Source organism: Onychostruthus taczanowskii, unplaced genomic scaffold (assembly GCF_017590055.1).
Source record: "Onychostruthus taczanowskii isolate IOZ18803 unplaced genomic scaffold, ASM1759005v1 scaffold84, whole genome shotgun sequence".
NCBI classification, from domain to species: domain Eukaryota; kingdom Metazoa; phylum Chordata; class Aves; order Passeriformes; family Passeridae; genus Onychostruthus; species Onychostruthus taczanowskii.
The window spans coordinates 20500-81988 of NW_024506332.1; the positions used below are offsets into that span (position 1 = coordinate 20500).

Here is a 61489-nt window from a genome sequence, read left to right on the forward strand (position 1 = left end):
ATGGAGCCATGTATTTATGAGGATTTTGCAGTGGTAATTGCATGGACTGCTCCTCTGGGACTTTGGAGGAGTCTGCCAAAATATCATTATTGTTAATTAATCAGGTCTATTCTGAGCCAACTGCTGCTCCTACTGAAATCAATTGCATACATTTCAATAAACCCAGGTTCATTAGAATCTGGCCTCTTTTTTTTCCTGCTAAATTCTGTATTTCTTTTGTTTCCTTAAGCAAGGTTGCTTTTCCAGCAATTCTGAAGAATCCTGATTTATTTTAGCAAATTTCATGAGATTCCCTCAGTCTGAGGCTCAGCCCAGTAAGAACCAGGCTTATGTGCCACATTCAAAGGGGTTTCCACAATGCACCAGACACAAAAGGGTTTTGTTCACTCATTTTGAACTTGAGACATGCAGACCTTTAAGAGCAGGATATGTCACACACTTAGGCCCTCAGTAAAAGAATCAATAATAAAGAAAAAAGAATCCTTTCCAGTTTGCATAGATTTGGAGTAAATACTCATGTTTGGCTCCTTGGAGGTCTCTGAGCTGTGAGTGACTTGTTTGGTGAAATGCTCTCAGTGTTTTATTTAATGCATCTCAGTGTTTTATTTACGACGTGTGAATTCTACACTGTGCCCCATCTTCAGGTACTCAGAGCCTTTGCAGCCTCCAAACTCTGCCAGCATTTCCTCACACCTACTAGAACAGTACAAACAGAAAGAGATATATATAAGAAAATTGTGGATTTATTTATCCTAACCCCCAGTTTAGGATACAGTTTTTAAGAGGATCCTAGAAAATGTGTTTTCTGGCATGAAGTGGCATATGGGCAGGCCATGAACAAGCTTGTCAGCAATGGAAAGAGATGGGGAGACTGACTTGGTGATCAGAATCCAGTTTTATTGTGGGATACAAGTGCTTATATACTATTTTAGGGAGACTAGTAATGTGTACTACAATGATTAGGTTAATATCACATACACAAACTTATGCATATAACAACATCTCTTGCTTGCAGAGTTTAATAGGATTTTCTTTTTCCGGTAAACCTGTCTGATCAAATCTTCTTGCTATCTAGATCTAATTTTCAAAGTTCTGTTTGCTTTTGCCAAGGCATTTTGTCCATCAAATCTCTTACGCTAATAAGGTCCAAAGCACTCTCTGTCTCGTGCACCCCAACACAAGCTCTCACAGCTCTTGATGGAAAATCAGGGTGTTTTCTTTCAAGACTCTGAACCCTCTATGGTCAAAGCAGGAGATTTGAGGACTAAAAGATACCAATAAATGCAAAAGATGTTGATACAAAAGGTTACTTCATGATGGAACAAATGCGCTGTGGTTTAGGGAACTGACACTGATTTATTCTTTCTCTCATTTAATTGACATGTGTATAAGTACCCTAATTGCCCTTGGAGGCAGAGGAGAGATTTCTCACTGTCAGGGCTGAACAAATTGGCTCAATCATTGTCACTGTAATTGCTCTGTTAATATAAAGATGTGAATATTTTCTACTAATGCTAAGTCAACTTAGGACCAGGAGCAGGTTACGCTCTAGTGATTCTGTTACCCTCTAGTGACTGAAATCTTTGAGATGCTGTAGAATGTCTTTATTGTAGAAATAAAACCTTGTTCTTCATATTAAGAGGTCCAACATGAAATCCCTGCTACAAAAAATCTGCTGCATAGAGACAAGAACATTTGTACACCCATTCAAGGAGTACCAGAACTCTTCCATCATAAGTAAATAAATTGGTGGTCAGGTCCCCTGTATTCACAATTGCTGGATTATGCCCTTTTCTGACCCAGAGATGGGGCAACTGAGAGACATTTTAAAAACTTTTATTCTATTTTCAGCCTCATGTGAAGAGTGATACAATATAGATGTTGTAATTCACACCATCACAATCAGAAACCAAATATTTCCTAATTACAGTACATTATAAGCATTTCTTGGCCTATCAGCTTTTGCTGCACTATGCTGTAAATGCTTTAAAGCCAATCATCTAAAACTACCCATCGTGGGTCCTACTACAATGTATCTTTCATAGTTCTATTTCTCTAAAGTATCTACTCTTATTTGCAAGGCCATCTTTTGAAACTTGTTTCTAGTTCCATTTCTCTCTCAATACTGTCTGTCCATTCCATGGCATTTCTAAGTCAGCATTTGTTATCTGAAAGTTTGCAGATGCAGACTATATGAGCCTTCCATCAGGCTTTGAGAATTCTCTACAAATCCATTCCCCCCATTTGTCCCTCTCTCTTGAACAGAAAAAATTTCTTTGATGGTCTTGTTCATCGTTTGTCATGCACAGTGAAGTACACAAGGTACTATCACTAACATTGTCACTGTAACAATCAATGCATATAAACCTATTTTGTAAAGCTCCTTTAGTCAAGGTAAAAAACTCTATTGTTCAAACAAATTGTCTAACCATGATCTATCATCTGTTTTAATTTGATTTGTTAAATCTCTCTGGTTTTGAACTTGTTTGTGGACGGACTCTGAATGGTTAGAGAAATTCTTATCTCAAAGTTTGCACACAGAAGCAAACTATGTGAGCCTTCTGTCAAGCTTTGAGAATTCTCTACAAATCCAGTTCCCACATGAATTTCCAAAGGGATTCAAAAGTCTTATTGCTCAAATTACCTGGAAATGAACAGGGAAATCTATCACAGGGGAAAAAAATATGCCTAGTGAGATGGACATCTGTTATGAATGGATGTGGGGTTTAGATAAGTGTCACCGGGTCCTCTCAGTGACCGTCTGGTCACTGCCCAACCAGCCCGACACGGTTGACTGCGGGGGACACTCCCCTGTGCCCGGGGTACAGGAGAGCGGCTGGGGCTGCCAACCCTAAACCAGAGAAGCTGGCTGGCACTGCTGGAGGAAGAAAGGGTTGACTCTCGGCAGGGGTAAAACCAAGGTTTATTTCGGGGCTCAGAGGAGCTCCATACATCACGGGAACCTGATGCAGAGAGCACAGACTGAGCCCCTGCACCAGGTTAAAAGGGGGGTGGAAACAAGGGAAAGATACATGGAACAACCAATGGGGGAAACGGGGGGTGTGCAAAGCGGGAAGATGGACATGAAGGACCACAATTAGAAAGTACTTTAAGGGAGGGCCCTGACCTCTGCCCAATCACTTGACACCTCTGAGGGAAGATTCTGGAAAGAGGGGAAGGGAGGTCGAGTGATTGACAGGGGTCCAGGGAGGAGACTGGGGAATGACTTCTGCAGAAATAGGGAGGATTTACATGGGGTAGGAGGGAAGTAACTTGAGCAAACCGTTTTTGGGAGAGAAGCAGGGGTACATAGGTGAAACCACTACAAACTGAGAACAAAGACAATAAAACACAATGCAACAGATAAGCCCTGCCTTTTGCCCAGGCCTCTGGAACAGGCAATAGCTTTATTGAGGCGGTCAGCCTGCCAAAACCCACTCTCATTCACAAGTTCTTTAATAATGCCTGATTTGGTCTATTATAGACTAAATTATTTATTTAATAGACAGAAAATTAACAGACATAATACTTACAACAAACTAATACTACACAGGAAAAAAACCAAAAAGAGAAACTACTAGTAAGTGTATATAGTGTGAGGTTAAAGTACCTATTAATGTTACAGCTAACGAAGAAATAATTTAACTTAGGATTCAGTGTATCTTCCCATCCAGTTGGTGGGGCACACATTGAGATCCTTTCCCTCAATCCCCACAGAAGTAACCATGGAATCTGGTTCCAGACTCCAGGGAGAGGTCTCTCATACTTTCGGGGTGTGTGTGTGTAGAAGGCTTCTCCTTCTGTCATAACTCGTGTGTCTTTCATAGTTTGTAAAACAGTGTCTCTTAGTCAAGAAAATTTCCTTTATCTCTTCCCACATCTGCTCTCCAGACTAAGATCTTGATTCTCAGCTGAGGCCTGAGCTCTTTTGGCACCAGAGGTGAGCCCTTGCTGGACCTCTTAGCCCCAGTTATCTCTTTATGCATCTGTGGGGGGAGGGGGGGTAGACATCCTGCCACAGCATGTTGGTTTAACTTGTTCTTGCTGTGTTTCTGACAAAACAGATAAATCCTTCCACCTTCATGTTCTTCCTTTGTCCAGCTGCACAATGTGGAATAGGCTCTTGGAGTACTGGGTGAGCTGCTTGTGGGTCCATGCAGCTCCCTCAGCTCTTCTCAAATGATTCATTATGGGCTTGGATTTTTAGCAATTGCACCTACTTTGAATTTCTGTGTTCAGAGCCCATCCTTGAATAAGTCATCCCTGGCCACTTGCTGTTCACAACCTATTAACTGAACTATTTATTACTATTTCTTCCTTTTAAGATTTACTGTTCCTATCCCATATTTCAGCTCTGAGATCTGCCTGGGTTGTTCCTGCTGCCTGGGTGACCCATGTCCTCAAGGATACCAACACCATGTAGAAATACATTCTGTACTTAACATTCTCTTTTATTCCTCTTTGCTGTCTTCCTTGGCAAAACGCTTTTCCGGAAAGATATTTGGAAAGCAAACCAAAGCTGCTTCCAGTGCCATCCAACACACTGGCATTTTGCTCTGCCAGTTGTTCCTAATGGGTTAATATTAATGGATTCATTTTCTTCAGCATTCATGGGGCACACCTACAAACCTTTTACAAGCAGCACACAGCAAGCTGACACAGTTTGAGACAAAAGTGGTGGGAACACACAGGAAAAATCAGGGGGAAAAATCATTAAAATCACTAAAACTAATCAGGTAAATAGAGCAGAGGATATATTTGGAACCTGGGGATGAAAAAATAGAAGAGTTATTGGAACGGTTTTGTCAGGAAAATCCACAAACCCCAGAGTTTTATGTCCAAAAAAGGAGACAGAGAAGTCTTTCAACTTCATTCAAATAAAGGGAGAGAGTCCACTGGGGCACATGCCCACAGGGTTTTCTCTCTTGGGGTTTTGGGGGGCACAGCCTCCCTTTTCTCCTAAACTCCTGACTGCACGTTGCCCTCTTCCTTTCCCCACTGGGAGAGGTACTGGGAAGGCAGAGCCTTCCTGAACCACCTACCTCATATCCCCTCTTGAACCTACTGTTTTACCTCAAAGCTGAGGCTTGTGCAGACCCTTGACTGTTTCAGGAGCCGAGCTGTCTGGGCTCTGCAATGAACCTGTTGCCCAAAGTCAGTAGAACCATTAAGACGCATTTCAAAGACATTAACACCCATACCTTCACCCATCAAATTATTTTTAAAGACATTAGCACACATCTTTCCTCTCAGTTCCACACCTTGATACAGGAATTTGGCACCTTTGATGCGAAGGTGCTCTTCCAAATCCCTGCTCTGTATCTTTAAAAGGGTTCAGCTCTTTGTTGTCACTGAAGTGTCTAAACATAAACCAGACTTTAGGTACCTGGTTGTTCCCCCTGTTCTGTTTTTGCTCCTGCTTGGGATCGACATCCTGCTTCCACCTAATATTTCCTGCCTGTCATCCCTTCCCCTTGGAGAGAAAATGCTTTTCCCACAGTAGGATAACTCCAGATTTGGTGCATCCACCATAAAATCAGGGAATGGTTTGGGTTGGAGGGAACTTTAGGCCCATCCAGTTCCATCTCCTGAGCAGGGTCAGGTCACCTTCCTCTATACCAGAGTGCTCCGAGCCCTGTCCAACCTGGCCTTGGACACTTCCAGGGATCCAGGGACAGCCACAGGAACTCTGAGAATTCCATCCCAGTCCATCACCACCCTCACAGGGAGGAATTCCTTCCCAATATCCCCTCTAATCCTGCCCTCTGGCAGTGAAAAATCATTTCCCCTTGCCCCATCATCCCTCCACACCCTTGTCCAAACTATACCATGAAGCAGATATGAATATTTCAGCCAGAGCTGTTCCCAAAATCACATTTAAATCACGGCCACGCAATCAGATGGATCAACACAACTGAAAGATGTCATGGAAATGGCAACAATTGTGAAATCAAGAACAGGATGCCTTGGTAATGGTTTATATCCCATATCCATTTTTTTTTTTTTTTTTGAGTCTGGAATGGTCACTGTCTCCCCTGGCTCCAGGAGGAGCCTGATGGGTGAGGGGCAGCCCAGGACCCTGTGAGGGTTGGAGGCCAGGGGCTGCTGCTTCCTTCCCATGGTGATTGAGTCAAGAGCCATGTGGCATGGGAGTCTGACAGAAATACTGTTGTCCTGTGAATTTTGCCTTTCTTTTCTTTTACCAGCACTGTAACTGGGGCTTGCCAGTTTGCTTCCGTGCTGCTCTGCTGCTCGGGAGCCAAGGGCCGGAGCGCTCCCCTCTGCACAGCGGCCTGCCATGGGAACAGCCATTGCCGGTGGGCTGTCCAAAGGAGCCATCCCCCGCCCAGCCCCACCATTCTCTGCCGCTGCTTCAGAGCTTTTTGCTACACTTTCATTACACACCATGGGTCTACCCCAGTCCCAGCGGCTCCTGGCACCTGGCACAGCTCTGGGGTCCTTGCTACACTTAGTTTGCTGTCGTGGGTGTGCCTGCCTCTGCTGTTCCAGCCTCTGACATTCCTGCTACAGCCCATGTCACCATGCAGAGGAGTACAGGGACCAGCTGCCCGGGTGGGTTTGTAAAGCAAACCCCTTCTCCATCTGCCCCGCGCTCTCGCCCGCCATTACCCACGTGCAGAGACGCTGCCGAGCTCGTGCCACAGCGCCCCCTGCAGTCGCGGGGGAATCATGGCAGCCGCCCTACTCGGCCGGGAGCCACCAGCGCCCCTGGCGGCTGTGCCCGGAACTGCACGGCAGCGCGGCCGGGAGAGGCTGGCGCGGGGCGCGTGCTCCGCTCGGTGCCAGTGCCGTGGGTGTTGGGGTTTTGCCTTGCTATACATATATGTATTAGTATAGAACTCTTATTCCTTTTCCCATGTCTTTGCCTGAGAGCCACTTAATTTCAGAGTTATAATAATTTGGAGGGAAGGGGGGGTCACATTTTCCATTCCAGGGGAGGTTCCCCCCTTCCTTGGCAGACGCCTGTCTTTTAAACAAAGACACAGGGCAATCTGAAAATATATTTGCCACAGAAGGAAAAGAAACGTGCATCGAGGGCACTCCCGCCTGAGAGGTGCCTTACACTCATCACATGGAGATCTTTGGAAATAAATGTCCCTTTATATTTACAAAGCATTTCTCATCCACAGAACAGAAAGTGCAAGGAAATACTATTAAATTTTATATTGCAATGCCAAGGCATTCTGAGATTATAGCAAATAAAATTCACATTTCAATAATTTATTGGAGAAGGTTATTCTTGAGAACTTTACTGTCAGGCAGTCAGGACGGCTGATAATTTATCTGTGTTTCCCTTGATGCCAGAACAGCCATGGGAATGGGGATGTCACATGTGCTTTTCCTCTCATTTTATGGTAAATAATGGAGCTCACATTGCAAGCACTTGGATCTGCCTGAGCCATGTCAGGTTCCAGAAAACAGACAAGGAAAGTCTGACTAGAAAAAAGCCAAAGCTCTGCTCTGTCAGAACAAGGAGCATGAAATTGTTAAAAAAAAAAAAAAAAAACACCAAAAAAAACCCTACCGATCACAGAAATAGAAATGGTGAAGTTTGCCCATGGTCTCTTGGCTCCAGTGAGTGTCCCAGGATGCCAAAGACTTGTCATCAGAGCCACCAATGGAACGTGGGAAGAGCACGCTGCTCTCCTGCTCCTGCTGCTGCCCAGGCTCCCACTGTTTGTGTCACTAACTCCTCCTGGGAATTTCTATGGATCAGAAATGCCTTCGTGCTGCTGACATGGGTTCAGGGAAGTAAAATAAAATACCTGCTGGTGACATAAAGAGTAGATTTTTCTCTCCATGAGAAATTACATGCCAGCATGTTCTCTTTAAATCACAGCTGAACATAATTAAATACTTCAAAATGCGATGAGTAAATCTTTTTGGCTCTCTGTCACTCATGGAATCACAGAACCCAGTGCCTGAAACTGCTGGAACAGCTGCTAGAGAGTTTATTTTCCTTGTTCCCTTCATGCTTTGCTTTTTGTGAGAATGTTTTCACAAACCCTGGCTGAAGTGGACTTTGAAACTGAAGTTTATTTTTTCAATTTCATCACTGATGCCTTGATTTAGTTCTTATTCTACAACAGCATCATTATCCCTACTCCACTGCAGTCTATGAATTTCCATCAGTGCAGCAGAACTGCAAGCAGGGCTGGGTTTGAAGGATCTCATGGAGCACTTACTGAAGTCAAAGGGAAAAGATCTCAACTTGGGCTTGTTTCGGGTCAGACTGCAAAAAACCGAATTAGGCCTCCCTAGAAGGGGTTGGAGGCCAGAGGAGGAACATGCTGCACTCTAAGAACAAAATGGGAAACTGGATCAGAATGGGTGAGTGACCTTTGTTTGGTGGAGTAGGGAGACAAAAGAATTATCTCATTTTTCTCCCTGTTTGAATATACTCAATCTCTCCCTGCAGCTCTTCCACATTTTCTATACACTGGCAGCATTAAAGAATCATAAAGTGCATTTATATTTACTTAAACCTCTTCCCACTAAAAAGACATCAGTGTGTTGTAAATACCTGCCAAAGAGCTCTTTCCTTGCTCTCTCAAGTGAAGTCCAGGCCATCCTTTCATCTCTCCCAATCCCCACAGCACAGCATTGATCCACTGCATTCACAGCGCCTCTGCTCAGGCACTTCAGGGAAACACAGTGAGGTGGACTTTGAGAGCATTTCACCACCCAGATACATCAATGGGTTGGTTGTGTGCTGTGGTGGAGATTTTGAAATGGGAGACACAAAAATAGCTCCTGTAATTGTCTTTTGTGATGCCTTGAAGTTACTTTGCCATAAGCACATCCCTCCTCAAACACTATTGGAAAGGATTACTGCCTGCTCTCCCTCCCCATCTCAAAAGTTTGTTGGTTTTGGGTTTTTTTTGGCCAGGATTTTCTTCCATTTTTTTTTCTCTTTGCAACTTGAAGGATTCCTCCACAATGTCCAATTTAAGTCTGCAGATAAATAATTCCATTTTCTACTTCAGTCTTCCTCCAATTAAGCCATGACTCTTAAACCATGTCAGAAATTTTTTAGCCTCATATCAAAGTGCAGAGGTAAAAGTGGGACAACAAACTAGTTTTGAATCCTTTAATGGATTTTTTCATATTCATCTTGTCAACAATTTGTTCTAAGGAAAAAGGAAAATCTCCCTGCCAATTTTCTGTATGAGGCACTGGATTTTCCGCACATTGCAGTTCCCAAAGATCCACAAGTGTAAACTGTAAATTAATTGGTTCTGTTACTGTTCTCAAAATGGGCTTCCTCCATCTCTCTGGAATAGGACAAGCTCTAGGGTGCTTCAGAGAAGATAATTAAAGCATCTTCATATGTTTACATTTAGACTTGCCAAATAATTTGTAGAAAGGGAGAAACATTGCACCATCCCTGGGAGCGATGGAAAAGTTAAATTGCATACCCTTGAGGAGCTGTACAGAGATACAGATGGAAGTGACTTAGTTAAATCAATGTTTTGTCTCACTTTTACAAATATTATGAACAAAATGTAGAAAAAAGAGGGTGCAGCTCCTCCTATTGCAAAGCATCCAGAGATGTGGGTGAGATTAATACAAAATAATTATAAAAATACAACAATAAAATAAAAATATAACAATAAAATAAAAATAGTGGGAATCTGCATTAATATCTGGCTTCTCCTTCAGGTTTCAGTTTTGCCAGAACAAGGAGCTCTTATCACATATTGCTAAAATATCTAATGCAGAGGCAGTCCATCTCAAATAATTGTAAATTCTGAATTTCTGACTCCCTGCAGAGTCACTCTGGGCTTTACCTCTGCAGGATGCTCGAGCCAGGGTGAACCCTGCTTATTTCAGAACTTTGTGCTTGTGGGACCCCTGTGAAAACCACAGAATGAAATGGTTGAATGAAATGTGTGGAATGAAACGTGGAATGAAAAACCACACAGAATGAAGTGCTGAGCCTTGGAAGAGGCTTTGAATATTTGTCAACAAAAGGCAGCTTATCCAGATGTAAAGAGAACAGCACACACTGCAATCAGTGACAGCCAGCCTGGGTACAATGTGTCCCATCTGTGTCCCACTCTACTGACTGCAGATGTCCTTTCCCTCTGAAAAAAACCCTTTTGTTGGTGCAGGGCTCTGTGGGTGACATTGTTTGTTCTGTAGCAGCTCAGAGGGCATGAATCATTTGGTCTCTGCTGGTTTATCAGGCACCAGCCCTTGCAGGTCCAGCCCAGGCAGCTGTTCCCAGTGCGGTGGGGGCTGATCAGCACCCAGGGACACAGGAGAGGTGTGGCCATTCAGTGCTTGGAAGCTTCTGCTGGTCCCACAGGAGCTCTGGGGAAAGCCCTTCCTATAAATAATGGACAAGCATTGCTCATCTCATTATTGTCAGCAGTGAAAGGAATCAATGCCTCCAGCTGGGCTCTGGCATCTTGTCATATCACCAGGAGAGTTCCCAGAGGATCCTGAGGAACAGCGTGCTGTGGAAATTAGAATGTGGCACTGGGGATGAAATTTACTTTCCTTCCTGCTTTACTGCGGAAGGGTTGAGGCTGTACCTAGGTTTCTCCATCTTCAGGAAAGAACCTGTTCCACAGCTCAACCATCAAGGGGGAACTACTGGCACAGGCTGTGGCTGCCCTGGATCCCTGGAAGTGTCCAAGGCCAGGTTGGATGGGGCTTGGAGCAACCTGGGACAGTGGAAGGTGCCCCTGCCCATGGCAGAGGGTGGCACTGGGTGGGCTTTAAGATCCCTTCACACCCCAACCGTTCTGGGATTCCCTGATTTCTTTTATTAAATGCTGATAATGCCTTCTGATTCTGGCAATTTCACAAACATCTGGCATTTTGCAATGTTTCCCAGTCTATAACAAGTCAATGGTGGATGGATTACCGATGGGTTATGAGGTTGTAAGAGGATTTAATTGCAGGATCAAGTCATCCATATTTCTGAATAAGATTAAAATGTCATGTTTAGATCAACCTTTTCCAACAATGGAAATAAAAGAGTTACTTTAATTGACATTATGCATTAATGGGTTTGCCTATGGCTTGCCATTAAGTGAATTATCACTAGAAGAAGATGGTGTTTTACAATTGAAAATAACCACTAAAACAGAATTGGTTATAGTTGCCTCACTGATATGCTTTAACCTCAAAGGACAAGTCTCCACACACATGTGCCAAGGGGAGACAATTATTCAACTGCCATCATCCGGACTAAGAATTAACCAAAAGTTCATCTGTGTGCAAGCAGCAATTAAATAGAAGAGAATAGAATTGAAGGACTTTTTTGAAAGGTCAGTTCCTTGTCTGAAGACTTATTTTATCTGAGGTGGACACTACCAGTGTGACATCATTACCCAGGCTTTGTCCTCTGCCATGGTCCTGTGACCAACCTAAGAAATGTGATCTGGAGCAGAGGGTTGCAGTACAAACCACCAGTGGTCCCTTCCAACCTCATCCATTCAGGATGGATGGGAAACATGGAAGTACCTGCCAGTTGTGTCTTCAGCTGGAATGTGGCTGCAGGAATTGCATCCTCTGCTGCCTCAATATTGAGGTCTGAAAGGCATAGAAAAACCCCACTGGTTCTTTCCTGCAGCACCTCTGGTTTTCCTTCTAAGGAGTCACAATCCAATTCAATGTCTGTTGTTAACAAGTTCTAAACTCTTTTATCTGATGCTTTAGGCAAGACCATGATACCTAAGTAGTTCACTGAAAGAAAATGAGGCCAACAAACATCCTGAAGAAGCTGCAAAGCAGTTCCACAGAGTTAGCAAAACAAAGCCAGACGCAGTTTTCTTTTCCAATCATCCTGATGCTACTGGAAGCTCTTTGCTGGCACAGTAAACAGGGATAGTGGGTTTTTTCTGCCCCAGATAATGGGTACAAATTCAAAAAATCATTTCACGCTGGATGAACAGCCAGCTTGTTTGTGGCAGGCCTATCATCAAGACATTGTAAACAAGGAGCTGAAATGGGGAGAGGAACCAATGACAGTCTGGGCAGCTTCTGCTCCTGCGGTTGTTGCTGCTTCCACATCCTCTGCAGGAATTTGGGAGCCCCCTAGCAGGTTACTGTTGCAGGGGCCAATAAATATTTACCTCAATAAATGGCAGATTGAATGCTCTGTGTTTCAGGTTGAATTCTGACAGGTTTAACCTTTCAGGGATGTAGTTCTGCCAGCAGAACTCTCCATCCATCTGTCTTGAAAACCCACTGAGAGTAATTTTGCTAGGAGTGGGATTCAAAAATACCCTGCCCCTAGGCACAGTCATTCTGCAGACATAATTCTAATTTAAGCTCACCTTACAGTGGAATTAAATAGGAAATTCTGGCTCGTGCATGCCTTGACCTCTTCTTTTACAACAAGGTTTTATCCACAGATATGGGAATTAGGCACTCAAATCCTGCTTAGCAAGAAACTCTGAGTCAGCCGTTGGCTTCTTATTGCTGCCCAGGGGGACATATAAATCAGCATTAAATCTCATGGGTTTGAAACCACTGGTCTTAGCAATGCTGCTCTTCCTCTTTCATTTTCTCTGAATGACTGTGGCTGCAACTCTGCATCATTAACTTAAAATTGGGTGTTGTTTTGGAGAAACACACATTCAAACCCACTGTGGCATTAGTGGATTGTCCTCCAAAGAGTTCCTTGCTGAAACAAATTAAAGAACACCATAAGAAAGGGTTAAACCAGCCACTGATAGACTTTATCAGGGCCAGAATGGATCACTTGCAGTAGATACAATGTTTTCCTGGTTATAACACAAAAAAACCCATTGTCATTTAAATATCAGCTCTGATCATCACTGCTGCCTCCCTGCTAAATAAAGTGCTGCCTTCTGCCTTTTTGTTGAATCCTGAAAGAGATTTTTTTTTTCTTTCTACAGAAAGATACTTGAGCAGTGCTTCCCTCCTCTGCAGCTGACTCATCTGCAGTGAGATTTGTCTGGAATACCAGCTCTCTACCCATGTGGTGGGGAGTTTTCTGCTAAAAACAAGGAGAAAACTGACACTTTTCAAACACTCCCAGTATTTTGAGGCAGAGAGAGAATTCCAATTACCACAAGAACACAGCAAAAAATCTGCAGCCTCTTAACAAACTCAGTAAGATTTATAGGTGCTACTCAGAATGCTTAAATTAAATAGAATTTTTTTAACCCTGAGATTTTCTTTTAACTGACTGTACAATATGTAAAATGGGCCAGGAGTATCTAAGAGTGTGTCTGGCATTTAATACACAATTTTCCACTGCTTTCATAAGATTACTCTTCCTTATTTAATTTCCTTTTTTGACATTATGGGGGTTTGGTATTCATGATGATGATAAAATATCTAACCCAAGGCACTGCCAAGGGAAATTTTAATCAAAGGCCTTTCACATCTGAAAGGCTGACTTGGTTAAGTGATCAAGATCTACTGATGGAAAGAGTCTGGAAGAAACACAGTTCTCTTTGCTTACAGAAAGGAAGATGCTCTTAGAAATTATTAGAAACTTTGGTCCATTTTTAAAGGGATCCCACCATAAATAGGTTGGTTGAAATCATCACACAGTCATTTTAAAAGCTGAGTTGTACTATTCATTAAAACCTGAATACAAACAGTTTGTAGATATCTGACAGTCTGGGAAAGAAAAATCTACAGCAAATGTAATCTGTGCACAACAGAACTTGTTCTGTCTCAGAACTGCCTTTTTTACTTCACTACACATTGGGCTGAAAGTATCAGTGGAAATCTACCAGGTACATGGGGTAGGAGGGTGAGAAGCACTAATTAATGTAATTGTTTGATAGCATAACAGTTAGGATGTAAAGTTTTGCCCCAGCAGCAAAAAAAAAAAAGCAGGGGATCTGGGATCAGATACCATCAAGACGGGACAGGAAGGGATGGGCTGTAGAGGATCTTAGTGCAGGTTGATTTAGAAGGAACATCCCTTCAGTCCTGACAAAAGGGATTTTTTACACCTTAATTACATGGGAGCAGGTTCCTGATCCTGCCCCTCTCAAGGTTGTCCATTCCAGAAATCCTGTTACTAAGCAAAATACGAAATGGCTGGGTTTAGTTTTCAATTGTCAGTTCAAGTCTTTTTCGAATCAGGGTGTGGTGGGTCAATCGATACATTTCAGAGCCTGTCAGAAATCAGTTACATAGAACTTTAATGGGTGGTGTTGCTCTCTCTTGTGCTCCTCCAAGCCCAGTCTATTTTTGGGTGGATCAAGGAAGTTCCCAGAGCAGGATTCCTATGAGTTTCAAGAACGTTTTCTCCTTCACCTGATTTCTGGTGTCACATGCACATTTGCGTACATTACACACACAATTAAACACTTTCACAGAATTTACAGAATTCACAGAATTACTGGGTTGGAGGAGACCTCAAAGATCATCAAGTCCAACCCATGCCCTTTCTCCCTTTTTCCAAGTATTTTTATAATTTCTTCCTAAAAATAGATAATTCTTTCCCATCCTCCTCTTAAAAATACTGTCAATTCATGTTAACACAGCGTGGTTTAATCTTTTTCAGTCTTTGTCCATGTCACTGACTGTTACTGTCCATGTAATTTCCCTCAGCTGGAGCTCAAGAAGGTTTTCCTTTCCCTGGGAAAAACTATGTGAAAAGGTTTTGTTGCAGTAAAAATTCCCCTGGACTGGGGTCTACAACAAAAAGCACATCACCATTCACAGAAATACAATTCCCTGGCTGGATAAATTTGCTGCAGGCAAAAAGCTTTCACAGCTCCCTTTCTCTTTACAGCAGCCATGGATTTGAACAAGAGAAATAAGCAGTGTTGCTGTAGAAATTAATAGTTATTTTCTGCAGATTGCTCCTTTCTTTGCAATGGAGCCTGATCCTCTCCCCCAGGATTTTCAAGTCTGTCTGGATTTCCAGATTTTCTCCCAAAACAAGGCTCTGCTCCTTGCCATGGTGCAGCCTGGAGGGTCTGGCTGAGGCAGAGCTGGGCAACAGTCACTGGTACTTGTGGAAGACTGAGATTTGCTGCTGCATGGCAACAAGCTTTGCCTTTGAAGATTAGTCAGAAAATGTGAATTCATCTGGGGTTAAACCACAGGCTTTTCAAAATTCCTCAAGTTGCCAACTCACCAGTCCGTGCTGCCCCTGAGCCCTGTTATCCCTTCCTACTGTTTCACTTTAATAAAAACTAAGCCACTCTGTGCTCCATCCAAGGGAAGAGTCCTTGGAGTGAGAGAAAATCAGGTCAGGGATGGATCTCTCTGTTAACTTTGGAACCCGATTTATTCCCTCAGTTCTGAAGATCCATAACTGTCCATCCCCTCTCCCTTGGCCAATCAGCAGGACCTACTTTGACTCCTGTGAGCCAGGTCTGAGCAGGTAGAAGTTATCCTGGTTTCATGAGATCTTACTGCTTTATTTAAGGGGTTCCTGGCCAAATCCAGATCAGGCAAGAGGTCTTGACAAACATCTTCATCATGTGCTGTCCTGACCTTGATGTTTGGAGTCCTGGACATCTTCCCAGTCTGATGAGTTGGTGTGAGGAAATATCTATGAATGCAAAACAAAAAATGGGGATAATCATGAAAGTCTGCCTCCCTGGTAAGCCAGGTTGATCCATCTTCACTGCTAACCAATTCCCCACCACGCCAGCACCCTGAGAGCATCTTCAACTAGCAATAAATCCATGAAAATGTAGAATGTGTACATTACTTTTCTCTCCTATGTGCCTCGTGGATATCATTTTACCTGTTTCCTGCAGCAAAACCTGCATTACAAAATCAGAGCAATTCAAGGTAAATGAATGGATCCAGTCCCTGCTTGACTGCAGAGAGGGAAAAATTTTGCTTGGACTGTTTTCCACCCACAGAGGTATTTACTGTAATATCCAAATGCTGCTTCCAGAACTCCTGCAGATGAAATGCAATCTTCTGGAGCACCAGGAAAGGAGACAACTTTACTGAGAAGGAGATTTGTTGTCAGATGTGCTACCTTGGTGTGCAGGCTGCATTCTCAGGATGTTGGGAATATTCCTAGCTGGGAATAAAGAGTAATGTCTTATTTCAGATGGGAGTCATTGAACTCTTGCCTCTTGCAATGCTTTATAAACATCAGCAAAATCAAGGTTAAGCCAAAGGGAATAATGCTGCAAGCAGAGCTGGGAGATGTTCTCCATCTGAGGTTTTCATGAACAAAACAACAGCTGTCCTGTTTTTGATGGCGCACTCATGAGGATTATTCTGTGGACAAAAAAAAAAACCTGATTTTCTTGTGCTGCTGCTGCTTTCCGTGGGCTTTGGATGGTTTGCAGGCAGTGGGGAACACCTGAGGAATCAGAGCTTCGTTGTTTCCCACAGCCGGGTACTGCAGTCACATGAGCACAAGGGAATTCAGGGATCACCAGGACTTCTAATGAATTCGTTGAAGACAGGCTTCTCATTTGCACCAATTAATAAAGTTATTCTGAAACCTGGAAGAGATTGCACCGATATTCCACTCCCCCTCACACACCCTCCTTTAACATATTAGAAGGGCTTTTATTATTTCTCATTCTGTGCTTTTTTCTTTTCCTAATGGAGTTACAGTGAAATTTATGCTGACCACAATTTGAGCAGCTGGTTTTAAAGACTTGGAATGGACCTAAATGCAAGTTTTATTTTTATTTCAGCTGTGTTAACTTCTCTGCAGCCCAAGCAGTTTGAAATAACCTTGTTCTTCTCCACTTTGAAACTTCTCCACATTGATTTTGCTGGCATTATTGTTTTAATATGTCCAACCTGGCAATTTCCCTAGAAAACCTCCTTTCCAACACAAATGTTTGGATCCACTCTGCTGTCTGTGCTTTGACTTCTCAGCTCAGTGTAGCAGGAACTTCCAGACTTGTCTACCCTTAAGAGATCAATCCTACAGAAAATAGTGAGTGCCAGGAAACCTTTTTTCAGCATGGAAATAGGAATCCACTGTTTGCTCAATGAGAGACAGCAGAAAAGCTTGGGAACCAGTTGAACACTGACCTAAAGTTAAGGCTGTGCTGTTGGTTGAAACCATTCATTTAGTTTACAGAGGCCAAAAAAGAGATGCCCCAGCAGAAATGCTTTGGTGGTTTGCCTTGTATAGAAGTGAAAGGAGGATGTTTTCCAGCATGGCTGGCTTTATTGCTGGCACTGAAATGGAGGAGCTGGCAGGGAAAAAAAAAAAAAAAAGAAGCAACTGAAATCAGGTCCATCTGCTTAGAATTAGTCCTGAGTTCATGCAGTGCACTGTGTGGCAGTGATGCTCCAAAGGGGAATGGAAGTAGGGAGTGAATTACAGCTCTCAGAATATTTTCAGCTCAATGGAATATGGAGAGTGAATTCCTATGCAGTGATGTGCTTGTTTGAACAGTTTTTGTCAAGCAGAAGCTTTTGTCCAGAGCATTTTGGACCTGGAGTTAAGGCAAGGCCCAGCCTGCATGGGAATATTGGTGCAATCCCAAAGTCGTAGGATTGATGTGTTTCTCTTTTGGAGAGAGCTTTTCCTTCTGCTCTTATGTGGGGTGAAGATGAAATCTGGGAGTTCAGTGGTTGTAACAAAGGGGATTTACCCTTCCTCAGCAGGAAAGGGCTCTTGGAAAGGGCTGCCCAGGGAGGTAGCTTCCCTTCTATGAGTGATTGCACTGCACTTGTGGAAACAGGGGTTTCTCTGGCACTGACTCACTGAGGTGTAAACTCACTCCAGAGAGCTTTCCTAGCTGAATTTCCCTGGATGGAACACAAGGATGCTGCCCATCTTTCCAGTTCAATGACTGATTCCCTTCTTAAGGCCTTCCTGCTTCTCTTCCTTGTCTCTGAAGTGTCTTACAGTACCCTTCATGCAGGCTTGGAATTGCAAAAAAAAATTTGTATTTGCTGCCTGGTGTTCCTTTTTATTGATTTTTTCAAAAAGGTTTTCCTCCAGACCATGCATCACTGCAGACACCCAGTTTCTCAGAGGATTGTTGCACTTCTGGCCAGGTTTGATGACTTGGGACTTTTCTGTCCTGGCATGCTCAGTGGGAAGGAAAAATGCACTGAACAACAATTGATTTCTGATTCCTCCATCACCAAAATGTTTAAAACTCACTTCACTGAGACAGTCTCCCTCGTCATACTGAACAAAAGGAGAAAAATACAGTCATGCAGCTCTTTTTATTTGAAATCAGATTATTTAACATGAGTTTTTATGTTTCCCAGAGCAATACTACTTGGTCAGTGCTCACACTGGGAAATCAGCATTGCCTTTTTTATTATCCTGTGTATCGGTTTTGTAAGGAAGTTCAGATGCAGAAAAGCACATGGAAAGATATCACAGGTTCTTTTATCTGATTAAATGAACGAATGAACAGGCTTATCAATTAATTAGTTAATTAATGAATGCATCCATTTGTTTATTTAACTGCTTCTATTTTCTCCCCTGTATGTCTTTGCTAAAATCAGTCAGTGTTTGAGCCCCAGATTTTGGAGATAAGGTTTAGAAAATATGTGTCCCTAGATATTGGGAACTCTACAGTAGAAGTGGTGGTGGTAGTAGTAGTAGTAGTAGTAGTAGTAGTAATTCTAAGCAAACCATGCTCAAATATGTCCCTCTGGCAAGATGGACATTTTTCATCTCCTCAGCCTCATCAACCAGCAGTCAAATAAGCAGCAAAAGGAGCAACGCTCTCTAGACAGGCTCAGAAAATCCACACAGAAACTTTGTAAACTCAAACCTCTGCTGGATCACTGTCCTTGGCAAGGGGTTTTTTGCTTATGAGACAAGAACTTAAATAAACCAGCACTTAGTCCTTTCCTCCAGGTACTTAGTACTGTGCCTAGAACCAGGCATTAAAAATAAGAGATGTGACCACTTCCTTCCCTTCCTTGTGTTGCACTGACTTTAGGACAAGATTTATTTTCAAAACCCAGCACTTGAGATGGGTTTCTCTCAAGCTGAGTCACAGGAATTCTGTGTATTGTTTGTCTGAATAATTTTTGGAGAGAAAATCTTTGGTTTGGGTCTATTCTTTGGTATATTAAGACCAAAACACTGACTCCAGCCAGACTGGGAGCACTGGTGGGGACAGTTTCAAGGTACAGAACAGCTTGAGAAATCTGTATTTCCACATGTGTGGGTTTTGAAACTGCAGGGAAGGAGGATTTTCTGGCACAAGGATATGATTAGGACTCATCTGCCTTTTAAGTGGTCCTCTCTAGTGACAAACACAAACCAGGGAAAAGGCTCCAACCCAACTTTGACTTTGACAAAGACTCTTGATATTTTAGTCATCTTTCCAAGAGTGACCAAGAGCACCTAACTCAAAGGCCAGTCCTGTGTGAACATCAACAACCACGTGTCAGCTTACAAAGGACCACGGAACATTTCTACAAATCACTTTGCCACATGCCCAAAACAGTTCCTCACTGTGCTCAGAGACCACTTTATTAAAAAACAACAAACGAAAAAAAACCAAAGCAAAACAAAACAAAAAACCCCACAAAAACAAAAAACAAAACCCCACACATATAAGGGTTGTGAAAAGTACCATAGGCCATGGGGAGAGAGTAAAAGGTATCAAGGGAATTACTGTCATCTTACAACTTTAAAATAAGGAGGCATTTACTGAACAATGACAACCGTGCAATGCTAAGAAAAAGTGTTTTCATTAGCAATAAATTCTGACTATCTTAAAACACAGGTGACATAAATGTCAGCTGAGGAACTGGGAACAGAACCCAGGAGACAACTCCTGAGGCTGAATCTCCATTGCCAGGAAATCAGAACCTGAACACTACTGGCCCAGCCCAGAACCTGAACACTACTGCTGTTCCTCTAGACAGAATCCCATCCATACACATGGAACAGTCTGCAATGCCTTTCCCATTTTCTATTAGTCTTTATAACTATCCTCACAGAGAAGAATTCCTTCCCAATACCCCATCCATCCCTGCCCTCTGGCAGTGGGAAGCCATTCCCCCTGTCCTGTCCCTCCATCCCTTGTCCCCAGTCCCTCTCCAGCTCTCCTGGAGTCCCATTAGGCCCTGCAAGGGGCTCTGAGCTCTCCCTGGATCCTTCTCTTCTCCCAGTGAACACTCTCAGCTCTCCCAGCCTGGCTCCAGCCCTTGAAGCATCTCCATGGCCTCCTCTGGACTCTCTCCAGCACTCCACATCCTCCTGATGTTGGACCTCAGATCTGGAGGCAGATCTGCAGGTGAGGTCTCACATGAGCGGGCAGAGCAGGAGAATCCCTTCCCCTGGTGGTGTTCAATTAAAGTCTTTAACATATAAACCATTTTGCTTTGCAAATCTCATTACCACCCTTGCCTGTTTGGTGTTTTCAGTAGAGTTTTAAAGAGAGTCCCAAACAGCTGGGAGGGTTTGTTTGGGTTTAGTGAGCTTTTTCTTGTCTCTTCGTTTTTCATGAGATGCTAATTTGTGGTAATTGCTTTCTGCAGTCATGACAGCCTGGCTCAGAGGAAGGGAATTATTGGTGTGTGTATTTTAGTAATAACCATCAGAGAGTCAGGAAAGAAAAAAAAAAAAAAAGAGACAGAAGAAAACATATCATTAAAATGCTCACATCCTTTGGAAAAAAGCTCCAGCTTGTTCCTTTAAGGGAATAAAAATCTGTCTGGTGTCTCTCTAGCACCTATGTCTGCTGGCATCCCATCAGCTATACAAACTGTGTACATGTCTACAGACAGCCTTAATTTAGGTCAATTGGTGCAAATTAAGGAAGAAATGGATAATGGTTTTGGTTGCAGTACAAGGTACATGGAAGCTGCTAACTCCTTTCATGATGTGAGGTTCCTGAGGGAAAGACCCATCAGACGAGAAAGAATAAAGCCCAGCTCTTTGTTGGTGTTATGGTAATACCTTAAGATTTTAATTAGGAAGAAAGAGTTCTCTGTTCTGTTCAGGGCTGGGCTAAAAGGGGTTGTGCTTAAGACACAACAGAGCAGATGGGTGAAGGAGCAGAAGGTGCAGCAGGTGACAGAAATGACGTGGCTCATCCTCTGTCTGGCCAAACTGGCCAGCTGAGGAGGCTGCCAGGACGACAGGTTGGCTTGGGAAAGGTTAAAGCAGCAGCCCCAGATGTTTTGCACAGGTACGATGTTGATAGTCTGATCTTCTGTAGGTTTGTGGGCTTGTTCTACAAAGATATCTTCCTCTGGAACATCCTGTGCTTCCCACTGTGTGACAGGCTAAATTAGCCTGATTGTCCTGGCATAGCAGTGTCTATCCTTGAGAAAGACAGGGCACCGTGAGCTCAGCAGACACATTTCTGGAGCTCCATCTGCTGACTCTGACTCTGGGGGGCTTTGAATCTCCTCCCTGCCCACAGCAGTGCTGCTTCCTGGGACACACAGCCAAGAGGACTCTGCTGCTACATTCCTTTCCAAGCTGCTGACTTCTGCTGTCATCAGCTCGGGCCCCTTTCCTTCCAAGGGGATCTCAGACAAGATGTGGTGATAAGCAAATAATGGGTAAATATGTGCCTGTGGAAAGACTGATACATCACTAAAAGCACGTTCTTTCCCATCCTTTCCTTAAACAATTTTTTTTCTAAGAGTTGCTGCCCGGGGATGGCAGTGGGTGACATGAGCTCTGCATTTATAGTCCCCAAGTACCACAGCTCCTTGGAGATGAGAGGCTCCATCTATCAAACATAGCATCACTAGGGGCTGAGCTGCCTCGAGGGTTTTTTAAACACAAGCTGCAGTTGGAGCACAGGAGGGAGGTGGAGGCTCAGCAGAGATGACAGAATTATACACAAAGTCATATGGCAAGAGAGGTCTGAGCCTGGGCAATCAGCCAAAACAAGGCACAACACAATCACAGTGGCTTCCAGCCCCTCTGGAATAAGAATAAAGACGGAATTTCTTTCCTGGGATTTTTCAGAGCCATATTTCCCTAAGAGATTTACTGCACTTTGTGCCCTGGATAGCAAGGAAATCTTACAGGCCTTTGGTGAGTGCTGAGGCACAGGACCAGACCTCAATCTAGCTCAGATCCAGAAAAGATAAAGCAGAACTCTGGGTTTATTTGTGTTATATGGATTGTGAACTCCACTGCCCAAAGAGCTGGATGTGCCACACAGGACACACAGTCAGAGCTCCGGCCCTAAGGGAGGCTCTGCCTTGCCAAAAGTTGTAATGGGAAAGGGAGATGAAGAGAGATGCTTTGGTGATGAAATCAAGTCAGTGGGATGAAGGAGGTGTTCCAATGCATTGGATCTTGTGGCTTCTCACAGGTGGGCATGCAGCAGATAAAAAAGTGAAGGAAGGATTTAAATGAGTCCAAGAAGGCATGATTTAGACACATCTTCAATTTCCCCCAACTATGTTACATACTAAAGATGAATGTTGAGCTAAAGCTCACAAAAGTGGTGTGAGCTCTCACCCGAGGGAAACAGCAGTGCCAGGATGGGAAAGGATGCAGCAAGACATAGGAGGGATAAAAACTGAGGCGAGCACTCATCTCTGGGTAGATTTATTTCATCACTAGGTAAAATCAGTCTTTCTGAGGTTACAAAAGAGCTGTGTCCTCCATATGTGGTTAGATTTTATCAGATCATCCAGGTAAGAAATTAAACCAGGAAATTCATTGTGAATTGCATAGAAATAAACATTTAACAGCTCCTTTCAGGCTTGCAGCTGTACAGAAAATCCAGTGGCCCAAATCTTCGTCTGTGGAGAATTAAGAAGGTACCCTGAGGTTTTAATGAGGCTGCCTTGATTTATGCAAAAGCATGGATCTTGTTTAGCCAGCCTGCACTTAAGTGATTTAGGAACATGGTGAAAAAGTCCCTAGGACCTCTAATACTTGGACATCTTATAATTATGAGATCACAGACAGATCTACCTGGTTTGAAAATTTCAGCCCTTTTTTATTTCCAAAACTTTTTTAAATCTACATTTTGCATACTCTGAGTCCCTATGCTAGGTTGGTTTTTTTCCTTTCTAAACACTCAGAATTTTCCAGTTTATCTTCAACTCAGCCATGCTAAAAGCTTCAGGCTGTCCTAGTCCTAAAAGACAGCGGAATGAGTCCAGCTTCAGGTTTAATAGACAACATTTAACATCTCTTGCCTTTGGGTGGGTCTTCTTTCTTATTGAAACAGAAGTCGAACCCTCACTAAAATCTGAGGGATGATTCATCAAAACAACCCTTTTCACTTCTTTCTGGGCAAGTAAATAGTCATTTCAAGGCCTGAAGCACCTCAGAGAAGTTCCTCTACTCCTGGTCCAGCTGCCTGCATGGTCTGGCACTGAGCTGAGCAGATTACCAATGACACTTCATCAAATGCCTTCAGACACACAAACAGTGAGATTCAGGCCTTTTGATGAGATATTTTTAATGAAAACACAAATGCTGCCCAAAATTCAGGGTTTAAGGCTCTGGTTTTAATATTTTTTAGTTCAGGAACAGCTGAGCAGCTGTGGATTGCCAGGAGCTCTCTCTAGGGATCCTCTAGTGCTAATGAGCATAATTAACAACAGGATCTGGTTGGTGGATGCTAACGGGGCAGAGTCAGGTACAAATGTTACTCAGAAGGATTGAAATCCAAATGACTAACAGAAAGAGGACAAAAGCACTATTTCCTGTATGTCACAGATAAAGATACACCCAGAAATGGACCTGCCAAATATCAAAGATGGCATAAGAAGCTCATCCAGGACTTTGTTCCTTCCTTACATGACTCAGAAGCCTGCCTCTGTCTGGAAAATCATTTTTGGTGGCACATAACTTTGGGCTGGAATTAGATGGTTTTAAATGTCCCTTCCAACCCAAACTATTCAGTGACACTGTGAACAGCAGGGGACAGTTCATCTTTTCTCAATAGAGGATGAAAGCCGAGTAAAACCCTGTCATGGATCCTTGCCTAATATGTTCTTACAAAATTCCAGTGGTGGATACTCAGAACCCCATGGACAAGCTTTCATCTGTCTTTAGAGGTGCAAAGTTTGAGATTAAATGGCTCCTCCTTTTGTTTTGTACATTTGCATCCCTCTCACTGCTTTCTCCCAAACTTTGATTAATCCGAAACTTTTCCACTGGACACAGACAATTCCAGCACGTCTTGCCAGAGCCAAGCACAAAGATTGCTTCACCAAGGTTGATGTGACACTGACCAGCCCTGTCCATCCCTGCCTGGACAGGGCAGGTTAGTGTCACATAACTAGCCTGCCCTGTGTTTAATGACCCTCCTGACCTCAGGCTCTTGGTGGTCTCCAGGTGTATGAGCTCTTCACTGCCATAAATTCATTTTTCTTTGAGGATTTTAGGAGAAAATCTGCGGTTGCTTCCTTCTGCTTCCCTCCACTCTGGAGAGATGTCCCATAACAAGGATATTGCTCACAGATGGGCTGATATATTGAGTATATTAATGACAAAAGTCATAAATAGAAATGTATTTATTTCCATGGTGCATTTAAGAGCCTGGAATAAACTACCAGTATGGCAAGGTCTATGTACCAGTAGAAACAAAACCCAGAGTGGGGTTCAGCTCCTTTCCCTCCCCTCAGTCGTTTAGACTCCTTTCCCAATTAATTGATGGAACCTGTGTTGCCTCATCTGTAGATAGGCATCTAAAATAAGCCTGCTGAATCACAGCCTTTAAGCATCTTTAGTAACTCAGGATTCCCTTCATCCATTTAGGGTTTGCTCTCTTCCAGCACCCTTTGTTACTCAGGGAAGGAAGAGACCTCCAAGCAGCCTCCAAAAACCATCTATCTTCTGTAGATGCACAACAAAACAGGCACTGCATGTGGCAAGAAAACTGTGGAGAAAGAGCAGTTGAGCATTTAGAAAGCACCTCATTTTTTCAGTTTGCAAGTTCCTCAAAATCAGTTTGATTTTTTTTTTTTTTTTTTTTTTTTTTTTTTTGCCCCCTCACTTCGCTGTTTCTTCTCATGGGATTTTTTACTCTCAAACAGACAGCATGGTGTAGCTGGAGCTGCCACAAGGGTGACTACACTGTCTGAAACTCTTTGCCCAACCTGCACAAATTGCACATTCCTGGGAGCTGCTTTTTCAATTTTTCCTCCAGTAGCAATTACTATCCCAGAAGCAAGCAGGCACTCTGAATTTGTTGGACCAGTGATCAGGGCTGCTGACAAGAGCAGATCTGCTTTCAGTACTCTCCTGGGGGAATCTGAGCATTACTTAAATTTACCTCTGTCTGTGAAACTCTTGAACCCAAAACCCCAAACTTTCCCTCTCAAAGTTACTGCCCAGGAGGAGGAGGTGGAGAATCTGTCATGCAAGAATAGGCACATGGTTCATCTACTTCCTTGTGGCTACAGCGTTTGCTGGCCTTTGGGTACGAAATCCCACTCTGTGTCCCCTTCACTTCAGGACATCACTTTTGTATCTGTTCTTCATTGGGGACTTTGGACAATATTTTTTTTTTAACTGTAACTAAAAGCCATGTGAAATTCAACCTCCCTTCAACAGCACCTTCTGCTGGAGGAATTTCCTCCTTAAACCCCCCTCTCCAGTCAGTTGTGCCTTGTCCCTCCATGCAGAATCACCAGGCAGTTTGTCCTGCCTTCATCTCCTTGTTCTGTTTGTCCTGCAGGAAATTCTCTTTTTAGATCCCAGAAATTTTGTGTTAACTCATGAACAGGAGTTTTGTTATCTGCCTTCCACTCTCTGGTCTCTGCAGGAGTTTGAGTGGAAGAAAAAAAAAAAAAAAGAAGAAAAGAGAAGAGAAAAGAGAAGAGAAAAGAGAAGAAAAGAGAAGAGAAGAAAAAGAAAAGAAAAGAAAAGAAAAGAAAAGAAAAGAAAAGAAAAGAAAAGAAAAGAAAAGAAAAGATTTAAAACCACACTAGAGAGTGCTCTTTCTTTCTGGGCAATACGGGAGTGGCATTGAATTACGGTAATGGTAAGACTACTGCTCTGCTACATAGCAGAGCAGCAAAGTTCCTGCTGCTCCTTGGCAGTGTGGAGCTGAGCTCGGAACGGGGCACGGATCCCTCCAGGGAGCCTGGAGCCAGCCCCTCACAGCCGCGGGATACAGGGAATCAGCCCCACCGCCAGCCGCTGAACTACCAGTGGGGCAATAAAGGGAGCAAAGCAGAGGATTTCCAGGCACGGAGCCCCATCCCTGCATGAAAGAGGAGCCTGCTGTGCTGAGAATCTCCTTCCCAGATGCTCACAGGAGCTGTGCTGCCTTCTGAAGACTGAAGAGGTGGGTGTGGGGCAGACACAGCAGCTTGGGGTCTGCTCTTCCCAGCATCAGCTATCTCCACAGGCTGAGCATTATTTGATAATGATCACAATTATAATCCTCAGAGATGCTCGATGCAACACTCACTTTTCATGTATGCGCTTAGATAATCTGTCCTGTTCTTCCCTGGGATTATTCCTCAACTTGTTCCATCTGGTGGGAAAGAAAATAAGATCTAATTTCATTTTAGTGTACTGAAGTAAAATACCCACCGTGTGATACCTATCCATCTCCCCCTTCCCCCCTCCTCCCTGCCTGTGAACTGGGAATTTTGGGGCTTCAGGGTTTGAAATGCTTTTTCCTGCAGGAAAGTTCAGTGTGACGGTTTGGAAATGGGACAGTTGTTACTGCTTAAAGTGCGATCTGAGGGACTCATCCCAAAGGACGCTTAAGAGAGTCCTTCCTCATCTGGGGTTTTACAGCCACAGTCTTAGTGGTGGTTTTTCACCTCTGATTAATATTTGGGATGGAAATTCTATATCCATATGGAGATGTTGGGAAAGGTTTTGCAGCTCCCACTTGCAGCTCTCCTCTCTGTGCCCCCCAGGTCTCGGTTCCCAGGCTAATCCTCACTTTTCCATCTGAGGTACCTTTTCTCCATATTTAGTCAGCAAAGGCTGAGCTTGGCTTCCAGATACCCTGAAATGTTGTGTCACTCACTAGGAGGCTTGCTCCTTGCAACGTCTTCTGCTTGGCTTTGGAGTCGCTTTTCCTTATAGATTTTCAAAATTGGCAGCTCAGCTGGACTAACATTTTAGAGGGGAAAAGTCTCACTTAATAAAGAAACCTGAGATTAAATTTTGGGCTTCTAAATCTGCTGCGCAGTCTGTATAGTCCTGAATTGTAAGTCCTGCAGGCTTCTGTCTTTCCTAGAACTGGTCTCTACAGGTGAGCTAATAATTAGGATTGATGCCTAGCCCCATAAAGAAGGGAAAATTCAGGCAGGAAAACCCACTTGGATCTCTCAATTGCTGTTAAACAGTGCTGGGCTGGAAAAGGTTGGTTCCACTGGCTGGAGCCAGCCTGAGGAAAGCACCCTAAAATAGCCTCCTGCTCTATTCATATATGGGAACCCTAGCAGCGAGTGTGGCTTCTGGGAATCGCATTGTTCCTGTTTTTGTCTTCTCCAGGGGGGTGAGGATCTGCAGACAGCACGAGAGCATGGCCCTATGCGCACGGCAAACTCCACTCTTCCCCTCAGAGCAAGCCAGGAGATGATGTATATGAGCTTTAATTTGCAGCCCAGGACCTCGACTGATGAGTGCTCCACATATGGAAAGCTCTGACTGACAGCCTAAACCCTGGATGGGGAGTGATGGCTATCTCAAACAAAATTGCTGAGCAGACACAGCAGCAACCTCCACCCAGTCAGGTTTCTAAGCCATTTTTAAGGCAGAATCAGGACTAACACCAGGCAATTAAAAGCATCAGTGATTTCCTCTCAGGAGAAGCTAAATTGGAGACCCTTTGGAATATTAATTTTCCTTAAATACAGAACCTTCCCCAAAAGACAGAATTTATTTTAACCTGCAGCTCCAGTATTTCTCATCACATAGCCCTGGAAAGTGGGACAAACAGCCTCAGGTTTTTGTAGCCCCACTTGTGCACGCCAAAGAAAATGCAGAATGAGTTAAATTTGACTAGGAACTTGTGAGTATCAACCATGTTGTTCTGGTGAAAGCTTAGGAGCAAGGGTAGGTTTTCTAATATGTTTCTGGATCTTTCTCATTGCTGCCGGTGCTGCAGTTCTAAAACATTCTTCAAAACTCTTTTCCCCAGCAAGGCTAAGCAAATGTTGCCTATAGGACCTTCCTGATCTTGTCACTGTTCCTGCCTGGAAAGGGGGTGAAGTTCAGCAGCCTCACATGGACATTACCAGCCATGGCTTTCCTCCCTGGGAACTCCTCCGAGTGCTCCAACTGCACCCACTCTGTGGAGCCTGTGAACATTTCCAAGGCCATCTTACTGGGTGTTATTCTAGGGGGGCTGATTGTTTTTGGGGTTTTAGGTAATATCCTGGTTATCCTGTCCGTAGCCTGCCACAGACACCTCCAGAGTGTCACCCACTATTACATCATCAACCTGGCTGTAGCTGACCTTCTCCTGACTTCTACCGTCCTGCCCTTCTCAGCTACCATGGAGATTTTGGGTTACTGGGTCTTTGGGAGGATCTTCTGCAACATCTGGGCAGCTGTTGATGTGCTTTGCTGCACTGCTTCCATCATGAGCCTCTGCATCATCTCCATTGACCGATACATCGGGGTTAGCTACCCACTGAGGTACCCCAGCATAGTGACAGAGAGGAGGGGCCTCCTGGCCCTGCTGTGTGTCTGGGCACTGTCCCTGGTCATCTCTATTGGGCCCCTTTTTGGCTGGAAGGAGCCAGCCCCAGAGGATGAGACTATCTGCCAGATCACCGAGGAGCCTGGCTACGTCTTGTTCTCAGCGCTGGGCTCCTTCTACCTCCCCTTGATCATCATCCTGGTGATGTACTGCCGGGTCTATGTGGTGGCCAAAAGGGAAAACAAAGGGCTGACCTCTGGGCTGAAAACAGAGAAATCCTATTCCGAGGAGGTGACCCTCCGCATCCACCGCAAAAACATACATGGTGCAAGCGGATCTGCACCCAACCCCAAGAGCAAGCACCACTTCTCTGTGCGCCTGCTCAAGTTCTCCAGGGAAAAGAAAGCTGCCAAGACCCTGGGAATAGTTGTGGGATGCTTCGTTCTCTGCTGGCTCCCATTTTTTGTAGTAATGCCTCTTGGTAAGTAGAGCTAACCCCTGTGTGTCTTCCAGCACCTTCTGGGCAGGGAGGGTTGTGCTTGTGGCTGGGTGTGGTAATGCCAATCAGAAAAGCTCTGAGGGAACTATTTTGTACTGCAAAGCTGTCAAAAAAGCAGAACACTCACCACCACAAAGCAGGCACCGTGAAAAAAATGCGAGTCTTAAATTAGACCAAATCTGGTCTCTGGTGAGGAGAAACAAAATTCTGAAAACCAGGGAAGAAATCTTGTACCTTTTCCACATATAAAATTTTCTTTCGTGAACTAGAGCAGATATTTGTGACCATCTCTGCTATAGGAGCAGGATCTTTAGGGGTTTGTGTGTTTATGTTTGCAGCCAGGCAACTTAAACATGTGAAAGGTCATAATATAAATACATTCAGGGTTGAAGTAGCTGTTCACAGATCTCCTGGAGTGCTCAGCATTGATGATTCCCACTCCAAGGAAAAAAATATCTGCTTCCTATCAGGAAATTCATCCTGTGAGATACCATAACTCCAAACTAAGTTAATCTTTTAATGCAATTTTTCATATGGCCAGTCAGGAGACAGCAGTGAGGGTCCTTTCAACAAATTTTATACTGCTCTGGATTGCAGCTTTTCTGAGAACCCACTGAGCCCACTGGCCAAACAATGGCTCAGCCACCATGCTGTAGGTGAATATTTATTCTCCAGTTGTCATTCCAAAGAGGAGCAAAGCTGGGGATTTGTTCTGCTTTGCTGGAATATAAAGAAGTAATTAGAATTTTAATTAAACTTTGCTCAGTTACCTTTGATGCAGTTGCAGGATGGAAAAGCAGAATACTAACTCCATACCTATAGCTGAGGGTGAGAAACATGGCTCATCACACTGAGTTGGGCTCCGCCATTAAATATTAGGTTTTTCAAAAATGGAATCTAAAATCTGTGACTTGCTCAATTTCAGGGCTTTTTTTATGGAAAGGGCTTATGCTGTACAGGAAAAATAAAGTAAGATTTTATGGAAGCTTTAGTTAGTAAGACAACAATATGGACAAGACAGAAAAGGTAAAACAGCCTTACCTAAACATGAAAAGAAAGATTTGGGGATTTTATTTTCCTTTTTTTTTTTTTTAATTCTATTTTTTAAAACTTTAATAAATAACTGTTCTTTTTCAATTAACCTCTCTCTACTGGCTTTACCAAGATTTATCAAGACACACAAAAACTTGTTGCTAATGTAAAAAAAAACCCAAATTCAGAATTTTTTCCACTTGGTCAATACTGGGAAGTGCTGTATTGGAACTGTTTCCTAAGGAGAAGCCCTCCATGGCCTGGCTCATGCTGGCCAGGATGTCAGCACGTTGGAATGCTGCTTGCCAAGATGACTGAAACATACTCAAAAAGGGTTTGAGAGAATGCATTAAACACACTTTTCATCTGCAAATGTGATTGCCCACACAGAGCTGTTGTTAATTAATTTGCTTTGGATTTAAGAAATCTTCTGGGCTCCAGAATGGCTATGTATCCTCCTTTGATCCCTTGTAAGGAAACTCTGGAGGGTTTTTTTCCCTTTTTTTGGGAAGTTACTGGGCCTTTTTAAAGCATATATTATAGGGCTTTCAAAACCTATTTGCTGCTTTTGTTTAAGGACAAAAAACTGATTAAACAGACGAGTGGCACTAAAAAAAGTCCTCAAAAAAGCCAAGGACTCATCTTGATGCAGGGCACTTTCCAAAAAATCACAACCACTTTCAGGCCTGAAGCCAGGCCCAGTTGGGATAGGGAAGGGAAGTGATCCTGACAGGGTCTTGGGGTCCTGTCAGGGTCTGAGTTTCCAGATGTATAAAATCCTCCTTGTTGAAATCCTGGTGGAGGCTCATAGCATACATGGCTGGGCAACCAGAACTTGACCAGCTCTGTAGCTTTGTGGCCATGGGACAGACCAAAACATGGTCCCATCAACCAGTTCTGGAGGGATTTGACTGATGTGGAGGTGCCATGCAAGGACATTGTTTATAGGTGGATTTGGACGGCTGGACTCAATGATCCAAGAGATCTTTTCCAACCTAAAAGCCTATAATTCCATGATTCCATCAGCCAGACCACTCCCAATGCAGATTGCCCACAAAACAGACATTCTTAAACTGCTACAGAAACCACTTCAGACAATTGTGCTCATCATTCCATGCAGCACAACTTCCCCAAACCTAGATTAATTTCACTGTGATCTACAGCACCTTCAAAATTTCCACATCCATTGACATCCACTCTGCCAGCCAAGAGCTGCATCCAAGCAAGAAACGCTAGGTTTACGGAAGTGTATCACAAAGCAGGGTGGAAGCCTTTGAGGTGTAGGTATGGGAAGAGCAAGACGGGTGGAAGGATATAAAGAAAGGCACAATATCCATGTTGGCTGATTCTACTGAAAATAACTGGAGAAACAACTGGAGTATCCCTGATATAAGAAATTATTTTAATTGAAACTGGAGTGTAAAGGTACCGGTTGCAGTCTGTGTAAGGAAGGTTTTTTTCTCTTAGTATCTTGGATTAAGTTTCATTCCAAAGGTTCTGAGCAAAATCCTTCAGCCCAATAATCCAACACATCTTCTTCTCACTTAGCTTGAAGTTTGTGGAAAAAAAACAGGAAATGATAATCCTGTTGCAGGAAAATAAGTGAGGCCTATATTTGCTTTTCAAAACTTCTGTAACACACAAGGTTATCAGAGCTTTGGTTTCCACTGGTAGAAGTCAGGCTTTCATTACTGTAAGCAGAACCAAGCAGAGCTGACATCAGTGACAGCTTCAACTGACAGTTCAGTGACCACCAGACAAACACAAAATAACAAAACAGAGACAGGAAAAAGCAGCTTTGAGGCTGTCTGCATCTCTCAGAGAGGGTTACGGAGAACAGCCTGAGCTTATCAGCAGCTCCTGGGCCACGGGGCAGGGGGTTTGTGGGGAGAGGCTCAGATGTGGCTTCATCTGGACAATCAGGGCTTGTTGGGCTCTGGCATTCCCAATCACAACCTGCATTTTTGGCTTTTTGTTCTCCTCTTGCAATTTCTAGAAAGGGATATAGGATATATGTAGATAGATAGACAGATGTAGAAAGACTCAGAGCTGGAAGAGCCCAAAAATCAATGAAAGTGATGGAAAGTTTTCATGTTACAAGTGATAGAACAGACCTTGTCCTGTAACTGGAAGACATTTATATGTTGTTCTGGGAATTCTTCAAAAGGTTTCCTTTCAGCAAAATAGAAGACAGTGCTTGGAGGTTGTTTTGAGGTGAAACATGCACAGAACTGATGGAAGAAAGGGTTGGGGGTGTTGCAAAAACGGTCCTGGCCTGGGTCTAATAATCTTAACAAATTCTCAGAAGAGAACAAGTTTCCAGAGCTTTGCTTGTGGTCTGTTTTCTGTGGATCAACTTGTAGGTGTTGCTTTCCAAAGCTGGAAGAAATAAGAAGGGGAAGTCTGAGCTAGGAGGCCACAGGGGAAAAAATCCTAAACTGTGCAAGGGAGAGGAAGGGCTTTAGCATTTGTCAATCATTCTTGTGATTAAGAAAGCAAAAAAGAGGATCTGCTGGAGGGTGTCTCTGTTTGTGGTCTAGGAGTAAATTAGTCTTGTGAACTGACACAAACACTGTCAAGGGAATCCTCTAATCCTGTCTGCAGATGGTTTCTATTTACTATTTTGTGGTAATTTTTTTTAATGGAGCCAAAGAGAACCACTCTACTTTCATTACATATAAACCAGAAAAATAAAGTGCATTTTTCTGTCTCTGCTGTTGACACAACATGACCTCTCAGAGGGTCACAAGGCTCAGAGTAGCAACACACATCAACACAGACTCCTCACATTAATATTTCAGTGTTCTCTCAGTGAGAGAGAAAAAAAAAAAGATATAAAAGTGGACGAAAACCCCAGAATAAAGCCCCAGCTCTTTCTCTGGATACCAGCTCAGGGAGAGGAAGGATGCTTGCCCTCCTTGAGTCACGGAGCACAAGTGTGTGTGTGTGAGTTAAACCATTGAGTGGGGAGAATTTGAACCATGAAGATAAACAGACATGACATTTCCATGGCAAGGGTTTTTTTAGTTTTTTTTTGCTGATCACAAGGGGCATTTTTCATAATCACAGACTGGAAAGGCACTGTTGCTCTGGGCTGATAATTCAGCTAATGACAAAGATCCCATGGACATCCCTGGGCTAACATTTCTCCACCATTCCCAAATCCTGAAATGTGTCCCAGTGACTGAAAACACAGCAAAGGAGGGGAGGAATCAATATTAAAAACCATTTATACTAAAAACAAAGTAGGGAGGGTCGATTAGCTGTGCTCTGCTTTGAGAGCCACTCCCGTGGCTCTCCCGTGTGTGTCACCTGTCACAGGAGCCTCGTCCCTGTCTCAGAATATCCCTTGTCATGCAGCCACCACCTTCAAGTCCCCAGAGTAAAGGAAGCAGGAGTGTCATTTTTCACTCGCTCTCAAATGCCACAGCACAGTTCAGGGTTGGGGAGTGATGGAAAGGCCGTGGTGAGTGATCCTCCCACCCCACTGAGCAAATGTCAGGATTTGTCTGCAATTTGGATAATGGGAGAGGTACTTGGCTCTTGCTGAAGGAGATAATTTCTTGTTTCTTACTCCAAGGATTCCAAAATCATGACAGACAACAAACTCATGAGGCAGCCTGAGACTGACCCAGCTTCTCAAACTATTTTTTGGTTGTTTTTTTTTTTTTAATATTTAAAGGAAAATTATTATTTTATATTAAGTGAATTACTTCAAGAGTGAGGGCTTCAGGGCAAATATCAAATATCTCCAAAATGTCAGCAATGGGATCCAGACCCATTCCACTGCAGTAAGAGCTTGGGAACTGGAATTGGAGTGACAATTACATTGATTTGTGAAACAATGTGATTGTTTGGGTTCACACGGGTAACAAAACCTCAGTTTACCTTCCCATGGTTTTTTATCAGCTTTCTAAATCTGCAGCTGCCCACAGCAAATCTGGAAATAGTTGCTTGCTGAGACATTTCCCAGAAATATCATCCATCCTAAGTGGGTACAATATGAAACAGAGCATAAATTAGGTCTGAAATAATCCAAGTCATCAGTGCAGTGTTCCCAGACTGACCCATTCCTGCTGCCTGACCTTTTCACCTCTCACCTGTGCCCAGACACCCTCATGGTGCTGCAGAGAGCTGAATTCAGGGGTTTGGGAGGGAAAACAAACTCACTCCTCCTTCTATGTCTGTTTATTATGCATCAGCAACAGCCAAGAACAAAGTCCCTCTCTTTTTCCCTCAGGAATAGCCACAATATTCCAGGCCCTGGGGAGGCACAGCTGGAAAGTGCAAGACTTCCTCACATCACTGCTTTTTCTGCACTGGTTTTGTTAATTGGATTGTGCAGAGTCCAGGATCATTTCCTACTGTCCAACGGGTCCTTGATACTATTTTTTATTCCATAAAAAATACTTCCCATAAGGGAACAATGAGAGCATACAGGAGAGGTCATGTGTGTACAGGGGGCAGCTTTCAATGTCTGCGCAACATATATGTGTGTGTGTGTGTGTGTGTGTGTGTGTGTGTGTGTGTGTGTGTGTGTCTTATATATACTTATATATAGTTATTTTTATAAATACACTCTCCAGAGGGTGGATTGGATCATGACCTGAGATGCAGTATAGAACACTTGTCTTAGGGAATAAAGTTTAGCTATAACTCTGGGCTTGGAAACACAAAATGTAGCATGTTTATCAATGTTTGTAGAGCCATGAGAGATTAGGGAGGCTGTGGTACACAGTTAACTTCCTTTGGAATATCATTGCTCCTCTGTGCTTCATCCTCTGGGTCTATATGGCTCTGGAAGAGCTGCTGCCCTCTGGACTGACTGATTCAAGGCAGATCCCAGGACCTGAGTTTTGAGCTGTGTTTCGTGTAACCAGAGCACTCTTCCTGTTCCCAGCCTGAAGGGGCTTCAAGAGCTGGAGAGGGACTTGGGACAAGGGAATTACAAAACAAGCGGAAATGGCTTCCCAGTGCCAGAGGGTAGGGTTAGATGGGATATTGGAATTGTTCCCTGGGAGGGTGGGGAGGGTCTGGGAGGGAATTCCCAGAGAAGCTGTGGCTTCCCCAGATCCCTGGCAGTGCCCAAAGGCCAGGATGGACAGGGCTTGGAGCACCCTGGGATAGTGGAAGGTGTACCTGCCATGGCAGGGGGTGGCTCTGGGTAGGATTTAAGGTCCTTTCCAACCCAAACCATTCTGGGATTCTCTATGGACACAACCCTGATCTCCCCCATACACTGAAGCAGCATCACCCCCACCTGACCTCTGTGGTCTGCCTCAGTCACCATATTTAAGCTACACAAAATAAAAAGAGGGGGAAAAAGCAGAAAACCTATACAGAGCTGCAAGATTCAGTAGCAGAGATGGATTTGTAGTAGAGATGGATTTGTAGTAGAGATGGATTTGTAGTAGAGATGGATTTGTAGCAGAGATGGGTTTGTAGCAGACATGGGTTTGTAGCTGAGATGGGTTTGTAGCTGAGATGGTTTTTAACACCCCAGAGGGTTCATGGGTCACACAAATATATGTGATCTGATTCCTATGGTGCTGGCACTGATGATGCAGAGTAAATAACACATGTTTTTACAGTCTGGCAGGTTCCAAAACCCTCTCTGCTGTCCATCAGTGAAATGAAGCATGACATCAGGGCTGGTTTTTAAACAACCCATAATCAGGCAGCTCTTATGACAAATGACAAAGTCAAATTACAGTTTTGAGAATGAATTAGCACTTACTCACCAGGAGGGATGTGGCAAACTTACCTCTCAGAGCGGAAGAAACTTCCAGCTGACAAGCAGGAAAATAAAAGATGCGGGAAGAAAATGCAATCCTGATATTTCCAGAGAAGAGTGGTGAAATACATAATGGCAAAAGATCTCGGGAGGCTCACAGTACATTTTATTTTATTTACTTTTACAAAAAGCAATTGTATTGTGCTACTGACACTTGAGTCTCCTCAACCTTTGGAAAACAAAGCAGGAATTGCAGTGTCATTTACCCAATCCATGATTCAAAATGCATTAAAAGACCACTTGAAGCTTTTTTTACTGTTCCTCCAGCACAGACTGCAGGGGGACAGCATAAGGTGATGCCTTTAAACTTTAATCAGGTTTGCTACGACTTACAACTTAATTCCTGACAGTGTGCAAAAGAAGATATTAAGGCCAGTGAACAGCATAGAGAATTAATTTCAAGGGTGAAAACTTAATATATTAGCTGCTGTTCACCGCCCAACTCTCCTATAGGACACCTGGATGGCACCTGTGATTCTACCTGGTCTGGAGTGAGAGGACTGGAAAAATTTGCTCTGAGAATTAGGTGCAAAAATTCTGCTTTCTCAGCCCTGGTTGGTGGTGTCCAGGTGTCCAAACTTTAACTGACATGAACTGGCAGTCACCAAATGGCCAAGGATTGAATGGAAATGCTCATCCCAGCTCCACCTGCTTTCCCTGTGCTTACTGCTCTGTAGGGAACGTGTACCACACACCCTAAAAAAGAGATAGTTCACTACTCTTGTTTAATCTCATTATTAATTATGGTCATTGTTAAAAAAAAAAAAAAAAAACAAAAAAAACAAAACAAAACAAAACCACAAAATCTTTGTTTTATTTCTCCTTTGAGTTCATCTGACCTGAGCTGTCCATTCCGAGGGCTCAGTACTGAACAAACTACTTTGTTACCAGGTTTGAAAATGCCTCCTGCTCATTACCAGATCCATCAGCTGCTGAGACTGATCACAACAACATCAGTGAATATTAAAGGTTTGCAAGAAAGGGACACGTTCTTAGGATTCTGTGGGGAGGAACATAATTCCTCAAGGATTTGGAAAATATTTTCCCCCTATTCCTAGATACTCGGGTAGCCAACAGGAAAGATTAGGGAATATTTCTGAGCTACAGAGGTAACTGTGTGGCTGCAATAGAAGGACAGAGATTTCGGTGGCCCCTGAGTGTCAAACACGCCCTACAGGGAGGCCGGAGGGGGAGTTTTTACCAGGGCACGCACTGATAACACAGGGGGGAATGGCTTTGAGGTGAAGGAGGGTGCACTTGGATTAGATATTGGGAAGAAATTCCTCCCTGTGAGGGTGGTGAGGGCCTGGGATGGATTTCCCACAGAAGCTGTGGCTGCTGCATCCCTGGAAGTGTCTGTGGGTAGGTTGGAGCACCCTGGCGTAGTGGAAGATGTCCCTGCCCATGGCAGAGGGTTGGAATTAGAAGACTTTTCATTTCTCTTCCAATCCAAACCGTTCCATGATTATCTGAAAGTCAGTGTTTAGTGGGATCTGTAGATAGCAAATTCTCTGTGCTGTTAAAGCTCCTTCATTTTTTTTCACTGTGTTATTCCAAGGCAACAACGAGTGTCTCCACTGATGAACCAAAAAAGGCTACATTAATAAATTAACATGCAGATCCCACCCCAAAAAAAGAGCAAGGGACAGACTCTGACACTGGCTGTTTTCTATTTTTATCAGACTTTGGCACAGCCATTGCATTCCATCTGGAGAGAGCGAGGAGTTGCAGCAAACAGGAATTGTTATTGTTTACCCATTTTTACACTTGACCTCACACAGCTGATTCCCTAAACCAGGATTTGGTTCACTTTTTCTCTCACCACAAAATGGGAAAGCAGCAGATACACCTCATTTAAATGAGGAAACAAACAAAAAAATTGAGCATGATTTGGGCATTTAGAAGCCTTTCGTTATTTTTCATCTGCCAATGACTTCAGCCAGAAAGTTATTTGAGAATGTTATTTAGTTGTTTTTCACTAAAGGAGAGAAGCATTAATTTGCTGAGAAAAAATTTAGGTTGTGAATATGTGTGCTTGCTTGTGCTTCACTGCAAAACAGCATTTGTTTTCTTTAGCAAAATCTTTTTGGTCTTAAAATCTAGTTGACACTGAAAGTAATCATGAAACTGCTCTACCTGGTCCAGCTTGGAGCAACCAGAAGCTACCACGGAGGCAGTGAGACCCATGCTTTGTGCCCATGTCATATCTGAGGTTGTAATCAAAGGTTCAGCTGCCCCAGTACAGAGACAGAGCTCCTGTGGCATGTTCTGCACTGCCTGGGGAAGAGACAGCTTTGGGAAAGGCTTAGTGCCCCTAAAGAGGCTCCAAGAGAGCTGGAGAGGGACTTGGAACAAGGCCTGGAGGGACAGGGCAAGGGGAATGGCTGCAAACTGACAGAGGGCAGGGGTGGAGGGGATATTGGGAAGGAATTTCTCTCTGTGAGGGTGGAGAGGGGCTGGGACATAATTCCTAGAGCAGCTGTGGCTGCCCCTGGATCTCTGGAAGTGTCCAAGGCCAGGCTGGACAGGCCTTGGAGCACCCTGGGATAGTGGATAGTGTTCTTACCCATGGCAGGGGGTGGCACTGGATGGGTTTTAAGGTCCCTCCCAACCCAAATAATCCTGCGATGATCCTGACTTGGTGTCACTTCTCTGCTGCTGTAGCACACACACACCACCTGGTCTGAGGTCAGAGACTCCTGCAAGGCTCCTCACCCTGCCCCGTGTCCTGTCCCCTCCCTGGCAGCAGTGTCCCTGGGCCATGGGTTCTGCTCAGGGTGCAGAAGCTGCTGCCACCACAAGATCGCTCCACGTTTCCCTGCAGATCCCGTGCTCAGCAGGATGAGCAGGTTATTAATCACCCTGCAGCAGGAGTGCCTCTGGCCCAGGCAGGATTTTGATGCATTCCCACATAGGCAAAACCACCGTAAGAATTGCTGTGGCCACTTGAAAGCATTTGCTGCAAGTGCTGCAGCTTTGTTTGACAAAGACTGAGGAAAAAGGTTCGAGCAGTTGAGCAGCTCTCAGATTTCAATCAGAACATCCTCAGAGGGCATTATCAGTTTTCCTCGGCCAGGAGAGGTCCAGGGAACAGATCAATCCCTGTAAAGCTTAGGAGCTGCTCCCAGACATGGTTAAACTGCAGAGGATGATGGATGCATCGATGCCTGAACCTTCCACAGTATTTCTTTCCACATGCTTACAGTTTTTCCAGGGGAAACATGAAGACAAGCATTTGTTAGTGCTAAAAGTCCTGCTAATTATAAATTTGAGTATAAATTCCAAAACAAGTCAATTTTGCTTCTGGGATTTTTTTGGTTTTTTTTAATAAAACCAAAGATTTGGCATCAGGAAAAACATTTGCAAGATTTTAAATCAGCAGATAACTCATCATTCTATAGAAAAAGAAATGTCGAAGTATTTTCTTTACTAAGGAAGTAGCAAAGAAAGTTCTTGCCCTTTGAATCATCTTTGGAAGGTAACATTGCAAGTACATGTCAGAATATGTGTGTATATAAATAATTTTTTTAAAAAATTAAAATTAAAAAATATATACACACATCTCATGGCTGCCTATGAGAACCTTCCCAGTGTTCCTTGATATGAGAAGGAAACTTTCCTTTAATTTCTCTCAAATTTAGATGCATTCCATGAGGCAGGGTATGGATAGTTAGATTTTCTGAAGGTTTCAGGGAATATCAGTACCCAAAACTTCATAATTTCAAAGACTTTTAGCTGTAACACAGTCAACTCTAACCCCTTTTTTCTCTAACCCTTCTGAAATGGTGGGATTTTCTTGCCATCTGAAGCCCCTTCTGATGACCTCCAAGATATTGCTGTCATTTAGGTAATTAATCTTGAATTAGGAGTCCCTGAGGAAGAAATTTTCCTCTATCCCTGGAATCAGCCCTCTGGCTGCCTCTTCAGCTGTAAATGGGAATATAATTCTTGTAATTATAAAATAGCTCTCTTGACTTATTTCTGATGGAACATCCATGCAATTGCATCACACCACAGATCCTGAAACACTTGTTCCTGCAGGAATTGTGTTTCCAATCATAATTTTTTCAAGACGGAACAGAATCCTATTTATTTTTTCCAGTGTTTTAGTTTCTTTGGTTACCTGCAATTCCTCACTGCCTCTGCCCTAACACTCTGCGTATTTTCCATTTTAGGCTCTTTCTTTCCTGCAATCAAACCCCCGGACACACTTTTTAAAATAACATTTTGGCTGGGTTATTTAAACAGCTGCATCAACCCCATCATCTATCCATGCTCAAGTCAAGAGTTCAAGAAAGCGTTCCATAACGTCCTGAGAGCTCAGTGCCTCCTGAGGAAGCAGCCAGCAATGAAGCAAACCCCCAGCTTCAACCTCAACCATCCTGCAGGCCAGAGCATGGAGAGTGGCAAAGGGGTGGTCCGGATCCCTGTGGGATCAGGAGAAACTTTCTACAAGATTTCCAAGTCAGACGGGGTCTGCGAGTGGAAGATCTTCTCCGCCGTGCAGGGCGTGCCCACCAAAAATGCCATTTCCAAAGACTGCACAGGTGCCAAAGCCAAGAGCAAAGGGTTCCTGCAGGAATGCTGCTGTGCAGGCACTTCAGGGAGTCTCGTCCATGAGAACTGCAAAGTGCCGACCATTAAAATCCACTCAATCTCCCTGAGTGAGAGTGGGGAGGATGTATAACCGGCTGGGTGCACCAGGTTGGAAGCTTGGGGGCCTCATGGGATGTCACTCTTTTTATGGGGAAGTAGGAATAGGCATGACAGTTGAAAGGATCCAGGTATGAACAAGTGAAACAGGGCCAAATCTTTAGAGGAAGGATGTCTGTGAGTGCTGGGTGCATGAATGGAGCCCCTCAAAGATAGTGCATGGCTTCAGTGGATGTTATTCTGAGAGTCCAGCATCTGCCAGGCGTTTCCTTGGCATTTAAAAGCGTTATCCCTTTATTCTCCTCCTTTAAAGGTCACACCGCTCTCATTTAGGGGCAGTGGAGGAGAAAGTGAGAACCACAAAGACCCTGTGCTGATTTCAGCCTTGACACTCTGTGGCAGCTCCACCTTCAGAGCCATTTTGTGATTCCACCCCTCCCCATAAAGCCAAACCTCACCTGTGGATTTCAGTCAACTCCATTGACAAGGAAAACTTGATCCAAGTGACTGCACTCCACTAAGCTTCAGAGACCAAGGAGAACTTTTCCTTTTTGTCCTTATCAGCCTCCCTAATCTCCATACCACACCAAACAAAAATTTGCATGTGTACTTGGTTTGTTCAGGTGATCCCTGTGCCTCAATGCAGGTCTAATAAAACTCAGAACTAGGTAAGTCCTTATCAAACAAGGCTCAAAGAACTCATTTGCATTCATCCTTTTGTTTTTCATCTTCTGAGTCCATCAGGAACCTGCTGAAAGGCTCAGTAATTCTTTGCTTGGGTTCTCAATAGCCAGATCAGTGCCACAGTCACTGGAAAAACTACAGATCTTTCCTGTCTCCCTGCCCAGTGTTTTGCTGCATTCCTTTTCCCGACTCCTTCAAGTCGGGAAGTGACCAAGTGCTCAAAGCTTTCTGTGAGATCCTGGTACTCTGGAGTCAGAAATTTTCTCCTTCTTCCAAGCAGGGGGAGTTAAACATGTTAAAAGGCTTAAGGATGTCCATCCCCATGAGAAAGGGCCATCCCTTGGGAATTTGGGAGCAAAGAATTTGGAAGCATGTTGTATTTTAATACAGCTAATCCAAATAAATAAATAAATGAGATGGCCAGCATCTGGAAGAAATAGTGGGAGGAATTCTCTGTACAATATTAGAAATAAGCCGCTCTTGACATAACTCCTCCTGAGCCTGCCAAGTAAGAATTCAGCTCCTTGAAACAGCACACTAGCCCCTGCTCTTGTCTGTGTCAGCTGCTGTGCTGAAGATCCACTGCCTTGAAAAGGGAAACGGCTCAACATAAGGGTCATTATCACAGGACAGGGTCTTGAAACAACACCTTGCTTGTGTTCATGAGAAATCGTTGCTTATTTATCTCTCGCTCAGTATTAAGTCCCCAATGTCAAGAGGATTTGTCTCCTGTGTCTTTTTTATTTATGCACTCACAGAACACAAACCTGTTGCATGATCCCAGTTTTAGCTCAAATAAGAAATCCACCTCACACTTAAGGTTCTTCAGGCCTAGAATTTGAAGCTAAAAGTGTGGAAATACTATGTAAGAAAATATTCTCATGGTGCTTCAAGCCAAGAGCAGAAGGAGACAAGCTGGAAATCTCATAAGAAAGTCACGTGAGACTCATGGTCAAGGTTCCCAATCTCACAGGGTTCAGATACGTGGGACGTGTATTTGGACAAAACCTGAATTTTGAAACATTTTCAAAAAACACTTCTTAAATTGAGCAGGACTGGTAAGATTTAAAGTCTTCACTGCACACTCTTGGTGCCCAACCCTGTCTTATTCTACAACCAATACTTGTTTTATGACCAATAAGACCCTTTTTGCCATATCTTCTTTGGAGTTGGGAGATTTACACAGGGTTGCTGCAGTAATTTCAGATTTATTGAGGTTTCACAGTGTCAGGCAAGGAGTTATTGTGGAGCTACACATGGAGGCTTCCACAACTGGATTAATTAAACTCCAGAGCAATTCTGATGCAGCAATATAATCTGACCCCGTAAGTTGAAGATAAATAAGTCAACCTACTGCTGGCAGTGTCAGGATGGACATGGATGTAGCACGGTTCTCCTGCGTGGCAGAGACAGAGGTTGGAATAATGAAGTTTTGGTCTCATCTTCATCCTTTTTTTTTTGTCATCAAACAGATTCTAAAGAATGTCGCTGTGTCCAATGACTCTGAAAAGCTCCTAGCCCTCAGCATCAGGTGAGCCTGGTCCCAGCCACACCTCTGCTGCTGCCAGGTTTGCCAGCAACAACAAACACATAATTTGTTTGGCTCCCTCAGAGAATTTCTGCAGGAAAACTGCCCTGTTTCCTTGTTGCAAGAAGGGTCATTGGCACTTGTCATTTGTCATTTTGGTGGATATTTGGACTGAAAAGTTTCAAAAACCATAGAAGGAGATCTAGGAAGCAGAAGAAAAAAAAAGGAGTGCAGATTCAAGCAGCCCATATTTTCCTGTTATTTAAAGTGAATTTGGCACTGGTGAAAGAGCTGCAGTCACAGAGGCTGAATGTATCTGTCTGTCTAAAAGCATGAACAGGACAAGAGGTTTTCCCAGAGGCTGGACATCAATCATCACTTGTAAAACCTTCCCAGCATAAGGATTCTGTCTTGTGAGACCTTGCCGGAGCACAGAGCAGAAAGCAGAGTGGCCAGATGGAAAGTGAGCACAGTGGAGTGCCAGGAGTTCCCCTCAAAACCACATCCAGTGATCCACACTGACCTGGCAGTGATCTCTCCTGCCTGAAACCTCCAAGGGATGGCTCTGACATCCCACCATCCTCTTGGGTCAGGGTTTTCTCTTTGGAGTGACAGCCAAGATTTCCATGTTGGGTGGAGCACAGTCTCTGCTGCACAGGGTTGAGAGCTGGAGCATCAGAGATGATCCTAATTTGCACAGCCTGAGGTGAAGGAGATCACCGACCCCTCTTCATCCCAGGGTAGTGAAAGTCCAGTTTCCACAGTCAATTCAGACGTACTCTCTGATGTTTTTGAGGCTTCGTGTACTTTGCAAGATTTTTCAAACCCAAAATATTTAAGTTCTGCCCACTATCCAAATAAATGTCTTCTCATTTTTATATTCTTTATTTCTCTCTGCCAACTCCAAGGATAAATTGTGTGTTGTGTAAAAGAATATTCTCCTTTGCCAGGCCTTAATGTACTGGAAATCCATAGCACTGAAAAGAAGAAAGATTAAGGCAGGAATATTTCTTTCTTCTCTACTTGGAGTAAGCAAATGGATTTCACAAAGATTCTTTTAAAAATTTCCCTGCCTGACTTTTTCAATGTTCTGAAAGGCAAAACTGACAGGCTGCAACAACTTGTACTGATTGAAGTCAGTTAAAAAAGATCTTACTGCTTTGCTGAAGTGGAAGTGCCCATTTCTAGGTGTGCCTGTTGGCCTTGAGCTACTGTTGCTCATGGCTCATTGGGGTTTTATTAGGCACTACATTTTAAAATAAAGCTACTGAGGCACAGAGCAACTCAGTGATTCATCCAGCAAGGTTTCAGCTGTCCCAGGCTGAATCCATACTGGGTAATTAACTCCACATCCTACCCAGAGATACCTTGACCCTCTTTCCTGTCTTAATGTGGTTTGGATAAGCAAGACAATGTTGAAAATGAACTCAAAGAGACAGTCTGTTGGCACCAATTTTTCCTGGATGATCTCTTCTGACATCAGAGTCAAAGAAAAAAGCCAGTTAGTATTCAAAGTGTTGCACTTAGCTGCAGGCAAATTTGGGACCTGCACCAGTGTTATCCTTTGCCAGAAAAAATCCAACAGGTCATGAGACAGCTGCTCTCACAGCAGCATCTGCTTTCTGCGTGCACCTCTCACACACTCAAATATTTGTGAAGGTATTTCATATATGACAGTGCTACAAAAACCACAAGACACTATAGAGGTAGCCTGTGGTGCTTTAAAATACACATCTTCCCCCCAGCTTGACAGATGTAATTGAATCTCTGATTTCCCAGGAGGAGATGGAGAATTTGTCTCAAGGATTGGAGTGAAATGTCATTCCTTCTCTGCAGAGCACACTGCATATTTCTCATGCTGACAGAGAAGGAGAAAATAGCAAATGTGAGCTAAGGGGAAATGAATTGCTGAGGAGGAGAGCTATGGACGGCTACAATCACGTGAGAAATAACACATCTGTCAGTCCCACAATAGGCTCAAGGCTCCACTTAATGAACATTTCTCTCTCAGTGCAACACTGGGCTCAAACCCAGGATGAGTAACAGCCTCTCCTTTATCATCATGGTAACATCAAGGTCTTTTTCAGAGTCAAAAACCTCCTCATGTTAATAGTGAAAATAAACATGATTTTACAGCTCAACATCTCATCCAAAGAATGAGACTTTCTTGCATTAATCCAAATTTTTTATCAGGTGCCAAAATTCAGCTCTAGTAAACTGTTTTCTGCAGCAGGAAAACACAAACCTGCCTAGCATTTCAGCATATTTCCATTTTCAAAGCAAGTCCACTCTACCAGTGATGGAAAACCTCCCTGAATTTCACTGAATACTCAATTCTTCCTGACAGTACGACTGTGGGAATTGTATACAAGCTGATTTGGGTTGGTTTTTTGTGGTTTTTTTGTTTGGGTGGTTTTTGTTTTTTGTTTTTTTTTTGGGGGTTTTTTTTTTTTTTTTTTTGTTTTTTTTTTTTTTGCTTTGCCAGTCTTTGGTTGCAAAAAAATGGTTTTGGGTTTTTTTTTCTTCTGCCTGCAGCAGTTTTTTGCCTGCATGTTGTACAAGTTTGGCTGGTTTTAAAAGATTTCTCCTGAAACAGGCACTTCATTTTCTGAATGTGGGATTCTTGTGTCATTGAATTTTCTATGTGCTGTTTTCCAGCTTTATCATGTTTGAACAGTTCATGCTGGTCATTTCCCTGAACAAAATACTGAATGTATATGAAATCTTGCTAAGGTGAACAAATAAATTATTGGAGGGAATGTGTACTTTGGGATATGTGAGCTGTTAGTCTGATTGGTTGGTTTTTTCCTCCAAATTATTCATACAGATTTGTCTTCTCCCTTTCAACAAACATTTCAGATAGAGGATCAGGTAGAGATTCTTCCCAATACTTCTGATCTTAGTGGGGTTTAGTAGGAGCAAGGTGCAAAGTGAATAAAATAATTAAACTTATATTTCTACTGTAAAAAGTTGAAGTTCTTAAAAAAACTTCAAACAATTTCATTTGGACCCCAGGTCCTTACTCTGCTCTTTCAGTTTGCTTACAGTAAAACATCAGGTCCGAGATGAAATCCAGCTCATTTTGCTGTATTCCTTATAAACAAACACCAGCAGAACAATCCTTGTCCACCCAAGAATGTAAATGGAAAAGACAAGTGCTGAGTTATTATTTCCTGATTTATAAAGGGAGAACTGAGACACAGGGAAGGAAAAGACAGATTTCAAAAACAGCTGATGCACCAGGAACCTTGAAAGCCCTGACTGTGGTTGCCTTTAGTGAAAACCTGGGAAATTTCATCCAGGGAAACTCTGGAGAAAATTTTAAATGGAAGAAAAAACAAACCAAAATCAAACCTTAGTTGTCCTCCTGCTTCTTCCATAGGTCTGTTCTCTTTCTGGATTAAAATGTGCATTTATCCTGAATAATTTCATGCTGCAGTAGAGTCTGGGAGCTTCAGCAAAGGACCAGGATTTGGTCTTTAATAGACACAGACCTTGCTCTAAAAAATTCCCTCATGAACTTACAGGCCACAAAACCCATTGCAACTCTAAGGAATAATTTGGAGTGTCAGAATGCCCTTGTGACCACCAGATTTGCTGTCAGATAAAATAAGATTTTTTAAATAAAAATATGCATCAGTCTTGGTAATGTGGCTGTAGGTCCTTACTTGTATCCCAGGTCACCCTTCCTTGCTGGATCCTGCCAGGTGAGGAGAGGAAGGAGTCACATTTTCTGGCATTTTGGATAAGGATTCTTATTTCCTAACAGGGTAGTGAATTTTTGACCTTACACAAGTCACCACTTCTTCAGTGCCCAAACTTTCCTTCTGTGCAATGGGTGTGATTTATCCCAGCTGGCCCAGGAATGCTGAGTCTCATAAAACACCATCAATGATTTTGAAAAACTGACATATGTCAGGGAGAAAAATAAAACATCTTGGTGTATTTGTTTAGTTTCACTGCAAGGACATGAATTAATCAAATTCTGCTTGTGCTTTTTTGCCATTGATTTACCCCTTTCTGGTTCCTCAGATTTCTTTGATACTTTGCCCACCCATGGGGCAGCTGGTGATGATGGCACTGCTTCATTTCCCAGACAGATTCTGCTCTCAAGTCTATTGGACTACTGAGAGTTTTTCATCAAGATTCAGACCTCAAGAGAAATTCTATGACAGTTATAATAATGGCCCCTGCAAGATAAAAATCTTATCTTTTGTTTTGCTAGTCTAGCTGCAGGCAAAGGTCAAAGCAGCCGGGAGTTTTATTGAGATTCAAACACTTCTATCAACACAAGTGACACCGTGCTGGCAATTACAGGACAAGTAAACACCCAGTTTTTCATTCAGCTGCTTATTGGCCTAATGCTGTTGAGGTTTTTGCAGTAAATTTCTGTTGAAACTGGATTTGTTTAAACCTACTGATTCATATAATGAATTACCAGACAATTACCAGACCCTGATCAGGAGCTGTAGAAATGTCAGAGTAACTGTGGAAATATCTTGATTTTTTTTTTTTTCTCCCTGATACCAACATTAATACCAAGATTCCCCAGTTTTAGCCTGGGAATGCAGCTGATCATTTGTATGAAACAAATGGATTTGGAGCAGCTTCATGGATAGGCTACCAGCGATGTGGCACTGCTAGTTTGGTTTCTCACTATAATGATCAGCTCCATCGGGGACAGATTCCAGATACAATTACAAATGCTCCTTTAATCTAATAATCCATCTCCCAAAGCAAGGAGAACCTGCACAATCTGCATCAGGGAGATGGGTAAGAAGTTCTGCATAAACATTTCTAAGTGTTTAGTTGAAATCATGAAAAGAGAGGAGTGGGATTTGATTTCAGCTGAGGATCATTCCCAAATACACTTCTACACCCCATCATTTAGCTTTTACAGTTGGTTATAACTGAAGTGCTCTGTTATGTTTTCAGGAGAACAAGTATATGATGGATTGAAGCTTTCTAGGTATGTTTTCTTTTTGTTTGGCATTTTCTTCCTGACATGTTTTGGCAAAATAGAGAAAGGGGGGGAAAAAATCCAGGAAAAAAATTAATGCCGCCCATAACGAAAAGAATGAAGGGCTGATTCTGTTTCCCCTCAACCCAATTAAAAATACGTATTGAAACAGATCCAGCATTCCTTATCCATATTGAGCAGTCAGTCACAAGGAGCCCCAGAACAGTTTGCTGTGGAATTACCTCTGGCTCCTCAACATGAAGCTGGAGAATTCCTCATTAATGCCAACACAATCTCAAAAAAACTATTACCAGCAATTAGGAAACCATTTCTGTGGTAAAGTAGACAGAGTGAAGGCAACTCAGCATCACATTATCCTTTGTGTGCAAACCCAGACCCCATCTAAGCTTAGCCCAGAGTCCCTGTTCCGTGTCTGAAGACATTTGCATAGCTGAGACTGGAAAAACTGGGGGCAAAAATATAGCCTGCAAGGAGTAGGAATCTCTCAGTTGACCCAAAGGGTTATTTTAGAAAGGGGAGTTCTGTATGAGATTTATTTTCACACAGAATAACCTACCCTGAACTTGTTGACTGTGAGCATACACCTGATGATGTACATTCCTAACATGTTCTTTCACTCCTTCAAAGCAAAGGGAAGAGGATGTTGGAGGGCTTCATTAAATATCTCATTTGTTGATTGTTTCCTCTCCATGGACAACCCTAATCTCACATTTGCCCGTGGCTCTGCATTTTTCCTTCCTTCCCAACAACAAAGCCTGATTTTCCTTTCTTTTCCTGGAGGAGCGGGACAAGGCTATGGAAAGTGGGGGTTTCTGTAGCTGCATCCCTTCTGAGTGATGAGTTTTCCATTGTGTGACACCCAGGAGACAGCACTTTCACATCTCAGTATTCTTCCTCAGGCTTAAGCTCACAGAAAACTGGGTTTCCCCAGGAAAGCATCCTGGTCTAGACAGGCTTAATTCTAAATAATACTGCTAATATTAGTCCTGAGCTGTAGGAGAAAAGGGGAGCAGACAGCCAGTCAGTAACAACCCAGTGCTGAGCCCACCTCCTGCCCAGTTTTCCCGTTAAACCATCCCAGGTGCATTTGGGCACAATTACAGATTCTCTGGCTAGTGCAACCTTTCCCTCCCATCAAATACCCCTGAAATACTCCTGAGTTTTTCACCAGCTCCTCAGGAGTGAAAACTGGTGCTATTCCCCTTGCACTCAACGAAACCTACATCAGTATTTCAGCCCAATTAGGGCTATGTTATATTAAAAGGTTTTGTTTTTCTGGTTGAGAATTTTCTATCACTAAAAACCCTTTATTTATCACCATCCACAATTGCACTGTGATGTTTGGTGTTAACACAAAGCTGAAGAGCTGCTACCTGCTCCTTCCCTGGCCTTTTTCCCCCCATTCCAGCTGCAGAGATGGAGGCAGCTGGCAGCAAGCAAAGCCTTCTTGACAAGTGAGTTCTTTGCCACCACTCCCTCCCTCCAGTTATGATGCTTCTTTATCATCAACTCACTGCTGGAAATCACTCTGAGCTACTTTGAGGTGAAATATTTAGTATTTATTAATGAGTCAAGGAAGAGTATTGGTGTTTATTGATCCCCTGCCTCTTAAACCAAGTATCCTCTCTGTTGGCAGCTCCCATGATTTATCCTTGAAAGAGGATAAACTCCAGCTCAGGGACTCCAAAATGCTACTTCAGTTTCAGGAATGTTCTGAGTTTCCCCTGAGAGCCATAAAAATCTCAAACTAATGGTGCTATATCCGGAGCTGTGGTGCAGGAGGGGGCATGAGGAAGGAGCACTGCCAGGGTTTAAAAGCATTTCTTTCCTTGAGCACTTGGAAAATGGAGGACAATCTTTATTATTGTTAAAGACAGGGATCTCTAATTAAACCCCCAAAAGCAAAAGACACCAAACCCCTGCTAATATTTTTAAAATTTATAATTTAATCTAATCCTAAAAATTTGAGATAATCAGCTATTTTGGAAAAGAGAACTTCTTGCACTGGCTTTTTATAGTTTGAGGATGCCCAGTCCAGCAGTATCCCGTCCCTGAACTCCAATGGGATCATGTAAAAGAGATCTCAGGGGGAGTTGTTCCCCTTAGGAAAACAGGTATTTGTGAAAGAGATGTCCTGGTGAGCAGGGAGAACACAGCCAGCACTGCAATGGGCAGCCTGTCTCTAAAACACTTACAATCCCCCAAGATTTTGTTTGTATTCAAGCTTTGAAGTTCTTACACTCATTGTGGACTTCTTAACATGTGGTGGATTTTTTATAAAAACCTGTCTTTTCCTTACATATTTAATTATTCAGTGTGTCAGCTGACCTGCAAGAAAAACTGTTTTCTCAAAAATCCTAAAAAAGATCCATTTCAGAGATGAATGGGGTCTATTTGGGGATTATTATTAATATTACTATTACTGTTATTATTACTGTTGTGACACCACCAGTGACCCCTCTCAACATTAACCATTCTGTGATTCTGTGATCATTATCATTATTATTGCTATTATTCTTCTTCCTATTCCCTTAGCCTTACATTCCTCTACACTCCTAGAAAACTGACTCTTTTCTGCTTTCAGTGTTACTCTGTCAGAGCCCAATCACAGAATAATCACAGAGAAAAAGACCTTTTCATTCTGTTTTTTTTAGTACTTAGTTCAGGCACTGCTGCCTAGTGGCCTGCACTGAGGCAGCTGAATTTAACCACCAAACTCAAAGTATTTCTGCTGTTTTTCCTATTTTTTTCTCCACTCCAGACTATTTATCTACTTCAATTACACCATTACTGTTTATCTACTTCAAAAAGGCCTTTTGCTGCTACCAGATATCACAAAATATGAAGGTGAGAAGCTAAAATTTTTGTTTGCTGCTGTTTCCTTTATGGAAAACAATATTTCAAGCATGTTCAGTAAAACATGTCTGGGCTCAGGCTGGTGAAGCAGAAGTGGATTTGGAGTACTCAGCGCAGGAAGAATTTCCTCACAAGGTACACACTGAGAACTCGTGCCAGTTCAAACAGGCTAAATTCACATCCCCAAAAAGTCTGTGCATTCCCATCAACTGCCTGAGGAATTGTATGAGAATTTATAGTGTGTATGAGAAATTACAGAGAATCTGAAGAGCCAAACCCCTGTCAATGCAGAGGAAAAGGAACATGTACTTATTTATGAGCACTGAGGCCAGACCCATAAATTGCCTCCTCCTTTTGCCAAAAGCATAGGTTCTGTGAGGTTGTTAGCAAGCTATTTTCAGGCACTTCTATGACTTACACTCTGTTGTTCTATCCAAGGAACATTTGATTGGGAATTCAGCTGCCTGATTCTGAATGCATGACACATACCCCAAAGAGAGGCAGTTAAATTAAATTACAAGGCTTGGTTGGGTTGTTGTTTCACCTGCAAAATGCCTGCTGCGTCTACCCAGGAAATATCTGAATATAAATCTCATCCCAAGCTATATTTCTATATGGATCCAGACATATTGCAAGGCTTCTGATGACTCCTGAGAACAATATGCCCCTAGTGCTGCCAAGATATCCTGTCTAAACACCCCAGAATCCCTGTTCACCTCCCTGAGGATATTTGTTTTGCTGAAAGCCAGGTACAAAATTACAATTTGGGGTCTATGGAGACAGGTGGCAAACAGCAAACGGGCTAGTGCACATATGCTGTATTCCCTGGAATGTCTTGGGCAGTTTTGCCATCTCGTGGTGGTCTGGAAGCAAAGCTGGGGTCAGATGATCTGGGAGGAGAAAGTGGTGCCATAGGAACTCACAAAAATGGGGGAAAAGTCAGGGAAGGCAGAGAATTTCCCTCACCAGTTTGCCCTCCCATTTTACCCTGATTCCATTTTACACCAGGATGTTGCCCCACTGCACAGCATAACCAATTTATGCCTGACAGTGAGCTTAGAGGATTTTATTTTTGATCCCACTGCTGCTGGGCAATAGCTACACCCAGGGAGGAAAATCTCCCTTCCTGCCTCTTGAGGGATGTGCAGGCTGATCCAGGCATCCACGGGCTCATCCCAAACAGGAACATAGAGTGTTGGCTCTGCAAAGAGGTCACAGCAGCTTGGGAGATGCCAGAGCAGAGGCACGGAGGGAGGCAGGTTTGGAGAGCTTCAGTCTCAGAAACATCAGCAGAAAACATTCGAAATTAACTGAGGTGACCATGGAATGTTGAGACTGACACAGAAAATTAGCCCTTCCCATGAAACTCTGATTACTGCAGTGAGCTAATAGTGTATCTTCTCCCTGTTTTATACGACCAAGGTTCTGCAATTGTTTTGGGATTAATTTTGTTTATTCCAATATAGGAAATTTTTTTGAGGGAGGGAAGATTAGCTTTGGAGAGATTTTCCAGTGGGGTCCAAGCTCAGTTGCTGTGAAGAGGAAATGTGGACATGTGGAAATCAGGAAAGAAAAATGAAGCTGGGGTTATTTTCCTACTCTCCCTTCTAGTTATTCTTAACCTAGCACTTCTTATGAAAGGGAATAACAGCCTGGTCTAAATTTAGAAGAGAGAACTCCTGGGTAAATGGGAAGACTGGAATGATGCTAAGACAAAGGAATTAAGCTACAGGGGAGAAAATCATTTAAAAACCCCCCAGAAATATTTTTTAAGACGACCAAAGTAAAAGGAATCTGCCTCTTTGGGATCTGTATTGGTGACATGACTCAGCACCTTCCTGCAGGTTGAGACCAGCTCAGGACAAGCAGCAAACCACAGCAATGGGATTTCTATCCTCTTTGTGACCACTCAGATGTCTTTAAAAAAAACAGAACATTTTTAATTTTTTGCTTAATTTTTAAAAAAAGTCCATGTTTGAGAGGAAAATTAGAAATGAGAGGTGTTTTGTTTATTGGGGAGAGCAAAACAGATTGCCAAGAGCCAAGACAAATTCTTCATCTTGTCATTGTTTGACACTGGCCAAATGCCAGGCACCCATGAAAGTTGTTTGCTTACCTTTGTTTGTCATAGTTGGGCAGAGAAGAGGGGAAAAAAAATTAACAAAGGGCTTATGAGTTGAGATAAGGACTTCAACTCTAAGGGCAAAACAGGTCCGAATTTAAAGCTATAAGGTAAATTTATCATTAACAGAGTCAGAGTAGGATAATCCTATTGATCCCATTGTTCCCACTGATACTATTGATAGCATTGATCCCATCCCATCCCATTGATGACATTCATGTGATCCCATACCATCCACCCCATCCCATTGATCCCAATGTAAAATGAGCCTTCAAAACACTTCCCCCCACCCCGCCACCTCCCCAGCCCCTCCCTCCTTCCCACAGACAGTGCAGGGAGACAGGGCATGGGAGTTTTGGTCAGTTCATCACTTGAGATCTTCTTTTGTTTGCTCAGGGAGAGGGGTCTTGTCTCTGCTATGCTATGGGATCCCTCCAATGGGCAAACAGGCTTCCCAAAACTGCTGTGGTGTGGGTCCCTAGTCCATGGGGTGCAGTCCTCTAAGGATAGGCTGCTCTAGTTTGAAAGCAAAGGTTCTCTTTCTCTATATGTGGAAGCAAGGGCCCTCTCTCCTGTCTCTGGAAGCAGGGGCCCTATCTCTCCATTTGGGTCTCCCACCTGATCACAGCTTTTTCTAGTATCTATCTGCTCCAGTGTGAGCACTTTTCCTGTGGGCTGCAAGTGGTTCTCTGCATCCCCCGTGGACTTCATTCATTACAGGGTGGCAGTTTGTTTCATTATAGTCCTCACCACAGCTTGCAGAGGAATCTCAGCTCAGACACTTGGAGCATCTCCTCCCCCTCCTTTTCTACTGACCTTGGGGCCACCATGTTGTTTTCCCTCACATGTCCACACTTCCTCCTCTTCTCTGACTGTAAGAAAAATTGCTGCTTGTAGGTACAAGTTCCACCAATGCAAAGATTCTTGCAAGATCTCACAGTGTTGAAAGTTTGGGAATTGCTCATCGTGCTTCTTCTGCCAGCCAGGTGGCCCTGCTGCCATGGCACGGGCAGTGGTGGGCCCCGTGGCGCTGGCGCTATGTAACGCCTCTCCTCATACAGGGCACCGGGAAGGAGAAGCCGCCCTGTTCTTCTGCCACCCTGCCCTTCTGCCCATGCCATGGCTAGCTAGGGGCGGCCAGGCAAGCAAGGCTTGCCGCAGGCTGCACCGAGGTGGAGGTGGCCGTGGTGGCTCCAGGGATGGCCCCGGCAGCGGCACCTCACCAGCCCTGGAAAAAACTGCACGTGTGCTGTTTTGATTTTCTTCTTAACTATGTCATCACAGAGGCATTACCAACCTCCTTAATCAGCTAAGTAGCATGTCCATCTTCAGAGTCATCAGAGACTGGTTCTCTTGGACATGATGGAAGCTTCTAGCAGCTTCTCAGAAAAGCCATTTATTTTGCCCTCCCCCCCTATCAAAAACCAGTCTGTGCCAAATCAACACAATCTCTAAAAGACTTTTAATGAAACTAGATGAGTGTCTAAAGAATATGACAGCTCAGGCTCAAAATCTTGGGCCTGGTCTCGGAACAAATCAGGGAATCAACCAAAGAGCCATAAATTATAAAAAACCACTAAAGAGTTAGGAATCCAAACATCTTTGACAGCTACAAAACCAGAAATATTTTTCTCCTTTTAAAGTGCACAAAGCACAGATCATTTTTTCAGACAGATATTTCATTATTTGAGGCTTTTTCTTCTAATGAGAAGAAGCATTTTGTCGCCACACACCCCCAACTGAGTAATAATTAGCATTGACTCCATGATTGTAGAAGGCTGATCAATTGCTTTATTATCTATCTCATACATATATTCTACAATATTTATTAAGAAGCTCGTAACACTTACAGACAGTCTGATACATCTTTGGCCTAACTGGTCAATCAGTACAAACACCATCCATTGTCCAATTAAGAAATCACCCACAAACAATCTCCATAACATATTCCATCTGTGAAAAACAACAGGTGCAGCAAGTGGAGGTAAGAGTAGTTTCTCATTCTTTTCTCTGAGCTTTCTCACAGCTTTCCCCAGGAAAATGCCCGGGAAGGTTGTCTGTTGCTCTCTGTGGCCAGAGAGCTGCTGCCACAGCATTTTGTATTTCTTTTTATCCTTAAACCACAGCTTATTCCAGAGAAAAGTGCAGCAATCAGCAGCAACAGGACTGGACATGGCCTGACAACTCATTACTGGTGCCTGATGAATTAAATGTCTTTGGAGAAGGAAAGCAACACAAGAAGGGAGCTTTCCTGGGAGTTCTCCCTGTGCCTTCAGCCTGACACTTCCATTCATGCTGCCTTCACTGAAGGTTCTCCAGTCAAAATCCTGTCTATGCCATGTTATCTCAGTTCACTCTCATCTCCAAGCCATAAAGGAAGAACTTCCCTTTTTCTCCCAGGTCTTTGGATTATTTTCTCCTTCCTTTGGATCTCAGGCTGGTTATTATCACATCCTTCCCCCACAAGTGCTTGTCTCTGGGAATACTTTCACCCTGCACAAAGCCAGGGGTAATTGATTTCCCTCCCAGAGTGCACACAGACCTGTGGCACATGCATTTCACCTGATTTCTAAACTCATGGGCCAGGCCTGAAGGCAGGAGGTCTTTCTCAAAATAGGAGTTTCCCCTCTCCCATGATGGTGGAGAGCAAACTCCCCTGCCAAACTGGAATGTGTCCCAATATTATCTGCTCAGATGTTCCTCAGCTTTTTCCCAAGCAAAGGTGACCAAGCAAAGTGGGTTTAGTGCAAGTTTTGGCAGCCCTAAAGACTGAAATAATCTCAACACAGAACTGAGGGTGTTCCGAGTAACCTGTGGTTTTTCTAGTTTTATGGAAAATAAAGGTTCTGGTGTGCTCAGTCGGAATGTCATGTCCATCATTCCTTCTGCAGGTCTTTGGGGCTGGTGATGGGAGCTGGCAGTCAAACAGGGCTGGGCGTGGGATTTGCCCAGAGGAGCTCTAGCTTCTTCATCCCTGGAAGTGTCCAAGGCCAGGTTGGATGGACTTAGACTCTGGTCTAGTGAAGAAAGTCCCTGTCCACGGCAGGGATGAGCTTTAAGGTCCTTTCCAACACAAACCATTCCATGTTCTGTGATCAGGAGTGGGGTTCTTCCCCTGGGATTTCAACCCTCAGGCTCCATCCTTTGCCACTCCAGGCAGGGAGCTGCATCCATGCCTAAAACCCAGCAGAAGCCAACACATTCCACTAAATTATGTCCTAAAGCTGTCTTGCAGGCACTTGCATTTGGATGGGAGCATGAATGAGCTTTGCCAGCCCCATTACAGCACCAGGCTGACACAGCTCTTCAAAGAATATTTAAAACAAAAGTTTCAGGGGTTTGGATTGTGTCCCCTCCGTTGCCATGGTTGGTTCATAACAAGTTGGGTATTTAGAAAATAAATTTATTATAAATAAAATGGCCCATTTCATAGCCAAGTGACAGGTTACAGCAAAACCCAAAGCATATAAATGCCAGGGGCTTTTTGCAGCCTTGCAGGGGCTTTTATAAAACCTTGTTTCTAAGTTTATATAAAACATCTTGCTGGCTTTGCTTTGTGGTTTTTAAAGAACTCTAGGACACAATCCAAAGAGCACTGAAATGGATGTAAATCCTCTCATTGATATAGGTAGTTTGGGTGAGCGTGTTTTCAGTCCAGGATGGATGCACAGGGAGATGTCTGCAGCTGGGGATGAAGGATTTTTGCCCTCTGGTGGCTGTTGCAAAATCAAGTATCAAGAAAAACTGCACTAGAACTGGATTAGGAAAAAAACCCCACCAGCCAACCTCAGTGTGCTGGGAAGGTGAGCCTGCAGTGACAGAGGGGCTCCCCTGGAGCAAAAAGGGCAAGAACTTTTTTTTTTTTTTTTTCCTACTTTGCCTCTCTGTTGTTCCCATATTCTGACCTGTTCAGCTACACAAAGTGGGAGATTTTTCAGGGCTGCACTGATGAATCCTCCATTATTCACAAGGTCAGAAGACCCTGCCCAACACAACTCTGCAGCACCACAAAAATGATGTTTAGTAAGGACTGATTGCCTGGAGATCCCAAAAATTGCAAAAGGTCCGTGGAGGAGTTGGGTTCCTCCTGGGTTTGCTGGTCAGGGTAAAGAGAGCTTCTCTACTCCTTGATTTTTTAACTCTGGTGAAAGCCAGAGCAATTTGGCCATCAAAAACATGGTCTGTGTTGTTGAAATCACCACTAGGTTGTGAGAAGGGAGGTGAAAATTGATCTTTTCATTTTCAGTCTCTTTTAAGCCTATGATTTTTTTTAAATTTCAAATTATTCATATTTATTTCTAATATTTATTTTATGTATTTTACAGTGTATATAATATATATAGATACAATATATTTAAATGTAATATATTTAAATATATTTAGATTTAATATATTTAACTACAGTACATTTAAACACAATACATATTTAACTATAATATATATCATATAAAGTATTTTAAACTATTTTAAAATTAATAACTCAATCTGGCCACTTCTGTAAAAGATAACAAAAAACCTGAATTTTAACACTGGTTTTGTGAGGGACAGGTGGTGTCTAGGGCAAGGCACTCTGTGTTTACCATTCCTATGGGTATTCCAGGTGCAAAATCCTCATGGCAGGTGCTCTTCCTTAACCCAGACTTCCTGCTGGGAGAGGGGGACAGGGATTCCCATCTTAAATCGCTATTGTTAGGGTACCTGAGCCCAGCACCTTCTCTCTCTCTTAGGAGCTGAACAAGTGCCTTGCAGCCCCTCTCGTTTCGAGGCTCTTTGCTCTTCAGCTGTTTGTCCCCTGGATTTTTCTTCCCCATCCCTCTCCACTTGAATTTCTGTCAGAGGCAACAGCTGCACAGAAGGTCCTGTGGCAAACAGGCAAAAAGAAATTAAAGGAGGCTGATGATCTTGAAAAGATAAAGTGCCTGTTTATTAAGCCCGAGAACAGCAGAGGACGAGGTCCCAAGGTAAGCTTAAGGCTTACACAACAAGCCAGAAGTAACACTAAAAATTTTTCTGCAAGAAGGTGTTTCTCCGGACCCAAGTACCCTATAAAGACCTCCAAGTGCTCGGCACCAGGGTTTTTAAAGTCTCTTAGAGGTGCACGATTGGTGCACTTTCAATCCATGCGTTGATTGGTCCTTTTCCAGGTTGTTGGTTGGTCCATAAGATGGTGCATTTCTGGCCAATCATTCTGGAATTCTGAGGCTCCATTGGCTGGCTAGTCTTCCAGTCATAGCCCATATTAATGTTATAATCACATGAGGTAACCCTCTGGAACATTCCCTTACCCAGACTTCACCACCTCCCCCTCTAGTGGGAATACATTCATATTACAGTACATTCAACTCTACATCCCATTACTTCATAACTTATTACATGAATTAAGTAACCAATCTATTACATTAATTAACAATTTAAAATAAAATTACATCATTAACAATTCATAAACTTGCCTACAAAAGCCAACTTTATTTATAACAGTCCCATCTCCAGAGGCATCGACATCCAGAGGTGATGGAGATAATTTACCCAAATGCAGCATTATCATCATTCTCCATCAGAACCTGTCGTGCCATGGCAGTGGCCAGGGTAGGGCTGTAAATCCTAAAAAAAAGCCAGGCTTGGTGTCCTGGGGCGACTTTATGATGTTTGCATCTTCATTCACCTGTTTAGCCCAGAAATAAGTTTTGCACATTAAAGACTGGTTCTGAGAGCGAAGCGGGGCAGACAAGAAGTGCAGTGTTTGTTTTCAGAAACTCCACTCACTCCTCCACATTCCTGCTCCTGGACTGTGTTGTTTGCAGCACGGACAGACGGCAGGACAGAGCCCTCCTTTGCTTATAGCTAGCTGAGGCAGAGAAGTTCCCTGGACTGTGGTTTCTCTTTTAATTGGAGCTGTTTAAACCTGTTTAAACACCCGGAGAGCACCGGCAGTTCGCTCCTGTGGCCACCGGGCCGGGCCTAGGCCGCAGCATTTCCAGTGCCAGAGGGACTGATCAGAGACTGAGCTGAGCTACAGCCCACGGAGGGACTTTGTGAGTTTGTCATCTTTTCAAAGTGGCCAGAGGTTTTATTGTTTAATATTGTTCAATGTTTGTGCTGGTAAATGCTTTGCCTGTTAAATAAACAGGGTTTTTTTCCATGTTTCTCCAAGGAAATATTTTCCCGATCCATGTGGGGGAGAGGCCACTTGAATCTGCTTTCTAGAGGAGCCCCTTCGAAGGTTTTCTCCCAAATTTGCCCTAAACCAGGGCACTGGGGCCATAAATCCTCATCCAGGCTCATCTTTCTTTACACAGAACAATAAGTATCTGTTGGGGTCACATTTCTACTCTGCCAGTTCATCAGTTTTAGCCATGGCCATGTTTATACACAAGCAGAGGCCTCTCCAGGCCACACAGGGCCATGCCATTGGTTACTTTGGCCAAGGCAGGGGTAGCCAAAATTTTAAGCTTTAATTTTTAAGGGGTGGCCAAATTTTTAAGCTTTACAAGAAGCTATGTGTTCACACATGCACTGAGACCCACACAGCACCCACCATCTGAGTCCTGCTTTCCTTTTGGGCTGGTCTGTGCCTCTTGAACCAACACTCTGTGACAAAGACAGTCCCTCTGTACTTCTGGCTGTCCCACAGTTATTTTGAGATGTCAGGAAGTAACTTTCCCTTCCATTGTCATGGTTTTGCTTGTCTTCAACCTTCTAGCCTTCTTAAAAGCCTGAGCCAGAAACATCCTCTCCCTCCAGCATCTTCAGAAAAACCAATCCACCATTCAGGGGAGAAAAAGAACTTGGCCATAGGTTTCCTACACAGAGCATGGCTCAGGACCATCATGGTTTGTGTTTTATTTCAGGTACAAAACCCAGCCAGTTAGTGGATTGAGAGGAATAGTGGATTGGGGGGATAGTCCAAGGGGAACAGCTCTGGCATTAGTTTGGGGGTCTCTCTGCAGCACTGGTTTGTGCCTGTTGTAGTGGAAATCTTCCTTGCAGAGTGGCAGCCTTGTCACTTCCTTGATTTCTACCCAAGATTCCCAGACAGCAGCACAAGCTGAGAACCAGATGAGTAAAATTAAATTTGAACACAAAGGAGGGAGAACATAACCCTTGGAGTAATTTATGAGGCATGCTTACAGCTGTTCTTTATAGATCTCAATGAGGGGTTCACAATGTCCTCCACCATCTGACATTATTTGGCAGTGGACTGGTACCTGAAAAAAATAAAATAAATATCCCAACCCCCAAAAAACCTTCTTCAAGACCCCATTTTTTAGTAATAATCTCGAAAACTCAGAATTTCTGTCAGCAAGCCCTCAGAAAGACTGTTCCTGCTCTGCTCCAAGGACTTATGGCTTAAAGGAAGAAGGGCTTGATTAAAACTCTCATCACAGTAAATCAAGGGTAGCTCAGGGAAAAGAGGTCCCTTCCCTCCCCCTTCCAGAAAAACTTTGCTGCTGGCATTGATTGAGGATTTTTGCCAGAAAAACACAAGTGAATAAAGTTCTTGCTGGGGTGCTGAGTCCTATTCATCACAAGGTGGAATATTTTTATTCACGTGCCTCCAATGTTATTTTTGGGAGAGATTGATGAATTCAGGTGCTGTAAAAATAGTCTGCTGCAAACAAACAGATCCCTCCCTGGCACACTAGAGGGAAGGATGTCACCTGCAGGGACACAACCTCGGGAACACTGGGAGGGTGAGGAGGGGTTGGGATGGAATTTCCAGAGAAGCTGTGGCTGCCCCTGGATCCCTGGAAGTGTCCAAGGCCAGGTTGGATGGGGTTTGGAGCATTCTGGGATAGAGGAAGGTGTCCCTAATTAGAGGAAGGAGGTGGGAAAATTAGTGGTGATCCCTCCAAGCCTCCTGTCCTAGAAGGGCTCATCCCCTCCCCTTGCCTGATTTATGGGAGTTTTTTCACTCTTTCTTACACTATAAAATTCCCAGGAGATTTTAAATTGACTGCTAAACCCTGGTCACATCCCCCATGGGGTACCCCCTGCACCCAAGCAGTCAGGCTGCTCTGAGTTATCAGAGGAAAAGACAAAATAAAACTGGATTAAAGCACACATGTGGGATATTATTTCATTACACCACCTGGCCCAGAGCCTGGGAAAGCTTGATCCTACCACAAACCAGGCTTTAGGGAGGGCAGGGAATCAGAGAGGAGCAAACCACAGCAGTTTCTGGAGAGCTTTGGTCAATCTGTGGATAATTTTGGTCTTAGCCACACTGTGCCCTTGGGACCATTTCCCTTAACCAGGGGGCAATGTGCAATGGCCTGGAAAGGGAGGACACTTTACACCCAATGATGTGCCTGCTTTTTGAGGTATCACTCAAAACAAGCCATTGCTGGGAACTGCCAGGAATTCGGAGCTAGGAGCCTGAGTGCTGTCTGGAGCTGTGGCAGTCAAATGTCACTCAGTCACCGTCCAGGTCCCTGTTGCTGTTTGAGTTGGCACCTGGTGTGTCCTCCCTGTTTCAGAAACACCCAGGTGATACCCACCTCCTCTCTCTACCTCTCCCATTGTATATTTGTCTCTGTCCTGCAGGAAAAAAAAAAAAAATTCACAGGAATATTTATAAACAAACCAGGACATTTTCCTACTTGCTTGATGTCATGAAGGGAGAGGGGTGCAGCTGATTTCACCTTGCTTAGACTGTTTTGTACAAAAATCATGCAAAGAGTCTGCATAAAATCCTGTGGGGGTGGCTCTGATGGGGACAATCACTTGCAAAACTTGCTGCAGAAGTATGTGTGTAAATTTAAAAATGCTGTGAAAAATAGCATTTCCTATTATACTTACAGCCAGACTTGATTGGGGGGGGGGGGGGGGGGGGGGGGGAAAGAAATTTTT

General features: G+C 43.5%; 1 protein-coding gene across 1 annotated transcript; it reads left to right on the forward strand.

The window, feature by feature from the left end:
- The first annotated feature begins 27485 nt into the window (after positions 1-27485).
- On the forward strand, positions 27486-41292 carry ADRA1A (adrenoceptor alpha 1A). Its single transcript, XM_041424837.1, has 2 exons — positions 27486-28971; positions 39991-41292. The coding sequence occupies exons 1-2, from the start codon at positions 28089-28091 to the stop codon at positions 40500-40502; spliced, it is 1395 nt and encodes a 464-aa protein (XP_041280771.1). The 5' UTR covers positions 27486-28088; the 3' UTR covers positions 40503-41292.
- Positions 41293-61489: the final 20197 nt, after the last annotated feature.

Bases quoted from the DNA above. Each gene is read 5' to 3' on its own strand.
- ADRA1A (XM_041424837.1), top strand. From the start codon at position 28,089: ATGGCTTTCCTCCCTGGGAACTCCTCCGAGTGCTCCAACTGCACCCAC. The intron at 28,972-39,990 runs GTAAGTAGAGCT...TTTCCATTTTAG, and splicing joins TTTTGTAGTAATGCCTCTTG to GCTCTTTCTTTCCTGCAATC.